The following is a 71920-nucleotide window of genomic DNA, read 5'->3' on the forward strand; positions in this document are numbered from 1 at the left end:
ATGGTGGGCCCAGGTGACAGGGATAGCAGCGGAGATGGTGACATGTGGCCGAGGTGGGTTGGCCCTTAAAGGTGGAGCTGATGCAGCTTGGGGATGATTGACTGTGGGTGGGAGGGAGGAAGGGAATGGAGGAGGGTTCCTCTGGGGCCTGAGTGACCATCTATGGGACAGTTACTGAGATGATGCTGTGAACTGAAAGTTGGTGTCCCCCCAAAATTCAAGTTGAAATCGAATCCCCACTGTGATGGGATTAAGAGGTAAGACCTTTAGGAAGTGATTAGATCATGAAGGTGGAGCCCTCATGAAGGGTATTAGTGCCTGCGATCGTTTGTAAGTTTGCCCCCTCTAAATCTCAAGTTGAAAGTTAATCCCAAGTGTGGCAGTGTTGGAGGTGGGGTCTCATTGGAGGTGTTTGGGTCATGGAGGCAGGTCGCTCATCAATAAATTAATGTCCTCCCTCAGAAGTGAGTGAGTTCTCAGTCTGTCAGTTTCCGCAGTGCTGGTTGTTAAAAACAGCCTGGCACCTCTCCTCTCTCTCTCTCTCTCGCTTCTGCCCTCACCACCTGATCTCTGCATGCACCAGCTCCCCTTCATCTTCCCCCATGAGTGGAAGCGACCTGAGGCTGTCACCAGATGCAGATGCCCAGTCTTGAACTTTGCAGCCACCCAGAATAGTGAGCCACATAAAGATTTTTTTTTCTTAATAGAGACAAGGTCTTGCCCTATTACCCAGGTTGGAGTGCAGTGGCTCAGTCATAACTCACTGCAGCCTTGAACTCCTCCCACCTCAGCCTCCCAAGTGGATGGGACTACAAGCACATTTCACAACACACAGCTAATTTTTTTAAATTTTAGTAGAGATGGGGGTCTTACTATCTTGCCTAGGCTGGTCTTGAACTCCTGGCCTCAAGCAATCCTGCTGTTTTGGCCTCCAAAAGGATTAGGGTTACAGGATAAGCCTCATGCCTGGCCAGTTTTTAAAATAAAATAAATTACTCAACCTCAGATGTTCCTTTTAGCAACACAAAACGGACTAAGATAGTGCCCTTATACTGGAAAAAAAAAAAAAAAAAAAGCCCAGGGAGCTCCTCGTCCTCTCCTTCCACCATGTAAGGTGGCAGCAATAAGGCACTGTCTATAAACTGGAAAGCAGGCCCTCATCAGACACTGAATCTGCCAGAAACTTGATCTTGGATTTCCAGCCTCTAGAACTGTGAGAAGTAAACTTTTCTTGTTCAAAAGCCACCCAGTTATGGTGTGTTGTTATAGCAGCCTGAGCTATGAGGAAGACAGATGAGGAAAGCACAGGGTAGGGGATAATTGTGAAAACCCAGTTGCACAGATTATCTCTTTGCAACCAGGGAGAGTCTCAGTATGAATAATCCTATTTTACTCTAAATGGAGAGGAGGGAGGAGTTCACTTACATGTCTCAGCTTCATCTGTTCTTTCACTGTGCTCTTTCCCACAGGAGATAGAAAAGTGGTTAACGGTGGCTCACGTCTGTAATCCCAGCACTTCGGGAGGCTGAGGTGGGCAGATCACTTGCAGTTCAAGACCAGCCTGGCCAATATGGTGAAACCTCGTCTCTACTAAAAATACAAAATTAGCTGGGCATGGCAGTGTGTGTCTGTAATCCCAGCTACCTGGGGTTGAGGCACAAGAATTGCTTGAACCTGGGAGGCGGAGGCTGCAGTAAGCCAGTGAGCGGAGATCAAGCCACTGCCCTCCAGCCTGGGTGACAGAGCCAGACCCTGTCTCAAAAAAAAAAAAGAGAAATTTCTCTGCCTGTCAGGAGGAGGTGGAGGAAACCATAGCCTCCTTTCTTTCCAGGTGGTCACAAGTATGAATTCATTCACATACACACACTGCTGCTGCCTGAGAACCTCAGCATCACATCCATTCAGCTACTTTTGACTCCTTTCGACTCAGTGAGGTAGGCAGAATCCCAAAATAAACGCCCCGTGACCCACACTCCTGCAGAATCCCCTTCCCTGGAGTGCAGGCAGAACCTGGTTGCAATTTCACTCCTTTCACTAAGTTATGTTATACGGTAAACATGAAGGGACTTTGCAGATGTAATTAAGGTCTCTAATCAGTTGACTTTAAGCTCACTTGGGCCTGGCCTAATCAGCTAAGCCTTTACAAAAGGGTCTAAAGGTCACTTAAAAAAAACGTATGCTAATCGTGCTCTCCTGTTGGCCTTAAAGACTTAAATGGCCATGTTGTAGAGAAACCTGTGCCAGAGAAAAGGCTTCCAGAAACTGAAGACTGTAGGCTTTAGTCCTCCAACTGCAAAGAGCTGAATTCTGCCAACAACCAGTGAGCTGGGAAGAGAATCCTGAGCTTCAGCTGAGATCACAGCTTTGGTTGCCGTCTGATTACAGCCTGGTGAGACCTCTGACCCAGAAAAACTGTCAGATTTATATTGTTTTGAGGCCCTACATTTGCAAGAATGTGCTATGCAGGAATTGAAAACTAGTATGATAAAATAATAATGATGGCTTTTACTGAGCACTTATATTGTGCTAAATATTTTCAATTGCTTTACCTCATTATTCCTCACAACAATCCCTTGAGTTTGGCACTATTATTATCCCAATGTAACACATGCAAAAGTGAGGCTTAGGGAGAAGTCACAGAACTGAGGGTGGGATACAGCAGGAACTCTGAAGACAGGGAATTTGAGCGTTACACAATGCTGCCTTCAATTAGAGGAGGGGTCCCGCATCAGAAGCTGTGCACCTGAGACTCCTCTTCATAATTACGAAGGCTGCTCTCCCCTCCCCTTAATGCCTTAGACATGCACTCTGGCCCCAGGCCCCACCCAGTAGTGCCTCTGACGGGCCATTGCATCATTTCCTCTCCCCACCCTCTGGAATCCCCACGGTCAGCTTGGACAGCATGACCTCGGGAAGCTAAGATGTCCCCAGGATCCACTGGGCCTATTATAACCTAGCTCACACGTGGGGCGTCTGATTTACCTTAGTTTTCCCAGGATCATCCCAGTTGTAAAACCGAAAGCCCAAAGAGAGTTCGGTGAATGGGTACAAATACACAGTTCGATAGGAGTAAGTTCCAATGTCTGACAGCAGGGTTGGGTGACTATAGCTAACAACAATGGACTGTCTATTTCAAACTAGCTGGAACTGAGAACTTGAAATGTTCCCAACACACAGAAATGATAATCAAGGTGATGAAAACCCTAAACACTCTGACTTCATCGTTACACAATCCACACATGCAACAAAATATCACATGCACCTGACAAATACCTACAAATATGTGTATCAATAAAAATAATTTTTAAAAAACCGAAAGGCCCACTTCCCAGGAAACTCCTCAATGCCAGGCAAATCGGGATTATTGATCACCTGACCACCCTCCAAAGCAAGTCCAGGCATGAGGAAGCCTGGGGGCCACTTCCATCCTGCAACGTGCCATGCCTTCCCTATCACCAAGAAGAAAAGAAAAGCCCAGCTTGGATGGCAGAGCACTACTTCTAGAGAGAGCTCAGAGAAGAAGCAACTATCCTGAAGCAGTCAATGCCAAGGAGCTCCTGCTGGGTGAGGTTTGGCAGTGCAAGCCACGAGGGGCTTCAGCCTGGACCATCGGACAGGCCTGGAAAGCAAGGCTCATTCAGCCCTCCCCCTTGAATTGAGAGATCCTCTTGCCTGAGCATCACACATGAGGCACATGGATTCAGGCCTCAGACCACGCCAGACTCCATGTTCCACCTCTCTGTTGCCCAACCAGGCAACCTGGGGAGAGCTGAGGGAGGCTTCCCATCCTTCCTAGGACTGTGACCATCATGATACTCACCGGGGGAATAACGGAGACCCACCTATTACTGTCCACCTCGACTGAGAGTTCAATCCTGATGAATGGCTCCCCTATAAGAGCCGGCTTCTCTGTTGGGGGTCTTGGAATCTTGACTACACCCTGCCATCTTCCAAGTTGTGCTATTTCTGCCAAGTGGTACCTGGCACGACAGCAGCTGGATCACTGTCACTGTGAACTGAGTGACCAGTGGGACATTCACTGAGATGGTGCTATGGTCTGAGTGTTTGCACTCTCCCAAAATTCACATGTTGAAATCGAAAACCCAGTGTGATGGCACTAGGTGGTAGGGCCTTTGGGAAGAGGCCCATGTTGTGAGACAAATCTGTCCACACGGTGGGAAATGGCTCAACACACACACTTCATTAAATACAGCCAGCCAGCGATTCATAAACTCATTCATTCATTTATTCATTGGCTTGCCAATATTTGAGGGCACTTATGATGGGCCTGGCACTATCTTAGGTTCCCACAGGGAATTACAGAACATTTTAAACTGTATAACATGGAAGTGCTGGGCACAATGCTAGCATATGAAGATACCAACCTAATTCACACGGCTGTGTGAAGAGGGATGGATGTCATAAAAGATCTTCAAGGAATTTTTCCAGAAGTCAGATGTGTATTTTTTTTAATTTGAGATGGAGTCTCACTCTGTTGCCCAAGCTGGAGTGCAGTGGTGTGATCTTGGCTCACTGCCACCTCTACCTCCTGGGTTCAAGCAATTCTCCTGCCTCAGCCTCCCAAGTAACTGGGATTACAGGCACCCACCACCATACCTGGCTAATTTTTGTATTTTTAATACAGACAGGGTTTCACCACATTGGCCATGCTGGTCTTGAATTCCTGACCTCAAGTGATCCACCCGCCTCGGCCTCCCAAAGTGCTGGGATTACAGGCATGAGCCACCGCGCCCGGCCAGGATGTGTATTTTTAATATTATCATTTAGTTTGAGGAAAACAAACTAGTTGTTTGTTGATATAGAGATACATCCCCCGAAAGCCATTAACAAAACCCCTCAACTATCAGCTTAAAACACGTCTCTGCATTTTATTTTAAGGAAAACAAAAACCTGGTCACAAAACATCTTCAGAGAACAGGATAAGTGAGGAAACAAATGAAATGCATGGGAGTAGCAAATCTGGGGCCATGGTCATTTTCAAGGGGCGGAGCTGACATGAAATCATTTTGTTCCCGGAAAAGCAAGGTTAACTCAAGCTGTGAAGCCCAGATGGCCAATAGATTTACAGCCATCTAAAGAGGAGCAGAATCCTTTCAAGAGTTGAATTATGATGACTTGTAGTATTGATTAGATGAGAACACCAACCCTGTATTCAGCAGAGAGTTAGGGAATGAGAAGCAGAGGGGAGATGGTGGTGGTGATCGTCTTTATGTAGTTTTCGAAGTCACTTCCGAAAAAGAAGATGAGGTAATAGTTGAATATGCCAGCGACGGACATGAGGAACAGGAAGAGTATGATGCGTTTCCCAAATATGTAGCCAGGGGTGCTGGAAGAGAAGGAAAAAGAAAACTGTAGATGCAGTGCAAATGACACCAATTTCACACACACAAAAATGTTACCCCTTTTAGATACATGGGGTTTAAATTATAGCTCCCTGGATTCAACAATGCTCCATTTTCCCATTTACTTCATACGAAGGATGGAAGTGTCTCAGCTATTACTAGCCATTGAACTTATTTCAAACCCAAGCGAAGAGAGCCTAGACCTCAAAACCCATTACCGCGAGGGCTGTCATGATTTCCTTAACTCCAGAGCTCCTTGATGGCCTGAAGTTGGCAGGTTCTGTTGATCACTGGGCATCCTCACTGCGCATTAGGACCATTCAGACCCTCTCTGTAGCTGCCCCTAAGAACAGACACATGTGTAATGCAGGACTGTGTTAGAAGTGAAGTTTAAATGAGCCGATAAAACTGGTGGAACCTGAAAGGTGCTTCGGCATCTGAGGGCTCATTTTATTCTCCTGAGGCTGCCTGGAGTAATTCACATTTACATTCATGAGAGCTGGGCACCCAGCAATGAGAGACAGGCCCTTGCATTTTTGAGTGGAGAGAGAGACTTGGTTTTTGTTGTTATTGCTGTTGTTTGTTTGTTTGTTTTTGAGATAGAGTCTCACTCTGTAGCCCAAGCTGGAGTGCAGTGGTGCAATCTCGGTTCACTGCAAGCTCCACCTTCTGGGCTTAAGTGATTCTCATGCCTCAGCCTCCCAAGTAGCTGTAACTACAGGCACGTGCCACCATGCCCAGCTAACTTTTTGTATTTTAGTAGAGATGGGGTTTCGTCATGTTGGCCAGGCTGGTCTTGAACTTCTGAGCTCAGGTGATCCACCCACCTCGGCCTCCCAAAGTGCGGGATTATAGGCGTGAGCCACCATGCCCAGCGGAGACATGTTTTAATACACTCTATCCTTCTCTCCAAGGCACTAAATCCTAAACTGCATCCACCAATGAGATGTGACCTCCTAATGGCACGCAGAGGCCACCCTGCGTCTGCCCTCCCTCTGCAGAGCCCTCCTCTGACTGCCGCCATGTCTGGCCCATTGAGTGGTGCTAACAGGTTGGGAAAGTCCAAATGACTCAAGAGGTTGTTAGTAAAGATCCCGGGAAGGCACCCTTAGGCAATCAGGACCGCACAACGAGATGAGCCAGCTCAGCCCAGCAGCCAACTTCATGCTGCCAAGTGCCGTTTCCTGCCATAATCAGAGAGAGCAGCATTTGGCATCCACAGGTTTAATATTAGAAATCTTATCAATTTGAAAGGCACCCCACATGCTCATAATGTAACTCATAATTTATTTTTATTTATTTATTTTTTTGAGACTGGGTCAAGCTCTATTGCCCAGGCTGGAGTGCAGTGGCACGATCTCAGCTTACTGCAACCTCTGCCTCCTGGGTTCAAGCGATTCTCCTGCCTCAGCCTCCTGAGTAGCTGGGATTACAGGTGCCTCCCACCATGCCCAGCCAATTTTTGTATTTTTGGTAGAGACAGGGTTTCACCATGTTGGCCAGGCTGATCTCGAACTCCTGACCTCAGGTGATCTGCCTACCTCGGCCTTCCAAAGTGCTGGGATTATAGGTGTGAGCGACCATGCCCAGCCAACTCATAATTTTTCTACAGCAGGAGTCTGAAACTCACTCAGCCATTACGTATCAAGCTGCTTGCTACTCAAAGTATGGTCCATGGACTAGCAGCATCAGCCCCCACTGGAAGCTTGTCAGAAATGGGAAATCTCAGGTCTCTCTGGAACCTAATGAATTAGCATGTGCATTTTAACAAGCTCCCTGTGGGACCCACTCACATGGGAAAAGCACTGCTAGCTGACACCAGCCCTGTTCCTTAGCCAGCTTCATTCTCTCGCTGTTTTCCTGTTCAGTTATGTTCATGAGATAAGACATCTTTACTAGCTCCTTACGGGGGAAAATAAACATCCCAAAAGAGGGTGCTGTGGGCTGAATTAGGTCCCTTCCAAAGTTCGTATGTTGAATCCTTACCCTCAGTTCCTCAAAATGGGACTGTATTTGGGGACAGGGTGTTTAAAGAGATGATTAAGGTAAAATGAACTCATATGGGTGGACCCTCCTCCAGTATGACTGGGGTCTTACAAGAGGAGATTTGGACACAGACATGCTCAGTGGGAAGACAGCGTGAAGACACAGGGAGAAGGTGGCCCTCTTCAAGCCAAGGAGAGAGGCCGCAGGAGAAACCCACCCTGCCCACACTTTGATCTTGGACTTCTAACCGCTAGGACTGTGAGAGTATAAATTCTGTGGCTTGAGCCCCCCGGGCTGCAGTACTTTGTTATGGCGGCCCCAGCAGATGAGTACAGAGCCCTCTGCTAGTGCTGCTAAGGGAAGTGAAAATAAAATAAAGAAGTCCAAGTAAGGGATATTTTTTAGCCAGAGAATAGAGGGTTCAGATAAATTAAATTGTGAAAAGTCAAATATCATGGTGGCTCAGATTTATCACACAAATGAGGCCACCATACGCTCATTACAGAAACAAGAAAAAGTGATTTGCGAAGCTGTTTTACGCTCAAGATAAAACCGAAGTGAAAAATGAAATGGCCGCGCCTCCTCAGGAAATAGTGGTGTTCTTCAATTCAGGTAGGATTTTTCCAAGGTCTCAGGGCATGTGGTTCCCGCAGCATTAGGACTAGGGTGCTTTAACTCTTCCCAGGCCGTGTACAGGGTGTGGAAGATAAAAGCTCAGCTTCCTGCTCCCTTGTCTGCAGGGCTCAGGGAATGTGACCCCAGGTCGGGCCGTCATTAGCTGTACCTTTAAGTATCTCAGGTTTGGCGATGGGGCCACAGCTGTGGCAAGCGAGCATGGTGGGCAGATGCCGAACCTGCCCCAGGCTCAGGCCAAGCTGCGGAGAATCTGAAATGCTGTGAGCAGGGAAGGAAGAGCTTGGGGGCCGAGACAGGGCACACCAGGGTCATTAGCCCTTGAACAAACAAGATATCTCTTTCATGTTTCTTTTTTTTTTTATACCAACCACAGAAGAATCACTAATCTTTCATTGTTTCTAAAAGTTGGTACATGATTCTAAATGAGTGAGGAAGGTCAGAATTAAATTATTAAGCATCTGTTGGGACTTCCTTCATTCTCACAGCCATCCTGTGGGGGCGTATCGTGAACCTATTTTCCATCTAGGCAAACAGAGCAGAGAGCTTGCACGATTTGCCTCAGGTCCCACAGCCAGCAAGAGGCAACGCAGGTGTTCAGACCTGCCTGTGTGAGACCAGAGTCCAGCGCTTTGCACTGCAGTGACTTCCTAAGGATGCCTTCAGACTTTGGAGACTAGGATTTGGCTATTAGTTTTGAAACAGCTGTGCCCTCCACAGGCAGCATAAACTTACATGAAAACACAAAAGCATCCTGCTAAACAATTCCCATCTCAAAGGTGCTAACCACTCCTAGGATGAGGTGCCGTAGTGTGGGAGATGAGGGCGCCCATGCACCCAGAGCCCTGAGTTCCACCCAGGCGTCGTAGGTGGCTCACGCCTATAATCCCAGCACTTTGGGAGGCCGAGGCTGGCAGATTGCTTGAGTTCAGGAGTTCGAGACCACCCCACCTCAGCTCTCTGTGGCCCCCCACCAGTCACCACCCTTCTCCCACTTCCCACCCCAGGTTCTTAATGTGCACAAAATACGAGGTAGGAGCAGAAAACATTACAGTCCCTTCTTGTTTTACAATTCTGTTCTTTTCAGAACTTATGGAAGTCTCACTGTAAGCCTGGTGACCTCTAAAGAAAATAAAAATTGTAAGCTCTGTGAGGACAAGATATTTCTCCTCTGCCCACCCACAAATATCCAATAAATCAGGACCTCTGCAAATATTTCTGAAGTGAATGAATCATTTCTCAGAAAAGAGAAGTGAACAGCCTTCAGCGATTCCCAAACTCCAGTGTGTATAAGAATCACCTAAAGAATGTGTTCTCTGAGAATGCAGACTCATCTGAGAATGCGAATGTTCAGGCTTCCTCTGGCAGAGATTCTGATTCGTAATTCTGGGATGGGGCCCAGGAATCTGTATCTTTCATAAGCACCACAGATGATTCTAATACTGTTGTTTGGCGGGTTTCGCTTTGAGAAACAGCAGCCTTGATATCCATCTATGCTCCCTGGCCTTCCAAAAGAAGAATGTTTGTCCTCAAACTCTGGTGAAGTATCACCATGCTCCACACTTGGAGAGGCCACAGACTCTAGAACACTGATGCTGAGGAGAAACGACAGCGAGGAATCAGTCTTCTTGCGTTTTGAGAACTAGGTCTATGTTTATTTTGGTGAGTTGAATATTTTTGGTCTTGCAATGTGCCCCTGGCTCTAGGAGACACCTTGGGTCTCCTTGGGGACAAAGGCTCTGTTATGTTCACTGTTATTCCTTCAGCAACTGACCTGGTACCTGGCACAAAGCAGGGAGCACATATCTACTGAATGAATGTTGAGTGAATGAGGAGTGAGTGAGCAACTAAGGAGAAGGAGGAGTAGGGTAACCTGAGTTCACTGGCCTCAAGCGTTGACAGTCATTGCCTACCCACCATTGAGCTGAGAACTTCAAATTGCCAAGAGGATCAGTGGGAGCCCCGACTGAGGACAGGACTCTGAGGGATAGGAAGAGGGAGCAACCTAGTGCCCGCTGGGGAAGGTAGGTGATAAAAGGCCAAGAGTCAGTTGCCAGTTGGTGCCAGGTGCCATTGAGTTTGGGCCCAGGTGATAGCTTAAATGAATGAGGAAGAAACCAAGATTCAGGCTGGGCATCATGGGTGGCTCATGGCTATAATCCCAACACTTTGGGAGGCCAAGGCTGGCAGATTGCTTGAGTTCAGCAGTTCAAGACCAGCCTGGCCAACATGGCGAAACCCTATCTCTACTAAAAATACAAAAAATTATCCGGGTGTGGTGGTGCACGCCTGTAGTCTCAGCTACTCAAGAGGTTGAGGTACAAGAATCACTTGAACCTGGGAAGAGGTGGAGGTTGCAGTGAGCCAAGATCAGGCCACTGCACTCCAGTTTGGGCGGCAGAGCAAGACTCTATGTAAGGTGAGGCGAGATGAGGTGAGGTGAGGTGAGGTGAGGTGAGGTGAAGTGAAGGGAGAGGGAGGAAGGGGAGGGAAGTGAGGGGAGTGAAGGGTGAGGTGAAGTGAAAAGAGAGGCAGGGGATGGAAGGGAAGGGGAAAAGAGAAGAGAAAAAAGAAAACAAAGAGAAGAAAAGAAACGAACTGGGTTCAGTTAACTGCTGGGTAGTAACTGCTACAGGTGAACTAAACAGGATAGAGGAAGGGGTCAGAGAGTAAGATGAAGGGCTGAAAATAAGAGCCAGAAACTTCTCGAGGGCATTAAAAAGGGAACTACAAAATCCTCGCAGGGCAGCCTGAAGCCTGAAGGAAGAAGCTCAGACTGGGGCATACATTGTGCAACGTCTTCCCTGCCCACTGGACCAAGGATGACGCTGAACTTCCGAAGTGGACAGGGCTGAAGCAACTTCTGGAAAGGGGCAAAGGACCATCTGGGGTCCAAGAGAGAAATTTCAGGGGAAGAATCTCATCAAGCAATTCCTCCTCGGTGGGTGAGGTCAAGAACTACAGCAGGTCCCAAGGGCATTAGGTGTCTGCAGATTCCAAGTGTGACATAACCCAGGAACAGAAGGGGGACCTGGGGAGGAGGCGGGCCTAACTGAAGAAGTTCTCAACAAGTAGCTTCTAGAAGGCAGGATTGAAAATCTCCTTGCATTTAACCATAGAGCCCCTCTGGCTTGCATCTATATCAGGCCATATTTTGGTCTAGATTAGGCTTAGACATTTCTTCTAGTATCGATTACTTCTACTGATGACAACTACTCAGCGTGGTTGTGTTAAGCAGTATCTGTGTTAAGAAGGACTCTGAGGCCAGTTTTGGTCTCTGCAAGAAAGAGCACCATGATTCATCAGTAAAGCCTACCACACCCACAGGGGAGGAGAAGGGGATCTTGAACCCATGCACACAGTGGGTTATGGAGCTGGCGGGATATTCTTATTATCTAAAGCAGGAGACCAGGGAGGGACATAAGAAGTCAGGCCATTTATATTTCAATGAGGTCTGAAGAAATCTACTATTTTAAAGATTTCTTATAAACCAATCTTCTATTGTTTATTTTTGTCACCTCTGTTCGTTCCCTAATAGGAATCAGTTACTAAAACCTTTAAAGTTAAAAGGACATGTGGGTAGGTGGACACATTTTGTCATGCTCTGCAGATTATCTCGGAATTAAAGCAGCTGTAGGATCTTAAGCAAGTGGTGACAGATGAAGAGAGGAGCAGTGACTGAGCCACATCCCTGGGACTTTGCGAGGGGTAAGATAGGGCTGCACAGGGAGCCAGGCAAAAGAGAAGACCCTCTTATTTCATTGCTAGACATTCCACCCCTACTCTTAATAAGGTAATCACATGGGAAAAGGCATGATAGAGCTTTTCCAGGGCAAAAGAGAATAAAGAATATCATTTAGGGCAGTGTTGATAAGAATAGGAGAGATAATGGAATTGTGGTTTTAGAGGATAAATAAGAATGCTACTAGCGAGGAATGAAGAAAGAGATGGCACAGGGAAGGATCTGCCGAAAGAACAGTCATTCTTTTTCCAGCTGCAGCCCGGCTCGTGGTCTAACCCTGTCAAGTCCTTGAGCTTCACAGGCTCTCAGGTTTTCCAGATATAGCGCTTTCACCCGCTAACCTCCCCAGGATGTCACTGCCTTTATCACTACTGAAGGATGCTATCTAATCATAGAGCCCATTAGCCACTAGAAAGGGGTGCTATTGTAAAAGACAGAGCGGCTGTGAACATAGAAAAGGAAGGAAAATGGTGTGGAAGGCTGGGGTCGGCACCTGGGGCAGCAGCCTTGCAGAACGCATTCCTGACACCTGGACCCCTACTAGTGCATTAGGAATTGCAATCTCTAAGGAACTGATGGCATACTCTAACTCCAATGTTTCTTCTGTAAGTATCAGCATTTATTTTACTAAAATCTAGATTTCCTAATCCAGGTGTCAGGAAGGTACTGTGCTGCTTTGGGGCTTTCTGTCTGGCAACATCTATAAACAATGCAATGGTGATGCTAGTCAGTTTCACAGTCTCATGTCTGCACCTTTTTTTTTTTTTTTTTTGATGGGGTTTTGCTTTTGTTGCTCAGGCTGGAGTGCAGTGGTGCAATCTTGGCTCACTGCAACCTCCGCCTCCTGGGTTCAAGCGATTCTCCTGCCTCAGTCTACCGAGTAGCTGAGATTACAGGCGCCCACCACTATGCCTGGCTAATTCTTTGTATATTTTTTAGTAGAGACGAGGTTTCACCATGTTGACCAGGCTGGTCTCGAACTCGCGGCCTCAGGTGATCCACCCACCTCAGCCTCCCAAAGTGCTGGGATTATAGGCGTGAGCCGTCGCACCCGGCCGTCATGTCTGCATCTTATTTTCCCAACATTCTTTCTGCTGGCCCCTGGAAGATCTGTTCCTCAGGACAACTTATCACAAGGTGCAAGCGTTCATTCTCATTTCTCTAGACAAACAGTCAAACGTTTCACTCCCAGGAGGCCTGGGAACCCAGACACAAAAAGTCATTCCAGCGCCAGACTCTGTAAGGCGGGAGTGCAGGGTGTGGGACTGCAAGGCATGTGCAGCGAACAGCACTGAAGCACCCTTTGAAAGTCAACACCATGCAGAGGAATTGCTTAATGAGAAAAATGGGCAAGTCCCCCCAGCTGTATTTTCAGTCTTCGAAGCTCAGAGAGAGAAGGATCAGAGGTCCTAGTCAGCCTTCCCCCTCCCACCCAAGGGGGTGCTACAGAGCCATGAATCTAGTAAAATATTGTTTTGAATTATCACTCTTCCTGCTCAAAAATCAGGAATCACTCCATAGTTCTTTAGTAGTCCCCGTTACCTACCTCTGCGTTCTCTCTCCTAGGTAACCGACAAAGTACTTTTGCCTCACAAACAAGTACATCAGTCCAGCAAAGGCAGCAGGAACTAAGTGGAGAAATGAAAACACCTGTGTCAGTTTCGTAGCCACCAAAACATGCCGTTAGCCTAGTTTGAGCACAATCATTAGGCAATCAACATTGGTCACAAAATCTAGCAGAGGACATGCGCACTTCAGAAAAAAAAGCCCAAGGGCTAGAGGAAACCCAAGAACCTTCCTAATACTGATAATAATGACCTTATGCTGGCATCATGGCATTGTTTACAACAAACTTGTCCAACCCACAGCCTGTGGGTCACACATGGCCCAGGATGGCTTTGAATACAGCCCAACACAAATTCATAAACTTCCTTAGAAACATTATGAGATTTTTTTTTTTTTTGCGATTTTTTTTCCTTTAGTTCATCAGCTATCAATAGGGTTAGTGTATTTTATGTGTGGCCCAAGACAACTCTTCTTCCAGTGTGGCTCAGAGAGCCCAAAAGATTGGACACCCCTGGTTTACAAGGTATTTGCATAGCCATCATCTAACGGGCGTCCTTTCAACATAACTAGTACCCACGTTTCTACTTCCAGCTGCGGAAACGTGGGTTCAGGTGGTCCATCAGGCTTGCATAAGGCTGTCAGCTGGTAAAAGGGGGCAGCGGGTAGGGCTTAAACCCTGAACCCAGCTCTGAAACTGGTTCTCTTAAAAGTACACCCTTCACCCCGAGCCTCCCAGCAGCACAATGTTTAACCTTTCCTGAACCAACAGTTACCGTTTAGAAAAGATCTCTAGGGAAGGAGATTCCCTTTGCATTCTAGCCTTTTGGGAAACTGCCTGGAGCAACACCCCCAATAACCCTATGAAGTCCTGAAGGCTTAGCGCTGGCAGTTAACTCAGCTGGAACTAATGTTATCTGGAGCCATAGCTATAAAAGCCGTCTAAAACCTGCTGCCACTGAGGGAATATGTTTCACCTGCCGCAGTGCTCCTGGCGTTTGAGGAACTTGAGTCTCCAATCCTCCGAGCTCGCTGGTAAGGAGTGTGTTACTGTCACCGTCTGACAGATGAGGAAATTGAGGCTCAGGCCACAAGAGGCATGAGGACATCTGTCTTTTTTCTAGATCATCCCTGAGCCTGGCATAGTGCCTGGCACATACGGGTTTTCAAAATAATATTTGTGAAATGAATGAAAACAAGGCCAGTGAAGGGGTGGAATTTGAAACCAGGTCTTTCTGATTACAAAACTTTATCACTGCCACCCGCATTATCAATAATAACATTTGTTGCGCTTCAGTTGTTAGGCGGAACCGTATGAAATGCTATTTTTGTAGGTCATAAATAGTCAGATATTGGCAGTTTTACATGGCTGAATCTGGTATATGCCAAGCACTGTGTCGGGAGTTTTATACATATTATTTCACTCACCATAGGAATGCTACTAGCTAGACCATGGGCCTGTTTTACAATAAGGAAACTGAGGCTTGGAAAAGCGGAGTAACAGCCTGGAGTCACACACTAGCAATGAGCGTCCTTGGATTTGCCTCCAATGAGCCACTCCCCAAAACCCATTTCTTTCCACAGTTCCTCCTGCCTTCCAAAATACTACTGTTATCTGGCAGATAAGAAAATCAAAGCAAAAGAGAAACTGTGAGTTTCGGCTTTCTTTCTTATTTATTTATTTATTTAGAGAGGGAGTTTCACTCGTGTTGCCCAGGCTAGAGTGCAATGGTGCTATCTTGGCTCACCGCAACCTCTGCCTCCCAGGTTTAAGTGATTCTCCTGCCTCAGCCTCCCGAGTAGCTGGGATTACAGGCATGCACCACCACGCCCAGCTTATTTTGTATTTTTAGTGGAGACAGGGTTTCTCCATGTTGGTCAGGCTGGTCTTGAATTCCTGACCTCAAGTGACCCACCTGCCTCGGCCTCCCAAAGTGCTGGGATTACAGGCGTGAGCCACTGTGCCCGGCCCATGCTATTCTCTAAAAATCGCAAAACTGTCACAATCACAATTTGCGTTGGGCAAAGTTTTTTCTATGTTGTACCATCTCAGTGATTCTGCTTCAACTTACTGGTCCATTTTTCTTTCAGTGGGAACCCAATTGAACATGAGCTAACAGATTATGGGTGGAAAATGACCACTCAAACCCCTGTGCGAGGAAGGTGGGTGCCTCCTGCAGGGAAGTGGGCTGCTGGCATCAGGAGGGTACAAATCCAGGCTCTAAAATTCTGATGTTCGTGCAAGCCATTTGTTCCTCTGGGACTTGAGCTTCTGCTCTATGAAGTGAGGGATTTGCACTAGAATTATCTTTGGGTTTCCTTTCTGCTCAAAAAATTTCCACAATCTGTTTATTCATAAGAAATCATGATTATCAACCAAGGTTTACTGATGATTTTGTCTGCTGGCAATGACAAAGCTTATTTTGACAGGAAATCCGTATTTCCAGGGCTCCGAAACACCTTCAAACTCCCACTGTATTTATCTGGTTACAGCAAGTCCGCATTCATCTAGATCAAACATCTAAGACATAAAAAGAACTGTAACTCCTAGTAAGAGCATAGTTTGACTTGATTTTTCGAGTAATGCGAGACATGTTGCCTATTTAACTCAGGATAGAAAATAGGAAACGGTGAGCTTACTGACAGCCTTCTCAGCACAGAAGGAGTGCCACGTGGTGCCCCTTAAGTGGTTTCTGCTGCAGCCTCACCTCTGCTCTCTGTCACTGAACTTAGTTCTTTTCCCGCCTGACGCTTCCCACCCCTGTCATTGTCTTCATTCACTGACTTCTGTGGTCCATCTTGCCAGCTGGCCTGTGCTTCGCCGCCACCTCTTTTATTTATCACTGTATATCTAGGCACAGGGCTTGGCACAGTAGCTCTTCAATATAGATTGATTACGTAAATGAATAAAGTAAGAGGATTTTTGTGAAAAATCCAGAATTTTAAGCCAAGAGACCCAGGCACTCATTCTGCCTGTGTCATTCACCAGCTGAGTAGCTGAAAGCAAGTTACTTCATCTCTCGGAATCAAAGTATCCTGAAAGGTAACAAAGGACATAAGATCTACTCTATCTACTTTATAGAGCGGGGAGACAAAAATAAGTCTTACATAGTTCATCATGGGACTCTGTGGCCTTTCTGCCTGTGCCCTCCAGGGCCACAGAAGCTGGCCAGTTCATGCCCATCGGCCACCAGGCACAGTGCCAGGCATGGCCCCGAAAGGGGACCAAAAGTATGACTGATTTCCACTCAATGTTAAATCAACTCTGGAAGTTGATCTGTATTTCCAACTTGCTCCAGTCAAGCCTGTGGGCTGCTGCTAACTGTGGGACGGCCAGGGATGTGGCATCCAGCCCGTGGCTCAGTGGAAACATGCCTGAAGGAGGGCCACCACACTGGAAGCTTATCAGCAGAAGAGCCCAGTCACAGTGGCCCCAGAATAGATCCCTCAGGCACTCTCATTAAAATGCCCTTGTATCTGAACTAACACTGCTTAAGGATTCTGAGTCACATTTAGCCTTAAACCACCCTTGTCAGCACAGCAGCTCTCAACCAGCCACCAGGGAGCAAGCATTAGCAATGCATTATCACACGCGCTCTGCACGGGCGCAGAGCATGCCTGAAACACAGCCTCCCGAGGGCTCTCACCTCTCCAGGGCTTCACAGATGGGAGCCAGGGGTCAGGCAAAGTCCTTTCAACAAAAAGCCTGCCCTTTGAACCTCCTTGAGATGCACTTTATAGAAGGAGAATGAACAAAGGGAAGTCTGAGTTACCTTGGCTGCAAAGTAGCCCCGCAGACCAGAGCACAGCGAGGAAAGTGGGGTACGCATCTACACAGTTCTGGCTGTAGAATAAATAAGGAGAAAAACAATCAGATACCAAGTTACTGCAATGTGGTCTGAAAATTAGCTGAAAGTTGAAGTTAATAATCATCATCATGTATGAAACATAAATCCCATTCATAATTCCACTTACATCTACCCAATAAGATGGGGCAGCCAGCTGCCACCTGGGAAACAAACAATGGTATAAAGCAAACACATGTTCATAATCCATTAACTCTGTTCCTACGGTGACGCGTAAGGGAGACTTGGTTTCCTGATGTTTTGCTTTGGCAGGGTTCCTGTTCCTGGCAGCGCACCTGTGCTTCTTGGAATCGAAGAGTGAGCAATGCAGACAGAGGATGTGGCCACACTGGCATAGGGGTGGTGGGGGAGGGAGAAGAGCCCAACTAAGGAAACTTTTCTATCAGATCCACAAATCAGCCCAGGTCAGCAAGTCAGGCTGAGCAAAGAAAGGTGATCTTCAAGCATTAAAGACACCAAGGTCAATTCAAAAAAGCTGGTGCTCAGAAAGTTAGCTTACTGAGCGGGTGATCACTGTGTGCTGGGCACAGTCCTCACTCCCTGGAGAGTTCTCACTCTACTATGGATGTTTCACACCCATCCTCTCTTAACTCACCATATTCCTGTGAGTTCACATGATGATTGTATGAGTTTCCTCTTGCTGCTGTAACAAGTGGCCACAAACTGAGTGGCTTAAAACAATATGCCTTATAATCCCAGCACTTTGGGAGGCCAAGGCAGGCAGATCACAAGGTCAGGAGTTCAAGACAAGCCTAGACAACATGGCGAAACCCTGTCTCTACTAAAAATACAAAAATTAGCCAGGCATGGGGGCGTGTGCCTGTAATCCCAGCTACTCAGGAGGGTGAAGCAGGAGAATCACTTGAACATGGGAGGCTGAGGTTGCAGTGAGCCGAGATGGTGCCACTGCACTCCAGCCTGGGCAATGGAGTGTGATTCTGTCTTTCAAAAAAATTAATTAATTAGAATTAAAATATCCACGTGGACAGAGTCCAGGTCCAATTCCTTTTAGCTCTCAAACCCTGACTCAGTGCTGCCCTCATGGGAGATGGGTGAAGGCAAAGCCCATTAATTAAGGCCAAGTCTGAGCCGATCTGCCTGGGGTATCTGTTCAGCAGCTGCCCCAGAATCTTGAGCTATCTCTATCAGTCAGCAGTTGTGTTTTATGCTAAAAATACTTGCATCTGTCTTTTTAATCCACCAGTATCATTTGTCCTTCATGCTATTTTTCCTTGATAGCCATGGTCACTAAACATTTATGATCCCACACGCCATCGACCAAAAGTTTTGAGCATGCAACCTTATAACAAGTATATTTGCATATAAACTATATACACATACTACTGTCCGTGTATATGTTAAAAATGAGTAAAGCTTCATTTCTTCCTGCAGCCTCATGGGTCATCTTGTAACCCTTTTCAGTGTTCTTGGATGCCCCTGGGGAAGCTGCTCCTGGGACGACTTTCTCCTAGAATAACACACAACCCTATTCCCAGTGGTTTCCTGACACAGGCAAACAGACCAGCTGCCTCTGGCTTTTGCCAGCATGTAGCTGCCTGCTGCATTGATCTTTGGCCCTTTTTACAACCCAGACAGGCACACATATACATGAAGAGGGCTTCCTCCGTCTGCAAGCCCAGGGAGGAAGTGGTCTTTGTAACAGAACCTCAGAAGTATCTAGACAATTTTTATCTTACGGAAAACTCTCCACCCTGCCTGCTTAGTTCCTACCTTTCCATGGCTGGCTCTCCCCTCCCTCATCCTTCACCTTCCTTCTCATGGAGGCTGAGTGTACAGACCCGTGGGTTTTGAGGGCTGGGCTGAAGCACCCACACAGTGGGGATGCCTGAGCGGCAACAAGCACCTTCCACTCTCCTCTTACACTTTTCATCGCTGGAGCCCCACAACGACTGTGGAACTTCCAAACGACCTTCCCAAATGACACAGCACAACCACCAACCAAAGGGCACTTCTGCAATCTGGAGGCTGGCAACCAGTGAGGCCAGGTCTGAGTACCATGGCTTCTTAGAAACAGAGCTGTTCACTCCTGAGGGAACATGGCAGACACTACACAGCCTGGCCTGCTCCATTTCTTCTTCATTGCCAGCAAAATGGAAACCTAACTTCTAACCACATACATTGAAATCGCGCCATAACTTCTCCAAACTGGTTGAGCTGAGGAGTCCATAGGAACACAATGTGATCAGTGAGAATGCAGTCACCTGGCAGAAGTTTCTCTTTCCAAACTGATAGAGCATAGTAGGAATGCTGTCTTTGGATTTCGTCTGGGGAGAAGTTTTGACCTTGCCTCATCAGAGACACCTCCTTTGCACCTCTTGCATGTGGATGTGTCCGAGGTGGGACCCTAGTCTTTTTCTCTGCAGATGGTGCAAAGAGGCTGACAGCAGCCGACACAGTTTCTGTAGTCTCCTCCAAATGGTTTTCAAATGTCTTAAATCACACCTTTCGACATCTTAAGTTAGTTCTGAGAATTAATACATGGAAGGCCTAGATGTTAAAATAGAAACCTCTCTACAATCAGTTTAGCAAAGGATTTCCTTGAGCTTGGACTGCTGGAATAGCCCTGGACGGAAGTGCTTGGGAGAAGGGAGTGGAGCCCAGAGCATGTGGGAGCAGGCAGAAAGAGGGAGATCTGGGTGGCCCGCTGCAGCAGCACTGTGAGTGTTCAGGGACTGTCTGAAAGGAAAATGCCCAAAGAGGGCAAGGGCCAGGCAGTCAGACTGTGACTACCGTACTAATGTGTTCAAGAGCGGCCCAGCAATTTCAGAGCGGAGGGAGGGAGCTGAGGAGACGCTCCTTCCAATTCCCGCTTGCCTACACCTCACTGAAACAATTAAAAATACCTCGATGAGGAGGACTGAAGAGAAAGTGTATCGGTGAGTGTGATGTAGGCCTGTTCAGTCGAGATCCCTTGAAGCCATTTTAATTCACGGGAAACCAATGGTACCGCTGAAGGGGAGCCTCCCTCCCATGGTGCCAGCAGCGAGCCCAGGGACTCCAGCCCTGCGGTGTGAATCTTTGTCCTGCGTTTGCACCATTCTTGGCATTCTGAATGCATTTTTCTTGGGTGACCATGACTCCCCCTTTGGAAGGATCTCTGGGGACATCAACGTTGCTCGTGGGCTGGAACTGAAGGCCAGCTCCTTCCTTAGCTCCCTAGCATGAGGCCTTCCTCTGTGACCGGCCCCTAGTCCGTAGTCCATAGTACCCAACACACCTACCGCTGGCTGAGCCTTGAAATACACTCGCCATAAAGGAGAGAGGAGGATTTGAATAACATTCATTCGGATTTGCATCCTGAATAGATTGCACCCATCTTTAGGAGCTGCTCAGGTGCTTTCAAACAGCCTTTTTATTCAAAGAAAAGAATGAGAGGGGGGAAAGCACCTGTGTAATGTCCCCATTCTTTTTGTTCTTATTCTAGTTGCTCAAGAAGCCCCTGTGTTAGAAAAGGCACTGGTGTCACCTCCAGACTTCCACCTGCAGGAAAGTGAGGGACAGGTGAGTTGAAGGCTGTCACCAGCGTGTCCTGCCTGTGGCTTCTGAAGGCGACTGGTGAGTCATGGCTGGTGTTCACAGCAACAGCCCTGGTCTAACCCCACAGGAAATAGGTCAACTTCCCTAACCAAATGACTCCCTCTGATCTTTCTGAAGCTGCAGAGATCACACCTCACGCCGCCAATGCGCCCCATATCCCCACTCCCTTTCTTTTGACACTAGCACTCACTAAGATGATGAAGGGTGTCCACAAAGCCTCTCTGGTGAAATCCAACCTTCTTTAGCTCCCTGGCGCTCAGAAAGTTGGCTCAGACAGACATGTGGTATTAAGGGTGTCATCACTCTTAGAAGGAGATCCCCCTGCCCTTGCCGCCACCTGTTAGCAACATCAGGGTTTAGACTCACTTGGCAGTGTAGACTCGCTCAAAGGCAAATGTTCCCGTCCTCTGGAAGCTCCTCCCATTCTGGGTCCTGCTTTCGTGCTCCACCTTGTGGGCAAAGAATCCTGCCAACAAAAAAGTTTGCATTTGGTTCATTGTGGGCATGTTCTGGAGCCTGTTACTTCCTTGTTTTACTACAATGTTAAACGCCTCCTTGACTTGACCTCCAAACAGCCCTAAATGTCCTCCATCAACTGTCATTTAGCAGAAATGTACTCAGCAGCTGCTCTCTAATGAACGCTGTGTTTGGTGTTGGAAACGCAGTTGTGAGCAAGGCACGGCCCCCACTTTCCAGGATCTTACAGCCTAAAGGAATAGACAAACAAGGAAAGCAGGTGTTCCACACAGCAGAGCGAGTCATGCCAAGATAAGATTGAGTACACGGTGCTTTCAGGGTCAAAGGAGGCAACTTAATTCCATGTTGGGTCACAGAAGGATTCCTAGAGGGAATTACACCTAAGATAAAATCTGAAGAACAAGTAGAAATTAGCCAAGCAGAAGGAGGGAGAGGGGCCACTCTACATTAGGAGAACAGAATATGCAAAGGTCCAGGGGAAAGAACTGTTTTGGTTCAGAATGTCCAGCCAAGGAGGGGGAATGGAGGGTGCTGGGGAGAAAGTGGGATTTGGTAGAACGACAGACAAGGCCAAAGAGGGAGGTGATGAATTGTTCTTTCAATGACATGTATCTATGACCACTTGCCACGTGCCAGACATTTAGCTTGCACCCAAGAACAAAACAAAGAGCCTTGGTTTGAGAAACTGATGCTCTGGTGAGGACAGGAGAGGAGGAAACAGATCATCCACAGTAAGCAAAATACATAAATTGAAATGATACGGTGTGCTGAACTATGGGCCAAAGAAGGGCATGGTAAGGGGCCATTTGATGCATGCAAGAGGGTGGGGGCATGAGCCCCAATGACAAAGTAATAACTGAGCCTGGGCTTCAAGAAGATGACCATTGAGATTTGCACCTGGGCCTAGCAGGGTGACTGTGACCTTGCTGAGAGCTGTGTGAAGAAATTCAGAACTTAGTTCTGTCTGAGAACAACAAGGAATTACTGACAGGTTTAAGCAGAGGAATGTAGTCATCAGAAAGCCACCCTGTCTTTAGTGTGGTAGGCACTTAGCAGAATCAGATCCAGGAACGGGGGATAAGATAGGAGTCGACTGAGGTGGTGGCGGTGGGGTGTCAGAGACGCCAAGGAGACACAGTCTGGAGGGTTTGACTATAGATTGGATGATGGGGGGTGAAGGTCTCTCTCCCCTCTCCTCTTCTATTTTATTCCTTTACTCCTTTTTCAAGAGTGAAAAAGGGGATATATATGATTGTCAGGGATCCAACCACAGGGTTCTTTTTCATCAATTTCATATTATCCTCCTCAAAAAGACATTAAAAGGGTGCTTTATTATGTATAGGAATAAAAGCCTTTCATGTTTTTCTTTTTGATACAAATAACACTCCTTCTGTAGGAATGTGCCCACTTTAAGTGTATCTGTAGGGTCTCTTGCATAAAGGAAGGGCCCACCTCATCCCAGGCAATGTGATGGGCACTTGCCATGTATTCTGTCACTGAGTTTTGCACCCACTCTTTGCAGTGGGTAGTACTGTTCCCACTCTGTAGGTAAGAACCCTGTGACCTTCCAGAGTCACCCTGCCACTGGGGAGCAGTGCAGCCGGGACTTCAAACTCTGTGGGTCACATCGTGATGTCTTTCTCCTCTTGCTGTCACCGTGAAGCTCCCCGCAGGATTTCATCAGTTCCACAGGGTTGTTTTTTTTAAAGAGACAGAGTCTCACTCTGTCGCCCAGGCTGGAGTGCAGTGGCGTGATCTCGGCTCACTGCAACCTTCGCCTCCAGGGTTCAAGTGATTCTTCTGCCTCAGCCTCCCCAGTAGCTGGGACTACAGGCATGTGTCATTCACACCCAGCTAATTTTTCTAATTTTAGTAGAGACGGGGTTTCACCGTATTGGCCAGGCTGGTCTCAAACTCCTGACCTTGTGATCCACCCGCCTTGGCCTCCCAAAGTGCTGGGATTACAGGCGTGAGCCACCGGGCCCAGCCAGTTCCACAGGGTTTAATACACCTGTCCATTCCAGAGATCTGTTTTTGCCAGAGTATGACAGAAGATCCTAATTGTTTTCTTTCCAGAACCCAAGATGGTGTCCCCTGCCTCTGAACACATAAACAGGGCTAGTATAATCAGCCTTCTGTATCTGCAGGTTCTGCATTCCTGGAGTCAACCAACCACTGACCAAAAATATTAAAACAAAACAAAACAAAAAAAACATTTTGTCTGTACTGAAAATGTATAGATATTTTTCTTGTTACTATTTTTTAACAATACAGTATAACAACGGTTTACATAGCATTTACATTCTATCAGGTATTATAAGTAATCTAGGCCACACACAGTGGCTCATACCTGTATTCCCAGCACTTTGGGAGGCAGAGGCAGGTAGATCACCTGAGGTCAGTAGTTCGAGACCAGCCAGGCCAACATGGTGACACCCCGTCTCTACTAAAAATACAAAAATTAGCCAGTTGTTGGGGGAGTTGGGGGGGGCTGTAATCGCAGCTACTCGGGACACTGAGGCAGGAGAATCACTTGAACCCAGGATGCGGAGGTTGCAGTGAACTGAGATTGCACCACTGCACTCCAGCCTGCGTGACGAGAGTGAAACTCCATCTCAAAAAAAAAAAAGACAAAACAAGTAATCTAGAGATTATTTAAAGTATATGGAGGATGTGTGTAGGTTAAATGCTAATACTGTGCCATTTTATATCAGGGACTTGAGCATCCATGAATTTTGATATCTAAGGGAGGTCCTGAAGCCAGTGCTCCAGGGATACGGAGGGATGACTGTATTAAAAGTCAGACGGTATTTCTGCAACGAGCAGCACCACACGCTGTAGTTCTCTGCCTCTGCCTCTCTTCTTTCCCTCCTTGCTCAGAGAACCAAGCCCCTTCCTTTTCTTTAAGGCTGTGACCTCTACCTGCGATCTTGACCCTGTCCATGCCACTGACTTCAAGTCTCTATTTCATTGCTCCTTCTCCCACTTCCAGAATCTTTAATATCCTATTCTCTCCTTTTCTTTATCCTGGAAACACCCACAGATCTTCCCTACCCTTTAAACAAAACAAAAACAAACCTGCCTCAGTCCAACATTCCACTAGGGTTTACCTCTCCTTCCTTCTAAGCTAAACTTGGAAGAGTTGGCTGCCTTTGTCTATTCCTCACCGCCCCCTCACTCCCCATCCTCTTGTAATCCTGCAGTATGCTACAGAAACAATGCAGGCAAAGACCATAGACACACTTATCGCAGCTAGCTGCTAACAGTAAGCCAAAACCAGTGTGAGAGAGACAAAGACACAGATAGAGAGATAGCTGCAAACCCTTGGGAGGCATCTGCTGTAGGTGGGCCTGGCTAGCTGCTTTACATCATCTTGTGCAAGACCTTCAGCAACCACATGTGGAGGTTATCAGTCACTCCACTGCTCAGTGAAGGAAACTGAGGGCCAGAAAAGTTAAATAAGTTTCTCAACAAACATAAAGAGATCTTGAGATTTTAGTTAACCACAGAGTTAATATGAGTCAGCAATGACACATGGTTCTCGAAAAAGTAACTCATACGTAGATTATTCTAACAGAGTTGGAGTCCATATCTCAGGAACAGCTTCCCTGTACAGAAGACACCTATCTGCATAGTTATTCTTAGAAAGAACACAGGAAGAGGAGAGGTGACCCAATGGCAAGGGACTCCAGAAACGGTAGACTGAAGTGGTGGATGTGACAGCTGACACTGTAAACACAGAAAGAGCAGGCACAGTCTAAGTGATTTTAGGGAACAGCACCAGGACTGCTGGATAAAAGGCACAGGGCTGCAGATTTCAGCTCAACATAAGAAAGAACTTCTTGAACAGTGAGTGCTTGAATGAATGAATTGGAGGCAGTATGCATGGAGCAAGTGTCTACTCTCTAAAGTCAGATGATTAGGTTTTAATCCCAGCTTCACCACTCCTGACCTTGGGACTTTCAACCAACGGTCCAAATTCTCCATGATTCACTTTGCTTATCTGTAAAACAGGAATAAATCATGTAGTATGTATTTCTAGGCTGGACTCACGCCTGTAATCCCAGCACTTTGGGAGGCCGAGGCAGGAGGATCACTGGAGGTCAGGAGTTCGAGGCCAACCAGGCCAACATGGCGAAACCCTGTCTCTACTAAAAATACAAAAATTAGCCGGGCATGGTGGCGCATGCCTGTAGTCCCAGCTACTCAGGAGGCTGAGACATGAGAATCACTTGAGCCTGGGAGGCGGAGGTTGCAGTCAGCTGAGATTGCACTACCGCACTCCAGCCTGGGCGACAGAGTGAAACTCAATAATAATAATAATAATAATGATTCTTTATTCACTTGCATACACTTATAAAGACCTGTCTTTGTGCCAGGCAGTGTCCTGGGTGCAGGGGACTAAAGCAGGGAACAAAACAGGTACAGTGAAGGAAAGGTCAGCCTACAGCGACCCCTCCAGTCTCTGCAAAGGCAGTTGCGTGAGTGGGTGAGTGCGAGGATTAAATGGTGCAAAGATTACATGAGATAATCGTAAGCACCGCACGAAGCACCATTCTTCACACAAGGCAAGCTTTCAATCCATGCAACAATTGGAAAGGCAAGCTTGGAAGGTGGTGAGTTTTCTGAACACTGCAGTGTTGAGGAAGAAGCAGCTGTGGGGGTTACTCTAAGGAAGATTCCTGCTTTGGGGGAACTTCATGAGTCTATGATTCTGTTTCTAGAGCCTATCAAACCCCAGGTTGGATGGAAAAGTCTTCCAATATGGTGCTTGTGAGGTTTCTTGTGAGTGTGTGTATGTGTTGGGGTAGAAATAGTAACAGCAGCTCCCTTTCCCTCCTTAGCAGTAGATTCACAAATCCTTATGACTGCAGGGCCATAATGTCGCCAAAACTTAGAGGAGGCTGCCTCTCTTGGGGGAAAGAAGACACTGCTAACGTCTGCCAGCTCCCCCTCAACCAGAGCAGATGCGGAACAGCCTCCTGTAGGAGGGCATTCTTCCTCTGCCATCACTAAGTGTAGCTCGGGGGCACTGAGCCCATCCCCTCCGTTCACATTTCTTCCTAATCACTTTCTCCAAATCCAGTATGTGCTTCCCAGGTTTGCATCACGTCCAAGCTGCTGGTACCTTGGCTGAAGAAGTTGGAGGCTCTCTGCCTGCTACTCATAAGAAATGCATCTATGTAATTAAAACTTGCCCTAAGCCCCAAATTGGGGAGACAGATTTGAGCCCAACTCCTGTCTCCTTGCTGGCCAGCCCTGCAATGAAGCCTTTCTTTTCTCAAAAGCCAGTGCCATAGTATTGGCCAATGAGCCCATTTGCTGCATTCTCTGGGAAACCAAGTTTCGATAGTTCTGGTCCAGGTTTCTTAGAACAATGTATTTTAAACTCGTTCTGTTTTTCCAAATCTGCATTCTGCTGGATCAAGCTGGAGAGGGTTACAAGTTGGAAGATCTTGATGACTAAACAATGTTTGAAAGGCAGAGGAGGACATTGCACTAGGTGGGCTGGCTCTGCCCAATCACAGAAAATCAGGCTCTCGAAGTACAGAGAGAGTGCAGGGCCCAGGGCACTCACGGGCGCATGTGGGACTGTGCCTCACTGTCTTAGGACACAGACTGGGTGCGGTGCCTGGTAACACCATGGAAATCTTTCTTTAACTAACAGGAAGTGTTCACAATGGCGTTTTAGGGTATGAGGAAGAAGAAAGGCAGGGTTTTTGCATATTTTTTTTGAATTCTGTAAGGTAGGTCTATGGTTGCAACATTGAGGTGAATTAGAATTGCAAAAAGAGGCTTGGACATATATCTGGATCTTCGGGATTACCTAAAAACTCACAGTTAAAAACAAATAGTTGTGTTACCTCCCAAGTTATTGAATGTTTTGCCACCTCCATTGAGAGGTATATGAGGGGTTTTTCTGTGATTTCATTGGGACCACAGAAATTCTCTTACTGAGCACAGGCAGGAGAACTGTGCAAAGTCACTCTGACCACACATTGCCTCAGCTGGCTCCCAAGGGGCAGCTGTGACAATGGAGGGACAGAGGCAGTGACCTGCAGGCCATCACACTCCAGCCCAAAAAATTAGCTCCCTGCTGGTCCGTGCTGTTATCTCCTCAACCAGAAAGCCCCCAGCACACTCACCACTTCCAGGAACTCTGTTAGTGAGGCCACTGTGCCCTGTGGTCTCTAAAAAGTCTAGATCTCCAGACTGTGGCTGTCAGGACTCAGACATTTGGCCATCTTTAATCTTACCTCCACCTCCCACTTGTCCCACAGAAGAAGACTTAATCCTATCTGTCAAAAAGAATTGAAAATCTCACACCCACCTCAATCTGAACAGGGTTTGCTAAACCATGATGGCAAAGCCCAGGATAAAGCCCTGGGCAGAGCAGGGCCAGTTCCCTAGTGCACTTCCATTAGGAGAGGTGAGGAGAACCTGTCCTTGAAATGGAGAGCTCTGAAGCTTCCCCCAGCTCAGCTCTGAATCGAGAGGGAGCCGGACAGAGTGAACTGAAACTTCGTAGCAGAGTTCAGCCCTAACTGCACAGACAGGTGAGGGGGCACAAGGTCCCCTGTCCACCGATGCCCCTCAGTTTTATTGACGGGTGTCAGGGGAGAGGCCAGAGGGGAGATCTCACTAGAGCTGAATAAGTGCTGGCCACCTGCCCACCCATACAGCTACCTTTGCAGAGACTGCAGGCATGGCTGCAGGCTGACCTGTCCGTCACTGTAGCTGTTTTGTTCCCTGCTCTATCCCCCTGTACCCAGAATACTATCTGGCCCAGAGCAGGGTCACTAACAGAGTTCCTGGAAGTGATGAGTGTGCTGGGGGCTTTCTGGTTGAGGAGATACCAGCAAGGTACATGTATGCAGGTTGAATAAAGGGATCCTTGCCACTTTACAGGGCCAAGGGAGCCCCGTGTGAAACCATAACGGCTCAAGGAAATGGTGGTCTAAATAAGCCATTTGTTCCCTCTCTGAGCCACAACTTCATTGTATGTAATTTAGTATAAAAAATGTTTGGGTCAGAGAACCACAAAGTATAGTTCTTATAGAAAACATACTTGGAGTGTACGAAGCTGGGCCTTTCTGGCGTGGAGGCTGAGGGGGAGGCTTGCTCTGTGTCCAGGAGGCTACATCACCATCATCTGTCCACACTCAAGATGGGGGAAAATAGAATATCCCAAAGTGATTAAATACTCAAAGTTCCAAAACGTGACAGCGTGTCAATGTTCAGTAATCACCACGAAGCTACAGCAGCTGCCCTTAGTAATTACTCTTTTTTTCTCTATCTTAATAAATATAAAACACAAAGGCACTGGAGATACTTACGAAAGTGGTCTGAGGCAGTCCTAACTCAGAACTTTAGGGAGACAGCTCTACACAGTCCTCCCTTTTCCAGATCTAGGTATCCTGCTTGTTTTTTTTTTTTTTTTTTTAAACTAACAGCGGAATAATGGAAATGCAAATGCTGAGCAGGACAATTTCCTCTCTCTCTCTCTCTTTCTTTCCGAAGTATACAATGCATACGAAAAATGCTTCTAAAATTATACATGCTAGAGAAGAAAAAGATACCACAAAAAAAACACACCATGTTTCTTCAGAAGAACAAAAGAAAAAAGTAATATAGAGGAAAAATAATAAGATGATGTTTCCTACACACCTACCAAAATCACTCTTTTTCGACTGCAGATGACTGGGAACTTCAATTGCACTGCAGAAGTTAGAAAAGCCCCGTGTCTACGTAAATGTGTGTATCATGTTCCCTTTCTAGTCTTCTTACCTTCCACCTCTTGCCTGGCTACATTAATCAGTAGCTAAAATGCTGATCATAGACACTTCAGTAAGGGTTTTAGCAAAAGCCTTCAAGTTGCAGCCCTGGCTCTAAAAATGGGACCAGTCATCACCATGAAAATGAAAGACTAAGAGAAGGAAAACGCCAAATTTGCACAGAAATACACACAACCCTATACAGTCAAATAAAAAGGAGCAAATAAAGATAAGACACGATAGTTTAAGCCTGACTTCCAAACACCCAGCAAAGAAAATCTCCCCTTCTGTCCTTCCCTGAATAAAAGGTTTTCCTTACCGTTCTGGACCACGCTGATGAGGGTGACAATGGCCAACAGGACAACATTGCCTACAGCTTCTTGATCCATGCTTGCTTCAGGCTCTCTGGAGAGGACTGCTCTGGCTCCGGCCCCACAACCTGCCCTGTACAGGAAGGGGAAGTGAGAGCTTGCACTCTTTCATCATTAGAATTTCTGAAGATCCCCAGCACAATTACACAGTGCCTCCTTCTTCCTTTTTTTTTTTTTTTTTTTTAAACTAGCCACCAAAATGCCCTGACTGTGGTTCAGTGTGACCTACCAGGAGAAGCAGGGCTTAGCAGAGGAGCAGACAAAGCCAGCACACTCTCCTACACTTCTTGTCATGGGAAACTTCCCTGGGAGTCTCCAGAATGAATCCTGGATCCAAGACTATGACCAGCATGAGCCCAGCACAGGCACCAGAGAATCTGGAAGCTGCCATCATCTCTGACTTCAGCAAAGAGAAAGAAGGGAAAGAAAACCCAAAACGTTCAGGTCAGACAGTGGTATCAGCCTATAACCCCAGCACTTTGGGTGGCTGAGGTGGGAAGATCGCTTGAGCCCAGGACTTGGAGGTTTCTGTGAGCCAATGACTATGCCACTGCACTCCAGCCTGGGCAACAGAGAAAGATTCTGTCTCACACACACACACACACACACACACACACACACACAAATGTAAAATGAAACTTGAAAAAAATGTATAGAACACCAAAAGATCTGTGCCCCAAGTACTGTCCTTCTTTTTTTGAATTCCAAGAAAAAAAGTGAACACTTAACACACAGTAGGGCCCTCAGTAGCAGCCACATAAGGTTTGAATGAAGGAAGGAATCAATGGCAGTGGGGAGGGACAGCTGATATCTCCATTTCTTCAGAGAAAAGTAATAAAAGGAATGAATGAATTAAACCAAAGAATTAAAACCAAACCAAATAATTGGCAAAAGGCAGAAATGGAGTTACAGATGATCCCTAAGGGAAGTTTCCAAAGGATTGTTAAACACTGCAACTGGCTTTTCTGAGGCAATTGCAGAAACACCTTCCTGGAAATTCTTTTCAACTTAGTAAGAGTAGAGTGACTGTGCTTTCTGAGAAAGTGTAAGAGTGGACCTGCCGGGTGGGTGAGGTGGCTGTCTGGTATTCTGCAGCTCAGCTCAGCGTGAATGGCAATCCCTCCGAGGTTACATGGCAAATGCAAAATATCTGCAATCTTTGTACCAGACTCAGCTATTTGGCATTGGTTAAGAGGTGCTTTTACCAAAACTTCACTTTGAAAGGGAACATGGACCACTGTAACTGGTGGCAGCAGGGAGGGCTACATCTCGGCTTGGAAGAGGTCAGTGTAGGGGAAGATATTGCTCCCTCACACATACAGTGCCAGAGGCCAGCTTGAGTGCCCTTGGTTCAGCTACGAGAGAAAGGCTGGTGGAGGCGGTGTGCAGAGTTGCATGCAGGGAAGCCAGCAGCCAGGGCAGTCGGGCTGGTCATGACACATTTGGGTACTTCCTGAGTACCTAGGGCACTTTGTAGAGTGTAGACTTTATATTAGCCAAGGCTCTCCAGAGAAACCGAACCAATAAATGAATAAATCTCCATATACACATACACACACACATATCTCCATATGTGTATATATATATATATGGAGACAATGAGGTACAGTTCCACATGCACCTGTGACTGGGTTGGGCTCTGCACTCTCTCTATACTTTGAGAGCCTGATTTTCTGTGATTGGGCAGAGCTGACCCACTTGGTGATCCACCCTCCTCTGCCTTTCAAACATTGTTTAGTCAATATATATATTTATATATATGGCAGCTTTATAATAGAAATTGGTTCACATGCTCATGGAGACCATGAAGTTTCATGGTTTGCCATCGGCAAGCAGGAGACTCGGAATAGCTGCTGGTGAAGATGAGTCTGCATTCAAAGGCCTGATCATCAGGGAGGGCAATGGTGCAAGACCCAGTCTGAATCCAAACGCTGGAGAACCAGGGGTTCCAGTGTCCAAGCGCAGGAGAAGGTGGATGGCCCAGCTCAAGAAGAAGAGGGAATTTGCCCCTTTGCCCACTTTTTGTTCTATTCAGGCCCTCAGTGGATTGATGACACCCACCACGTTGCTGAGGGTGGGAATTCTTGACTCAGTCCACTGATTCCAGTGCTGATCTCTTTCAGACACACCCTCACCAACACACCCGGAAAAAACATTTTACCAGCGACCTGGGCATTTTTTAGCTCAATCAATTTGACATAAAATTAACTACCACAGAGTTATTACAAGATTGGTTAGGGCTCAGCACTTGCAAGATTTGTATATTCACCTTAGTGAGATCCAGTTCATACCTGCAGTTTGGTAAGTTTCAGGGGATGTTTGGGTTTTGGTAGCCAAGGAGTTTGAACCCCATAAAGAGTTAGCCCTTCTAACATTTACCACATCTTAGTGACAATGCATCAGAAGTGAAGGCCAGTCCTCTTATAAAGTATTCCAGTTGCAAGCAGTAGAAACTTAGCTCAAGTTTAGGCAAAAAGAATTTATTCACTCAAAGAGTCTAAAAATCTGACAACCGAAGTTGAAAAGAGTAGAGATGTGATTAGGCCTCGGAGTTAGAGAGCTCTCTCTCTCTCTCTTAAGTGTAGCACTCTTAAATGGGATTCTCTTTCTCTCCCGCCCTTCCCCTCTTTTTACTATCTCTTCTGTCCCTTTCTCTCTCTCTCTTCCCCTTCTCTCTACCTTTGTCTCTTTCTTCCAATCTCTCCTCTCATTCTCTTTCAGCTTCTCTTAGCATGTGAAACGTATTTTCTCTGGAGGCCTGTTTCCTGGAGACAGCACCATCTCTGGAGTTGTACATTTTACAGCTTCCATCGCCTGTCAAAGACTGACTTCTCTCATCTGATCTCTTAGGACAGCCTCATTGGCTCAGGCTGCCTAGGTGTCCGTTCTTGGAGAGGTCAACCAGATGGCAGGAGAACGAAGACCCTGGTAGTTCTCACAGTTATCATATGGCAGAGGGGGACTAACCCTGCAAAGAAAAATTGGGAGGAGGGAATGAGACGTGTATTTACTGTTGCACTTGATGGTCCAATACTTATAATCCCCAGATGAAAATTTCCAGTTTTTAAAGAAGTTTCTCTATCCTACACGCTTCTGTCTTTAAAACTCATCCCGATCTGCCGGCACACGAAAACAGCACCTACGGGGACCAACATGGTCAGCCCCCACCACCACTGGAAACCTTCAGGGCTCCGTGGAACGCAGGGACCCGTACCTTCTGGGGCCCCATACATGGGAGAAAAGTCCAGCCATTCACGCTTTAGAAGGCCCAAAGGCACCTGGAGAGGTGCTGGGCGCCCCTGCTCTGAGCTCCTTGGAGTCACCCGCAGCCGGCGCGCAGAGCACCTGCAGAGGCCTGGGGATGGAGGGAGTCCACTTCACGTGGGAAGAGCGTGTTAATAGCTGAGACGGCCATTAAATTACAGAGCACACATTAAGATTCTGGCTGCGGCTGCAGAGGAGCACTTATCAGAGGTGAAGCTCTGGAAATGCCGTTCATCTCAATAGAGAGCTGCTGAGACAGAACAAAAAGACAAGGGACGCTGGGAGAGCCAGGGAGGGGAGCGCAGCCTGCTCTGCCTGCCCAGATTCCCGCCTAAGACCGCCTGGCCGCAGCCCAGAGCAGCCCAGAATTTGGAGGCACTGAGCGGCTGTGTCGTGGGGACCTAGTCTGTGCTGGGCATTGTACCCAGAGCCTCACGTTTGCTCCTCAGTGCAACCCTCTGAGGGACAAATTACCCCCCTCCCATTGCCCAGAAAGTGAAACAGGTTCAAAGGGGTTCAAAATGTGGTCAAGGGCCTGGCACGGTGGCTCACGCCTGTAGTCCCAGCACTTTGGAAAGCCAAGGCTAGAGGATGGCTTGAGTCCAGGAGTTGGAGACCAGCCTGGGCAACATAGCAAGACCCCCATCTCTACAAAAAATAAATTAGCTGGACGTGGTGGCAGACCTGTAGTCGCAGCTACTCGGGGCTGAGGCAAGAGGATCGCTTGAGGCTGTGGAAATGGAGGCTTCAGGGAGCTGTGATCTCAGCACTGCACTCCAGCCTGGGCAACAGAGGGAAATCCTGTCTTTAAAAAAATATATATATATGGTCAAGGCAAAGACCCACATAGCAAGGAGCAGAACAAGGGTTCAAGCCCAGGCCGGTCTGGTTTTAAAATCTGGGGTTTTAATCACCCTACGTGGTGCTACTGGAGTCGTCTTCAGAACCTGGGGCTCCCTGGTCCTTCTACATTTATTCCTGGCAATCCCCTCACAGGCTGAAGCACTGAGCACTGGCCCCTCAGCCCTGAAGAGAGATGTTTTAGAAAGGGAAGAAAGGAAGACATATGTACTTCACGGGAAATAACATATCCCCACGACATCTGACCGTTAGCAAAGGTAATTTTACAAGAAATATCCCACAGCGACAGCCCACCCCTCTCCCGCCCATCCGCTGCTCCCAGCGCCCTCCGTAATTATGCATATGCTGCACTGATCTGTGTGTGACAGGTTAGTTAGACAAATGTGCTGGGAGTAGGCAAGAATAATTAGCACATTCATTAATTAGAGTACTGTTAGTAGTTTGACTGTGAAGGACAACCATTTGTCAACAGAGATCAGGACAGCTGGGGCCAAGGAGTGACTCAGGGGGGCAACAATTCAGGGACGCCGAGGCTCTGCCCAGCTGCTGTTAAAAATCCTAGGAGCTGTGCAGACACTTTGCATCAACATGCCTCCATCACCATGGCAACGGGGCCACTATGCCCGGCTGTCAGCCTACAACATTCACGTAGCCTTCGTCCTCACTTCAGGGTACACGTTGCCATCTCATGACATCTCTTCCTTCCACTCCCCATTCAGGGTTGCCCTCTCTGTTCATTAGGACGAGGATTGACTGGTGGTGAGGGAGGGGGGCAGGAGGTGGGATCAGTGCCAGGAAGGGCATAGAAATACAGCCCAGGTCTACAGGCTGGAATTATGGATGGTTACACAACAGTTCCTTTTCATTTCAGTTAGTCTCAAGAATATTCAGACCAATATTGATCTGAATGATAAGTGATATAAACAGAGAGACCAGGCATGGTCTGTTCCAGATGTCACATGCCAGTGGTGTCTGTGAGAACCAAATCAACCTGGTTAAAGTGTCGTTTCTCCTTCCCCGGCCACAATCAGGTGGGCTTTCCTTCCATGAATGGCTAGCTCATGGTTCTGAACAGAATTGAACTAAATTGAGATGAATCCTTATGCCATCCTATAGCTGAAGAAACAAAGATAGTGAATTTGCTGTAACTCATATGCTATTGATTAAACTCCACACATGCTCAGAGTGCTTTACAGATATGACCTTCTTTCTCTAGAATCTTAAGTTGTAAGCTGATCATATCAGTGCAAAGTGAACAAATAGAAGTCAAAGTCCATAGCCATTCACACAGATAGCAGGAAGCCAATGTAGTATCTGCAAAACCCCTTCCTTTTCCCATTACAAACTCACACCACACAGTGTATTGCTTATGCGTTTGTAGGAAAATGAAGCAAATGACACATGCATATGGAAAACATCACATAGTGTGTGGTGTAAGAAAACAAAGGTGAAGGCCGGGTGCCATGGCTCACGCCTATAACCCCAAAACGGTGGGAGGCCGAGGAGGGCAGATCACCTGAGGTTAGGAGTTCAAGACCAACCTGGCCAAAATGGTGAAACCCTGTCTCTACTAAAAATACAAAAATTAGATGGGCGTAGTGGTGCACACCTGCAATTCCAGCTCCGTGGGAGGCTGAGGCAGGAGAATCGCTTGAACCTGGGAGGCAGAGATTGCAGTGAGCCAGGATCACGCCACTGCCCTCCAGCCTAGGTGACAGAGGGAGACTCCATCTCAAGAAAAACAACAACAACAACAACAGGTTAGACATGGATTTCTTTGCTCCAGACTTAGCTTTATCTGTTTTGTAGGCTCTCCAAGGAAAGGAGGTCAGTCATGGGCATGGCCTGCCTTGGGAACATTCAGTTCGGATAGGAGTAAAATTCGTGATGCCCATATATGCTCAGTTGACTTTTGACGAAGTAATTCAATGGGGAAAGGAAAGTCTTTTTAACAAGGGTGTTATAACAACTGTATATTCTTATGGGAAAGAAACTGAACCTTGACCCTTCCAAAAAATCACACAAATTATAACTAGAAGTGGGTCTTAAACATAAAAACTAAAAATATAAAGCTTCCAAAAGAAAACATAGGAGAAAGTCTTTGTGACCATGAAGAAGGCAAATATTTTTTAGATAACACAAAAAGCATGAGCCATCCAAGTAAAAAATAAATAAATAAATAAATTAGACTTCATCTAATTTATTTATTTGAATTTAGATGAATAAATTCATCTAAATTCCCATCTAAAATTCCCACTCTTCAAATAACAACAGATATTTTGCTAAAGAAGATATACATGTAGCCAACAGGTACATGAAAAGATGTTAAACATCATTAGTCACTAGGGAAACACAAATTAAAACTACAATGAGATAACACGATACATCTATTGGAATGGTTAGCAAGGGTATGGAGCAACTGGAACTATCAATCATTGCTGGTAAGAATGTAAAATGGTAAATGTAAAAACGGCAACATGTTGGGAAGAGTTTGACGGTTTCCTTTTTGTTTGTTTGTTGTTTGTTTTTTAGAGACCAACTTTCTCACTCTGTCACCCAGGCTAGAGTGCAGTGGTATGATCATAGCTCACTATAACTTGAAAGATCTGGGCTCAGGCGAATCTCCCACCTCAGCCTCCTGAGTAGCTGGGACTACAGACACACTTCACCACACCCTGCTAATATTTTTTATTTCGTAGAGACAGGGTATCACTATGTTGCCCAGACTGTTTGAACTCCTAGCCTCAAGCAATTCCCCCACGTTGACAGTTTCTTAAAAAGCTAAACATACACTTACCATATGTCCTAGAAATTTCACTCAGGTATTTCATCATTAGAAATGGAAATACATATTCTGTATCAGTCAGGGATTGACCAGAGATGCAGAACCACTAGACAATATTTTATATTTTTAAATATATATACACACACATTTTTAAGGGATTCATTATAGGGATTAGACCGTATGCAATTAAGGAGGCTGATTAAACAGTCTGAGTGTGGTTTTGTTTTCTGGAGTTGCTGTAACAAAGTAGCACAAACTGAGTGGCTTAAAAAAACAGAAATGTATTGTTTTACAGTTTTAGGGAATAGAAGTCTAAAAATCAAGGTGTCGGCAGGGCCATGCTCCGTCTAAAATCACTAAGGGAGGATTCCTTCTTGTCTCTTCCTGGCTTCTGGTTATAATCCTTGGCTGGCAGCTGCCGCCATCTCCATCAGCACATGGTGTTCTCCCCTGGCGTCTCTGTCTTCCTGTGGCCATCGTGTAAGGACATTGGTTGTATTGAATTAGGAGCCCATCCTGAGCCAGTATGCCCTCATCTTATTTAATTAGATTTGCAATGATGCTGTTCTCAAATAAGGTTACATTCTGAAGTCCTGGCAGGTAGGGCCTCAACCTACCTTTTGGGGAGACACAATTCAACCTTTAACAGTGAGGTTGCTGTTTCTGTGACTGGGGCTGAATCCTAAACTCTAAAGGGGAGACTCTAAGGAAGGGAAGAAAGGCATGAAGTGTGAGAAGCAAGGACAACCCAAAACCCGCAAGCCTAAGTTGACACTGAAATTTGCAAGAAACCACAGGATGGGCTGGAACCCGTATCTATCACTCACCAACATGAAGCCCCAACTTCAGCGTTGGGGTTTTCTGCAGGAGAATCTGATGCCTTCATCACAGAGCAGTCAGAGAAACTGAAGGAGTTTCCAGCAGAAGCTGGAACAGCTGTGAGCTCAGCCACCGACCTAAGCCAACCAGATGATGGGCAGATTCCCAACAACGTGAGACAGAGCCACATGCCCTCCCTGACCTGCTTAGTGTAAAAAGATACGGCTCCTTCACTCCCACCTTCCTCATCTCGTGTGAAATGTCTCCAGTGGCCCACACTAATCCAGAGGTACGTAGGAAAAGTGAATTTGGGGAAACATGGCTCTAGTGTAGGCACATTGACACAATACAAATCTACCAGGGCTTACCTGGTGTTAGCTTAGCATCCATTCGCACCTCTTAACCATGCTCAAGTTGCCTTCCAAAAAGACCATGCTGACTGGGCACAGTGGCTCACACCTGTAATCCCAGCACTTTGGGAGGTCAAAGCAGGTGGATCACTTGAGGCCAGGAGTTCAACACCAGCCTGGCCAACATGAAGAAACACCTTCTCTACTAAAAATACAAAAAGTAGCCTGGTGCGCCTGTAATCCCAGCTACTCTAGAGGCTGAGGCTGGAGAATCACTTGAACCCAGGAGGCAGAGGTTGCAGTGAGCCAAGATTGCACCACTGCACTGCAGCCTGGGCCACAGAGTGAGACTTTGGGGGAGAAAAAAAAGGCAAAATCATGCTTCCGCCTAACAATGAAACTTTCTTTTTTTTTTTTTTTAATATATTTAACATATTTATTTTTAGAATCATCCTTTACAATTCTAACTGGATCTTTTATAACTTGACTGTAAAATTGTATTTAAATTTAGTCATTCAAAACTTAAAAACGATACCTTATTCGTTTCTTTTTTTTTTTATTATTATACTTTAAGTTCTAGGGTACATGTGCATAACGTTTATATCATGTATAACTCCCCAATGCAATCCCTCCCTCCTCCCCCCTCCCCATGATAGGCCCCAGTGTGTGATGTTTCCCTTCCCGAGTCCAGGTGATCTCATTGTTCAGTTCCCACCTATGAGTGAGAACATGCGGTGTTTGGTTTTCTCTTCTTGTGATAGTTTGCTAAGAATGATGGTTTCCAGCTGCATCCATGTCCCTACAAAGGACGCAAGCTCATCCTTTTTTATGGCTGCATAGTATTCCATGGTGTATATGTGCCACATTTTCTTAATCCAGTCTGTCACAGATGGACATTTGGGTTGATTCCAAGTCTTTGCTATTGTGAATAGTGCCGCAATAAACATACGTGTGCATGTGTCTTTGTAGTAGAATAATTTATAATCCTTTGGGTATATACCCAGTAGTGGGATGGCTGGGTCACATGGTACCTCTAGTTCTAGATCCTTGAGGAATCGCCATACTGTTTTCCATAATGGTTGAACTAGCTTACAATCCCACCAACAGTGTAAAAATGTTCCTATTTCTCCACATCCTCTCCAACACCTGTTGTTTCCTGACTTCTTAATGATTGCCATTCTAACTGGTGTGAGATGGTATCTCATTGTGGTTTTGATTTGCATTTCTCTGATGGCGAGTGATGATGAGCATTTTTTCATGTGTCTGTTGGCTGTATGGATGTCTTCTTTTGAGAAATGTCTGTTCATATCCTTTGCCCACTTTTTGATGGGGTTGTTTGTTTTTTTCTTGTATATTTGTTTGAGTTCTTTGTAGATTCTGGATATTAGCCCTTTGTCAGATGAGTAGATTGCAAAAATTTTCTCCCATTCTGTAGGTTGCCTGTTCACTCTGATGGTAGTTTCTTTTGCTGTGCAAAAGCTCTTTAGTTTAATTAGATCCCATTTGTCAATTTTGGCTTTTGCTGCCGTTGCTTTTGGTGTCTTAGACATGAAGTCCTTGCCCGTGCCTATGTCCTGAATGGTACTACCTAGATTTTCTTCTAGGGTTTTTATGGTATTAGGTCTAACATTTAAGTCTCTAATCCATCTTGAATTAATCTTCGTATAAGGGGTAAGGAAAGGATCCAGTTTCAGCTTTCTACTTATGGCTAGCCAATTTTCCCAGCACCATTTATTAAAAAGGGAATCCTTTCCCCATTTCTTGTTTCTCTCAGGTTTGTCAAAGATCAGATGGCTGTAGATGTGTGGTATTATTTCTGAGGACTCTGTTCTGTTCCATTGGTCTATATCTCTGTTTTGGTACCAGTACCAGTACAATGAAACTTTCTTTCATCCAGTAGAAAATGCACTAACCCTCTTCTCTTTATTCATCTTTGAGTGATATTCATTCTGCTTGTAACTAAGTCACATTCCTTTTTTGATATCTTGTAACTTAATACTGAGATATAAAGTTAACTACCATTAACACATATTATGTTTTATAGTAGAGAAATTGAATAGAGGAATAGGAAAAAGCTGGTTAGCTGGGTGTGGTGGTGCATGCCTGTAGTCCCAGCTACTCGGAGGACTAAGCAGTAGGATCAGTTGAGCCCAGGAGTTCAAGACCAGCCTGGGCAATATAGCAAGAGCTCATCTCAAAAAATAATAATAAATGAATAAACTGGTTAATATATGCACAAATACATTTATATCAAGATAAACAAGAAATATTCAACACTATCACCTTCCTCATTTATCAAACTGGTTGTGTGGTTTTTGACTGACATTTATAACTACCTTCCACTACTCATTCTATCTTCCCCTTGGAATTCCCCATGTTCATAAATAGGAATTCCAAGGGAAACATAGATGGAATATAGATGGACATAGATAGATATAAATAAAATATTCTCCTTGGAATATGCCTACCTCGGTGAGTCCAAGTTCCTTGCCTGGTGGCTCAAATCTTCATTCCTGAAGGGCCTGGACCACAATCAGTCCTCTGTGTACTAGGTTGGTGTCACTTTCTATTGACATTAATCACAGACACGTAGAGTACATACTCCTCACCCTCATTGTGAAGTGACAGTCCAATTTCTCCTTGGTAATTAGGATCAGTCACCCCAGGTGGGAAAGGAACCCCCTTCCTTGCTTGTGTATTCACTGGCATGAGAAGACGGCGAGCTGTCAGTTTAGTGGAACCACCATTGTACTCCCTGATAGAAGCATTCCCCCCATAGGAACTAAGATTTCTGCAACAGCAGAGTCCAAAGTTACAGGAATGGGAAGGAAAAATTACTACTCAAACACCAGGGTGATAGTGAGAAAAGCCACTCCAGTTTTGACCCCATGATTCTTGGACCCATGAATCTTGACAGTGGGAGAAATAGCATCATGTATTGGCCACTGACTTGAAGCATCCTGGAGGACATAACCCCAGGCCAGCAAGGTGTTGCTGCCCAGCTGGTGCTGTCACTGAGCCTTTAAAATCCATTCCACTGTTCTAATCTGGCCACCTGCTTCACTGTGAGGCCAGTGAAGCCCGTGATCAGAAGCTCATATCTGTACTTCCTTTGCTGTAAGATTACTTCCTTGGTCAGAAGCAGTGGTGGCTGAAATTTTATAACAAATAAAATTAAGCCCATGGATGGTGGGTTTGGCAGAGCATTGTAGTCAGGGAAGGCACATCCATGTCTAGAGTAAATGTCTATTCCAAGGAAGACAAAGCACTGCCCCTTCCATGATGGAAATGGTCCAATGTAATCAACCTTCCACCAGTTGGTTTTCTAGCCCAGGGAATAGTGCCATATTGGCGTACATTTCTATCTTGGCAGGATGAGCACTCAGCAATGGCTGGAGCCAAATTGGCCTTGATGAGTGGAAATCCATGTTGCTGTGTCCATACATAGCCCTGCCCGCCTGGTCATGATATATGTAAGCCCGTTGGGCAACAGTGGCTGGGGAAATAGACTGGCTAATGCTGTCAGAATGAATCATCTTACTCAGCTGATTTTAAAATCCTCTTCTGGGCCGGGCGCAGTGGCTCAAGCCTGTAATCCCAGCACTTTGGGAGGCCGAGACGGGCGGATCACGAGGTCAGGAGATCGAAACCATCCTGGCTAACACAGTGAAACCCCGTCGCTACTAAAAAATACAAAAAACTAGCCAGACGAGGTGGCAGGCGCCTGTAGTCCCAGCTACTTGGGAGGCTAAGGCAGGAGAATGGCGTGAACCCGGGAGGCGGAGTTTGCAGTGAGCCGAGATCCGGCCACTGCACTCTAGCCTGGGCAACAGAGCGAGACTCCACCTCAAAAAAAAAAAATCAAATAAAAAAATAAAATCCTCTTCTGCTATGGCTGCTCTTTGGTTAACATTCATATGGGATACATATTCTCATTTTTTGTGTGTATTCAGAGAATTCTATCCATACACCTCTTCCCCAGGACTCCTTGTCAGCAGTATTCTAATCAAGTCTCTTGGAAGTTCCTGATCATCAGACTAAACCATTAACCACTCTCTGTGATTTTGTGTAAATCTGTAACTTATGGCCATCTTCTCTTCTAGGCAAAATGAACACCCACTTGTATTGCTCCAAGTTCTGCCCACTGAGGGGGTTTTCCTTTGGCACTGTCCTTCAGGGGTACCCCAGAGTGGAGCTGGAGTGCCTCAGCTAGCCACTTCGGGTAGTACCAGCACTATAAACTGTGCTCCAATTTGTTTTTTCGTCCATCGAGTAGGCATAGGAAACTCCCCGTGAAGCCACAGAGGCAGACTGGGAGGGAGCAGTCAACCTGACAACAGTACTGGCTGGGCCAAGGGCCTGCGCTACTTGCTCTTGCAGCTTATTTGTGCCTGTAGGACCTACTTGGGCCCAATCTCATATTCCGTTTGATGATGGAACACTGCTGTGTGCACCCAACTTTCTGCCTTGGGTCAGATGACTCGTTCACAATGAACAACTCAGGTCAAAAGACAACATGGTGGCCCATGGTGATGCATTTTGTGTTTATTATTCATAGTAGCTAGAAGATGTTTCTCAAAAGGAGAATAGTTATCTTCAGGGAATGACAGCTTTGCTCCAAATCATTAGGTGCTATGCTGGGTTCACCTGTAAAGGCCTGCCAAAGGCTCCAAACAGCCTCCCTTTCCACTGCAGCTACTTTAAGCACCATCATGTCGGTTGGGTCTTAAGGCCTAAGTGGCAGAGCAGCTTGCCCAGCAGCCTGAGCTTGTATACACAGCCTACCTTCATTGTTCTGGGGTCTCATTCAAAACTGGCAGGCTTTAGGTTTCAAAATGGTGCAAAGCTGGAAACAACCAAATGTCCATCAGGCAGTAAATGGATAAACAAATTGTGGTATATTCTTATAATGGAATTATCCAGTAATAGAAAGAACAAACTATTGAGGCACACAACATGGATGAATCTCAAAAACATTATGCTGAGCAAAAGAAGACAGACACAAAAGAGTGAATGCTGTATGGTTCCATTTGCATGAAACACTAGAAAAGATAAGTACAATTTATAGCGATAGAAAGCAGATCAGTGGTTGCCTGGAGCTGGGGCTAGGGCTGGATATTGACTGGAGAGGGACACTAGAATAAAAACTTACTCATTACTGTGAGAACGGCAACAGGCCGTGCATCACCATGACACAAAACACCTCCCACTACGCCCTGCCTCCAATATTAGGGATCAAATTTCAACATGAGATTTGTAGGGAACAAATATTCAAACTATATCAGATACAGTTTTACAGGCCCAGATCCTAAAGAGGATCAGATGACATCTGGGCAGGAGGACTGGATGTTATATATCCTCTATGTTCTTTCATTTATTCACTCATTCAACAAATACTTACTGACACATATACCATGTGTCATGCACTGGCTTGGTACCAAGCAATAGAACCAGTTAGTGTTAATATTGGTTAGGATTAAGTTCATTTGCGTATAAGCAAAAAATAAAAAATAATAATAATAAGCAATGGCTTAAACACGTAAGCTTTCATTTGCCTCTCATTAAAGGAATTCCAGGGGTAGGCAAGCCAGGGCTGGTGTGGTCCAAGCTGAACAAGAACGTAGGTGCCTTCTTTCTTCCTGTTCTACCCATCATAAAGCGGGCTTCTGCCTTAACATCACCTGATTGCCTGAGACAGCTTTGAGGTGTCTGCCATCTGCACTGCATTTTAGGAAGCGGGAAAGAGTAAGCAGTGAAATGAGGAATTACCTCTTCAATGAGCTTTCCTGGAAATCCCACCCTTCAACTTCCACTTCTATCTTATTGGCCAGAATGCTGTTGCATGGCCATTGCTAGCTTCAGAAAAGACGAGGAATGTAATCTGTCTGCTGGGCACTTTACTGCCTTGAATAGAGCTTGGAATGAATGGGAAACATTTTGGGTAGTCAACTTCCTCAATCTTTTTTTTATAGAGGATGTCAGGAAAATCTTACCAGAGGAAGTGGTGTTTTGGCAAATACAGGAGGAAAGAAAACATATTCAAAGATCCTGAGCAAGAGAAAGTCACCATCAAGCTGAGGACTTGAAAAAATTTCCACTGAGTGGGAAATCTGATTGAAAAGATGATGTGGGAGGGGTTGGGGAATCCCATCACAAAGAGCCGCGCCGGTTACATTAAGGAGTTTCAAAATGATCCTGGGGGCAAAGAGAAGCCATTTGAGGATTTTTTGTTTTTTGTTTTTTGAGACGGAGTCTCGCTCTGTCGCCCAGGCTGGAGCGGAGTGGCCGGATCTCAGCTCACTGCAAGCTCCGCCTCTCCAGCCTCAGCCTCCCGAGTAACTGGGTCTACAGGCGCCCGCCACCTCGCCCAGCTAGTTTTTTTGTATTTTTAGTAGAGACGGGGTTTCACCGTGTTAGCCAGGATGCTCTCGATCTCCTGACCTCGTGATCCACCGGTCTCGGCCTCCCATAGTGCTGGGATTACAGGCTTGAGCCACCGCGCAGGGCCCATTTGAGGATTTTAAGAGGAGGAGTCTCACAAATGGATTTGCATTGTAGAGTAGAGCACTCTGGCTGCAGTGTGGAACGCAGACTGGAGAGACCAGCACGGACAGGGAGAGCAGCTGGGGTCTGTTCCAGAGAAGAGATGGTGGATTAGACTAGGATGGTGGCCATGGCCTTAGACAGAAATTTGTGTATTGAGGGTCTGTTTGCTAAATAGTAGCTACAAGGCTTAGTGAGGGATAGATGGTAAGGAAGAGGAGTTAATAATGGTGCTCAGATTTCTGACTTAAACAACCAGATGAATGTTGGTGCCACTGCCTGAGAAGTCCCTCTCAAGACCCTTTAGCTATCCTGACTTACAGTACTTAGTTGGGGCCATTTGGGAATGTTGCTGAAGTTCTCCTTGCTTGGCTGACTGTGGCTATTCTTGAGTAAATGTTTGATAAGCACCATAGCCCTCAAACAACCCATTTGACAGTGGATTGATTGAGACATGGCAAAATTAAACTTGATGCAGATGTATGTGTATTAAAAATGAATGCCCATCTCCTATGGCCTCCTGATAGAGAAGAGAGATGTGTGTTGGGCTAGCAGAGAGAAGGAGCGTCCGGTAGGATCAGTGAAGAGTCCATGAACCCTGTGCACTGTGAACTGGAGAACTGAATGACAAGCTTCATTTCCCTGGTGTGTGGCTATGGGGTCCCCAGATCTAGGTTAGCGATTCAGTATCCATACCTCATCTTGGGACTGAATTACAACCCTTTCAACCAAAGAGCATCTGCGCCCACAGAGAACTGGGAAGGAAAATTAGAAGAGTGGTTGTGCCCCCTAGAAAATGCTCTCAGAGTACAGGCAACCCATCCTCTTAGGGATGAGCAGGGAGAAGAGATTTCTTTTTCTGCCTTTTATTGACAGAAATTTTGCAACATACAAGGAAATAGGATATTCAGATTAAATGACTGGGCATTCAAATATTCAAAAGTTAAGTTCCTTCCCCCAGCAAAATTAGCCTGACCATATTAACAGAGTTATATACTGCATGAAAGTGGTTTAGTTCCTGTTTTCCTTTTGAATAAACTGGCTAAAAATATTATTGTTTGTGGTGTTAAATGGATTTCATAACTAACACAGGATGTGGCTAAATTCATAGTACTGTGATAATTTTAATTGAATTTTCAGACTCCTACATGTTTGTCAACTTTTAACACTATTAAACATAAGGTTCCAATGTTATTAATATGAAATGCTCACATTCCCTTATGACTGTGATTGTATTTTGTTATCATTCCTGAATGTTGTATTAAGTCTATTTAAAAGATATCACAAGAGACCCTTATATGTTTACTGCATTAGAAGAAAAACAGATGTTCTCACACATCCTGAGAGATAATACAATTTACATTGAAGCTTGTTGAGAACCACTTAAAGATCTTTCTAGGTGGCCAGAGGGTTTAAGTAATCCATAGCATCCGACAGTGTGTCATATTAGAAAATTAGAAAAAAATGCCAATCATATTTTCCAAAAGCAAAAGCACATTTAAAAATTATCCTCTGGAGGCCAGGCGCGGTGACTCACACCTATAATGCCAGCACTTTGGGGGGCCAACGTGGGCAGATCATGAGGTCAAGAGATCAAGACCACGCTGGCCAACATGGTGAAACACTGTCTCTACTAAAAATACAAAAATTAGCTGAGCATGGTGGTGTGCGCCTGTAGTCCCAGCTACTTGGGAGGTTGAGGCAGGAGAATCACTTGAACCCAGGAGGCAGAGGTTGCAGTGAGCCAAGATCAGGCCACTGCACTCCAGCCTAGTGACAGAGCAAGACTCCATCTCAAAACAAACAAACAAACAAAATTATCCTCTGAAAAAAAAAAAAAAGGGAACAGAACATTTGAACCACAGTCCTACTGTTCTCAGACTATGATTGAATTACAATCACAAATTAGAACTGACATGAGTTTTTCAGCAGAACATCCCAACTGGTTGCCTCACTCACTTGGAACTTGTACATAGTCTCACTTCTCTAGAAGAAGCCAACCACCTATGACATAGCAAAAGATGACCCTGGACAATCAAAATAGATTAAACAGAGAATAGTCACTAAGCAGTATTGACTTTTGGAAATGCCCTAACCAGCCTGGTTATTTTATGAAGGATTGTAACAAGCTTAGTTTTCTGAAATCTATACCTAGAGCAGATAATAAGCAAGAAAGTAAGGAGAAATGAGGAGAATGATATGGAAATATTTGTTGAATGTTGTTGAATGCAGCTAAATGCAAGCAGCCTTACACATATTATTTAATCTTTATGACATCCCTATGAAGAAGTATAATTATCCTGGTCCTCAGATGAGGATACTGAGACAGACAGAGGTCACGCCGTGTGCGTGCACCATATGCATGCAGTGAAGCTGAAATCCTAGCCTAGAGAGTCATTACATGAACAACAATTACTAACTTCTATGGAATGTTTTCTAGGTATACCAGATACAGCACTTTATATCTATTATAACCCTTAATTCTTACAAAGGACTTTAAATCAACCTCCATTATTGTCACCATGCCATAGATGAGTGAATTGAGGCTTGGAAAGTGTAGGTCCCTTTTCCACCATTGCACAACTAGCTGACAACTAAGACAGGACTCAGACCTGGTCAGTGTGATGCCTGAGCTCATGAGATTTCACCACAGCCTGCACTGCGCTGACAGGCATGATGGCAACAGAAGTGGCGACTTGACGGCAGAACAAAAAAATAAAGCTAGGCAGGCCAAGACATCCGAAAGATGCTGCTGTCACTCAAGATGAAGGCAGCAGTTTGGATCAAGGGAAGACTGTGAGACATGTGCCCACATTCTCTGTGAACTTGGGGGAGGGAGAGTGTCCAGGTGGTCAGTGGTCAGCTATGAGCATAGCGGGAGAGGGCTGTCATGACCTCAAAGATCAACGTTTTACAGGAGGTCTGGGAGCTGCATTGGGCAGCTAGGTCTACCGCGATCCCAGTTCCTGATGTGACCTCAGCTTCCAGTGTAAACCCCATGTGTTGACCCTGAGCTTTGTGGAATGGAGATAATAAAAGGCCTTTTTTGAGAAGGTGGCAGAGATGGCAGATTCCAGAGAAAGCAATAGGTGAGAGGAACTTTCAGAGAAGAGGCTGAAGCCACACGAGCGTTTGCAGTTCATGGTGTGAGCTTTCCAAAGGGCACAGTGGATGGGTTTGCAATGGAGAAAAGAATGGAGGAAGGGGCAAGGGTGGGTCGGAGACATGGGGAGAACTGAGCAATAAGGCAGTGTGTAGTTGTGGAGTTGTTACAGATACGCATATCTGTAATAGGTTTTCATCCACAGTTCCTGGCTCGTAACTCCCATAGCCCTTACTACAGTCCTTTGTTACAATGTTGAGTGTGTTAGACCTCAGGGGCAGTCCTCAAAAACAGAATCTTTCGGTCGGGCACGGTGGCTCACGCCTGTAATCCCAGCACTTTGGGAGGCCGAGGCGAGCAGATAACCTGAGGTTGGGAACTTGAGACCAGCCTGACCAACATGGAGAAACCCCATCTCTATTAAAAACACAAAATTAGCCGGGCGTGGTGGCGCATGCCTGTAATCCCAGCTACTCTAGAGGCTGAGGCAGGAGAATCGCTTGAACCCAGAAGATGGAGGTTGCCGTGAGCTGAGATCGCGCCATTCCACTCCAGCCTAGGCAACAAGAGTGAAATTCCGTCTCAAAAAAAAAAAAAAAACAGAATCTTTCTGACCTATTCCCCCACCCCTTTCACCTGCCCCCCAAGGCAGGACTCTAATCTTGCCCCCACCCCACCTTTCTGATTGTGGGTTTTAGGACCCTCCCCAGGGAAGCTCTTGTCCTATACCCTGGGGAAAGAATGTGGGTGTCTTGAAGCTTCCATAGAAACCCAAGAGGACTAGGTTGGGGAGCCAACCATGTGGAGGCTGACAGGCAGGTGAAGGAGAACTCGTTCATGTACTGAGAGGGTGGCACACCCCAGCTCCACAGGGTCAGAAGCTCCTGCACTAGGGACCTTTCCACACCTCGCCCTATGCATCTCTTTGTCTGCCTATTTTTATCCTTTAAAGTGTCCTTTGCAATAAACTGGTAGCTGTGTTTCCCTGAGTTATGTGAGCCACTCTAGCGAATCAATCAAACCCAAAGAGCAGGGTGGTGGGATTCTCAACCTAAAGTGGGGTGGTCAGAAGTTCCAGAGGCCAGCCCTCCGCCTGGGAGAAGAAGGGTTCCGTCTTGAGGATCTGACACTATCTCCCAGTAGACGGCGTCAGAATCGAGTTGGAGGACTCCAGCTAGTGTCCGCTGCCTGGGGTTTCCCCCACGCCTTTGCTCACAGGAGCCTCCTGCATTGATGATTGTTGCTATGTTGCTGTAAGTGAAGAGGAAAAACTCAATTTGGGAGTTTTTTCAAAAACAGTAATAAAGAATTTAACACTGCCCAAAAAGAGGTCTGGCTTCTGCCCTCGGCTTCTGAGAGGTGATCTCTAAGGCTCTGGAACGTCCTGCCTGCTAGAGGTATTTTCATTTGCCTGGGGACATTGGGTCACAGTGTGTGATTTAGAGCAGGGACTGTGAGTGATGTGTAGCGGTGGAGGGTCTGGGAACAGATCGGCCGCATGGGCAGTCAGCTGTGATCATGTGACAGAATCACGGTAAAGACCCTGGACACCAAGGCTTCCCTGGTGGGGAACACTCCCTGCGTGTTGTCACGCATCAATGCCGGGAGGTGGCGCTGTCCGTGACTTCACGGGAGAGGACCGTGGGGGCTCCGTGTCGGGCGCTGTCCTGGACTCTGTGCTCTGCGTTTCTTCCTTTGGCTGATTTTAATCTGTATTCCCTCCCTATAAAAGATCATAACCACGAGTATAACAACTTTCAGTGAGTTCTGTGAGATCTCCTAGCAAATTATCACAACTCAAGGTGGTTTGGGGAACCCCTTGAACTTGTAGTTGGTGTCAGAAGGCAGGATAGTGTTTTGTGGACTGTGTCCCCTCCCACTTCCAGTTGGCTAAAGGTTCACAGGCCATCACTGACTGTACGAGGGAGAATGGCTCTTTGCAGGGAGCGCTGATATTTTAGACAATAACTAAGGAACACAGAGCTGCAAAGTGAGGTAGACTGACCCCCTTAGTCTCTTAAAGCAACACTTCTCAAATGCTAATGTTCATACAAACAACATCGGGATCTGATAAAATGCAGATTCTGATTCTACAGGTCCAAGTGCGGCCTGATCTGCATTTCTGATAAGATGATGCTACCGCTCCTTGGAGCACACGTTGAGTGAGAAGGTCTTACATCAACGGTTTCCAGACTGTGTTACATATTGAAATCCCATAGGGAGTTTTTAATTATCCTCATGTCCAGGCTACACACCATCTAGTGGTATTAGGCCGGTGTCCCTTTCTCGTTGCTGCGGTGTTGGCAGGTATAGTCAATCAAAGCATGGGGCCAGGTAAAGCTGTTCTCGTGATTGAAAAATACAAGCCAACAATAGAGGTTGAGAGGTTGTGCTTAAGAAGGTTGGGAAATACAGAAAAACAAGACTGACAAAGAAGCAAGTAGCTCGGCGTGGGAATCTCCTTGTCCTTGGGGATCTCTTCCTTAGCATGCGGTGGCTGTCATCGCCACTCTGACACAGTCCTAGCTACTCAGATCCCCTGCAGCAGCTCAGTTCTGGAGGGGAGCCCAGGTTCAATGGCAAGAGTAGGCAAATGTTGGCCCAAACTCAGCATTGCAGTGACATTCTTACCAGGCCATTAAGTGCTGATATTTTACTATGACTGTTTTTTTTTTTTTTTATCACTTTGAATGCTGGATTCGGTAGCTAGGAAAGGACAACCTTAGAGGTCAAAGGGCCACTTGCCTAAACATAAGGTCTGAAAAAAAAAAATTACAGAAGCCCAAGGAGGTGCTCGTGTGTTATGAAAGGAAACTCCATGGAGGGCTTTTCAAAATGCCTCGGTATCTGAGCACATCCTCCTGGGAAACACGTCCCCAACACGAATGTGGCCTCCACAGGGTTTCAAGAGGAGCTATGGAAAAGGCAGCTGGGGACATTTCCTGGGGAATGGGCCACTTCTCGCCCCATAAGTGATGTCCCTGCCTTCCTATCCCACTGTGGGCCTCAGAGGTTCAAACTACCTGTTGCGTCTGCGTGGTGTGGACATAGAGGCAGCCAGGGTGAGGAGCAAGCAAGAATGGGCATGTGGATAACGACTCCCAGGGCCCCAGAAGGCACTCACCACCTTCACTCAGGCCACTGCAATGTGGCAGAACTATACTCCCAAAACCACACTGTTTGTTAGAATAATAAGGAAACTATCATACATTAAGTGCAGTAAATGTGTCAGGCATGGGACCAAGGGTTTTACACCCAATGTCTCATCTAACATGGACAAAACCCAGTAAGACAGGTATTATATTACTGCCCTTTTTACAGACGAGGTGAAGCTTAGAGAGCCCCAGGAACTTGACTATAGTCACGTGGCAAGTTAAAGCCCGGTTCTCAAAGCCAGGCTGCCAGGCTCCAAAGCCCGGGAAACCCAATTGTTTCTGAATGCCCCGAGGACTCACGCAACCCATCCAAGGTCACATATTAACCTAGAGAAGGAGCAAGGCAGTGAACCCCAGAGAGAGGACAAGCCTCCTCTGTGTTGTGGTGCCCCAGGACCCATCAGGAAGTGATCTGGCCACAGAGGTGACCCCTCCCAAGCCAAGGGATAGATTCTCAGATCCTTGCCACAGCTCGAAGTGGGCAGTACAGTGCGTAATAGGATAAACGCCAGGAATGGAGTTGCCTGCAAAGGAAAATGAACACTGTGGCAAGCCCTGAGTTTCCTAACAGGAACCAGAGGCTGTAAGCTAAGTAAAGACATTCAACAAGTGCCCAGGGTGTGACGGTGCAAGCTTAGGAGAGACTGGGAGGCTTCTCAGAGGCTACAGATGCCCCAGCAGAACGCCCACCAATGTTTCCCATGTCTAGGCTCTTCTCTCCTTTGAAGCATCCAAGACAGCCATCAGCAGGCTGGAGACTATACGCTAGGTCCTGGTTCATGAACCCCCCCACCCCTCATCCCCCACCCCCCCCACCTCCCCAAGCTCTCTTGCCAGCGGCCACCTCTCCTGAGCAGGAGCCAGAGGAATGCAGGGAGAACAGGAAAGAATGAATGATGCCCACAAAAATGGAGCGTCTGCCCTGGGCAATGATGGGATCCCTCTGGTTCTCAGTCAAGTGGATGAACCCCACATTGACCTGTCATGTCTCCCCTCTCCTGGTCCTTCACCCTTGGACTTAGAAATCCTCTCAGTGAGGACAGAGATACAGCTTTTTCCTGCCCAAGTGCCTTTCTTAGGAAAGAGTAGAAAGGATCACCCAGATTCCAATGGAACAGAGAGATGCTGTCAGCTTTTTGTGAATCTCTGAGAGCTCAGCTCAAGCCTTCTTTTTTTTTTTTTTTTTTGAAGGCTAGCACATCCATCACATCCCCTAATGCCTATTCAACATCTGTTCTCTAAAGAGTCAGGGAGTTACCTCCAGGGGGACTCTTTCAGGGAGACCACAGTTATTTAATGCAAGGCAGAGAGTTCCTTTAGTGTTCGCTAGGAGTCTGACACCATAATTCAGATTTATGGAATAAAATTCTAGAAGAAATTTGGTTGAGAAACAGGTAGAGTTTGATGTAGATTCTGGGGCTACTGTAGCTGCCCAGTACTGCTTCTGGGAGCCTCGGTTCTTAAAAACCACTGAACATGGCCCTGGGCCCAGGTCAAATTTGTAGGAGGCATGGTAAAAGATGCACACACACACACACACACACACACACACACACACACCAGCACTGATGGCTTATGTTCCCAATGTGCCCCAAGATGCCAAAGGATTTCCCAAATTCAGAAATTTTCAGAGTCCTCTGTGTATGCCAGGGAGCATTGCGATTAAACGTGAGCATTTTTGTTTCTGTTGACTTCTGAAGATGTACAATGCCTGGTTCACAGTGAAGTCAGTTCTACAGAGTTCTTGCAGAATTGTCCAGATGTGGCAGGGTCCTCCTCTTCAGAAACGGGAGATGAGAGGAGGTGCTAGGGGGCAAAGGTAGGATGCAGGAATTGGCCATACAGAGCTGTCCCTCGCTGGAGCCCAAGCCCTTTCAACCCCATCTTCCCCAGAGCTTTGACCCCTTCACCTCCAAATGCCCAGATAATAGGAAGCATTCTCTGTTCCTTTTCTGAGTACCTCTTTCTTCACCAGCCCTCCCCAGACCAAACACACCCCAGACAAGGATGGGGGCAGGTACAGTTTCCAACTGTGACATCGGAGCAGTGCAATGTCAGAGGGCCAGAAGTTACATTATCTCACTTACTCATTTCCTTGTACTATGCAGGGAGGAAGTCCCATAGACTCAAGTCTGTCGAAGGTCAGTGTGGACACTTCCTCTTTCCTGACCTTTGTGTCACTCCACTTGATCTACCTCCTACCCACGACCCCCTCTTCCAAGTCCCCAGGGCCTGATGTCCTGACCCCTTCCCCTCCTTGGGAAATTGATCCTTCCCTCCTCCACCACCAGTTCACCCAGCCCCTTCTTGTATCTTAGAAAATTCAGCATCTCAGGCTTTGTTTCAACTCACACAGAGCCTCTTTGCCCAGCCTTTGCTAAGTCAGGATTGGAGAAAATGGAAGGCAAAAAGGAAGATTAGTGAGCTCATGCACGCCAGCATGGCTAGAGAGAAGTTGGCCTTAGGTACATCAGAGTCAGGACCCAAATACCCCCGGACGCTCCCTGCCTACAGTCCTGTGTCTGTGCGGGTTAGCTTCTTTCTCTCCAGCTCGAGCTAGGCTCTAGTGCAAGCCTGATGGCGATAGTGGGTGTTTTATTCCAGTTCAGACTCCCCAGCAATGAGAACTGCAACAGACATCCTCTGCTGTTATCTAGGGAACCAGCCAATCAAGTGAGACTTGAAGGAAACATATTCCTTCTGGCTGGGTGTGGTGGTTTATGTCTGTAGTCCCAGCACTGAGGGAAGCTGAGACAGGTGGATCACTTGAGGGCAGGAGTTCGAGACCAGCCTGGGCAACATGGTGAAACCCAGTCTCTACTAAAAGAAAAGAAAAGAAAAAAAATGTGTATGTATATATATATATATACACACACACACACACACACACACACAAAATTAGCCAGGCATGTGGCACATGCCTGTAATCCCATCTACTTAAGAGGCTGAGGCAGGAGAATCCCTTGAACCTGGGAGGTGGCGGTGGCAGTGACCCGAGACTGTACCACTACATTCCAGCCTGGGTGATGGAGTGAGACTGTTTCAAAAACAAACAACAACAACAAAAACATGTTCTTTCTTTTAACATCACTTTGTTCCTGGACCTTACAAAATGACAATCCTGGCACCTTGGTCCTGGCTTACCTTGCAAACTCCAGGACTAGTCTGTCTTCGAAACTGTTATCACTTGAATTTTGTTCCCAAAAGATATGTCTATGTTCGAACTCCTGGAACCTCAGAATGCAACCTTATTTGCAAACAGGGTCACTGCAGATGTAATTGGTTAAGTTAAGATGCAGTTATAATGGAGTAGCATGGGGCTGTAATCCAATATGACTGATGTTCTTTTGAGAAGAAACACAGAGTCAGACACACTGGGAAAACGTCGTGTGACAACGGAGGCAGAGATGGGAGTGATCCGCCTGCAGGCCAAGGAACGCCAGATATTGCTGGCAACACCGGAAGCTAAGAGAAAACCATGGAGGAGCTTCTCCCCTGGAGACTTCGGCAGGAGCACAGCCCTGCTGACACCCTGATTCCAGATTTCCAGCATCCAGAACTATGAAACAATACGTGTCTGTTGTGTAAAGCCTCCCAGCTTGTGAGACTAGTTACGGCAACTCTAGAAAACTAATGCAGCAGCCAATATGGTGGTACCAGCCCAGACTGATTCTTTATGATCCCCAAATCTCTCCTGGATAGAAGATGCTTGTGTTTCACTTCGTCCCACCAAAATGGAAAACCGTTTTGGTTGAGGCTGCTCTGCTGTTGCTTGGCTACTGTCACTAAACTCACTTTCTTCTTGGAACCAGAATGACATGCTCCTCATGACGAAACAAATGATTCAACAGCAGGCAGTGTAAATGGATTTACAAGTATGGCAGGCAAGAAATGATACGATAGCCTTACTGGAAACTTGAGCAAAGGCCTGCTGTGAGACATGGTAAGACTTTTATATCAGTCAACCTGCTGCAGTCCTTTGCTCTGTCATGAAGCAAATAACACAGAAGGCTCTGAGCTCTATGCTGTGCTCACAGACAGCTCTGGGGTCAAGACATTGATTAATTTAAGGTATCAAGGACTTAGGTACCGTTCAGAGATTCAAATTTTGCACATTTAATCAGTGGTCTGAATAAGAAATTGTTGCTGACATTGCAAATGGGTTGCCCAGTAAAATACAGGGCCCCCAATTTAAATTTTAATTTCAGACAAACAATGAATGATTTGTTAGTATCAGCATGCCCCAAATATGGTGGTGTTTTTTAGACAGAATCTTGCTCTGCCACCCAGGCTGGAGTGCAATGGTGCAATCTCGGCTCACTGCGACCTCCCCATCCAGGGCTCAAGCGATTCTCCTGCCTCAGTCTCTCAAGTAACTGGGATTACAGGCACTTGCCACCATGCCTGGCTAATTTTTGTGTTTTTAGTAGAGACGGGGTTTCACCATGTTGGCCAGGCTGGTTTCGAACTCCTGACCTCAAATGATCCACCTGCCTCAGCCTTCCAAAGTGCTGGGATTACAGGCATAAGCCACCCCACCTGGCCAGCATGTAATTTTTATTTGTTAAACCTGGCAACCCTACCTGCAGGGCTGCACTTAGGCCCTAATGCTGCACATTTAGAGACGTCACGGGATGTGACGGCCATAATGAAATCCTTAATGGCACTATCTGATTGAAAGTAATGTTACATTTGTAATGGCTCAAGAAAAGGCCTTCCACGGTGAGGCTGCATCACCACATGCCACATAATCATACAAAGACTAGAGCATTTTGATGTGCTAATGTGTGTTATAAGAGCAGAAGGAGGAGGACACACTCCCCAACTGCACACACACAAGAAATTTATAACTTTCGGAAATGGTAGAACTACAGAAAGTACATGAAATCAGTTACATAAACATTGACACCTCAGTCAGGGTTCTGTTCTCTTTGGCAGTAGCACAATACAGAAAAATCACAAGTTTTTCAAGACAGAAAGCAAATAATATATGGCCTCTCTTAAAATCGTATCAACTCCATCTATAATAGTGAGTCTCTCTTAAAGAAGGTCCACAGGAGTGGGGGTAGCATTGTGGATGGGGGGTTGTGTAGCTTTCCCCGATAAAACTCACATCCTCCTGCATGCCCCTTGCCAGATTGAGAAGCACTAATCTAAAGTGAGCTGAAGAAGTAAGAGACAATAAAAATATATTCTGGATGTTTCCTTCTGTCTTCCCTCTTCTATTTTAAGACTACATCTTGGAGAGAGGTTAGGGTATGGAATAGAATCAATTTACTTCTCTATCTTGTAGCATCCACACTGTTTAGGTGGGATTGGCTCACCTGCAGCCCCGAGAGTGGGTTCTAATTTGACCATGCTAATCGGTAAACCTCTCCTTGGCACATTAATGGGTTCATTAATGCAATCGGTGCACAGTGTTCTTCTGGAATGTGCCACCTTAAATATATTCATCTCCCCAGTGTCCATTACCACCACCAGTGACCATGTGGTCTGTTCTGGTCAATGAAAGATAAATGGAATTCTGGATGTTGCCTCTGCGAAAGGGTTTCATGGTTTTTGTTTCTTAAATTTTCTCCTGTTAAAAGGGGGTAGACTAATCAGGGCCATTAGCCTGTTCCTTTCTTTCTGCCAGGAGCTAAAATAGGATACCAAAGGTGGAGGCGCCATGTTGCCACCTGGAAAACAAAATCCATGAGCCAAAGGAGATGGAACAGAAGGATGAAAGGAGCCAGGGTCTTAATGACTCCCTTGAACACCTTCACCAGCCCTGGTCCATCTATCCCTGGAAAAAATAATTATTATTGTAACCCTATCTGAATCAAAAGAGAAGAAAATTGGCATAAAGGTAGATAAATAAAGCAACAGAACAAAATAGAGAGCCTTGAAATAGATCTCTACTGGCCATAAAATTAAAACTTGATCTACTAGGCTGGGTGTGGTGGCTCACGCCTGTAATCCCAGCACCTTGTAGGCTGAGGTGGGTGAATCAAGAGCTCCAGACCAGCCTGAGCAACATGGCGAAATCCCATGTCTACCAAAAATACAAAAAATTAGCCAAGCATAGTGGTGCCAGCTACTTGGGAGGCTGAGTCAGGAGGATCCCTTGAGCCCAGGAGGCACAGGTTGCAGTGACCCATGATGGCGCCACTACGCTCCAGCCTGGGCAACAAGTGAGACCCAGTGTCAAAAAAAAAAAAAAAGTTGATCTACTGAACTTAATTTGAAAGTTAAAGTTTCCACTCATCAAAAGATATTAAGAACATGAAAAGGCAAACCACAAACTAGGAGAAAATTATTCACAATACATTTATCTGACAAAAGGCTTGTATTCCGAAGACAAGCACTCCTATAAATGAAAAGCAGAAGACAAACAAAAAGACAAACAACCCAATGTTTTTGAAGAATGAGCAAAAAGAATTGAATGGCCATGTCACAGAGGACAGTATAGAAGTGGCTGATAAGCATTTGAAAAGGGGCTTGACATAATTAGTCTTCACAGAAATGCAATTATTACAACCAGAGAGATTTCACATCCACTGGAATGGATGAAATGTTTAAACTGGCAACAGGAAATGCCAGTGAGCATGTGGAGTAGCTGGAAAACACATACGTTGCCCTTGGGAGAGTGAAATAGTACAGCCACATTGAAAAACTGCTGAGCAGTTGCTTATAATATTAGATGAGTGTCTATTTATTACCCAACAATTCTACTTGTAGTTATTTATGCCAGAAAAAGAAAAACATATGAAATGAAAGACCTGTACAAGAATATCTTTTAGCAGCGTTACACATAATAGGCAAAAATTGCCAACAGTCCAAATGTTCATCAACAAATAAATGGATAAGCAAATTGTAGTACATTTATTCAATGGAACACTAGGAAATATAAAGGAAAACACTACTGATACATTCAATAACATGGATGAATCTCATAAACATTACATTGAGCCAAAGGAAGCTTCATACAAAAGATTGTGTTCTATATTACTCCATTTATATGATGTTCTATTATAGAAATAGGTAAAACTAAACTATGGTGAGAGAAATCAGAATGAAGGTTGCCTGGGGAGATGAGTTGGGATCGACAAGAAAGGGACAGGACATAATTTGCTACGGTGATAATTTTTTTTGATGGAATGGTTTTATATAGCTATACTATTCTACATTTGTCAAAACTCATTGAACTATGCACTTAAAATTTCTGCAATTTGCATGATGTAAACAATATCTCTTTAAAAACTACCCTATTTGGTTGAGCTTCTGCAGTGAGGTTTCTGTTAATGCAGACAAATGCAGTCCTTAAGTGATTCAGGAGGGAAGCACTAGAGTTAAAGGCAAAGATAATAAAGGTGAAAGGGACCAGGCGAGGTGGCTCACGTGTGTAATCCCAGCACCCAAAGTGCAGCACCCAGGCTATGGCGGGCAGCTCACTTGAGCTCAGAAGTTCAAGACCAGGCTGGGCAACATGGTGAAACCCCGTCTCTACCAAAAATACAAAAAATTAGCCAGGCTTGGTGATGTGCACCTATGATCCCAGCTACTTGGGAGGCTGAGCTGGGAGGATTGCTTGAGCACAGAAGGCAGAGGTTACAGTGAGCGATGATTGCCCCACTGTGCTCCAGCCTGGGTGACAGAGTGAGACCCTGTCTCAAAAAAAAAAAAAAAAACGATAAAGGTGAAATGAAGCATCGTCAGAAGGTCGGTAGTGTGAAATACAATGCGACCCCTCATGGTAAAATGAATTGTACTAATCACATGATTTTATTAGATTTTCTGGTTCAAGTGTGTAGAAAAACTACAGAAAAAACTGAGCTTTAGGACACACCCTGTGGGTAGTGATGGAATTGCATGTGCCTATTCCAAGAGCTCCTCAAGGGCCGGGGGAGGTAAGCTATCAGGCATTTTCAGTCAGCACGGGAAGGGGATCCCTATCCCTGCCCTATTTTCTAGTAGTGACGTCCTGCAGTGATTTTGAGTGGATTTAGCTCAGAGCAGTTTTTGCAGCCACAAAGGACCCTCTGGTGAAAGATCTTTTCTCTTGACCGTAGGATCTGAGATACCGAAATAGATAGATGCCCCATATCAACTAAGACTGACCCTAAGGTTAAGGAAATAAAGTTACCTATGGGTCAAAGGTTCAGGGCCTGGCAGGCATGGCAGATGTCTAAATTCCTACAGCTGAACTCTCTAACAAAAGGAGCTATAAACTTTGATTTACAACCTAGACCACTCCAACTCTGATTGGACAGAGACCAGGCCTTACAAACATTCTTTTTGGATAAGCAGTTGCAGACTTTCAGCCGGTTCCAGCCAGTTTACAGAGGGTGTGCACGGACCATCTTTGTGCCCTGTGTTTCAGCTTTTCACATAAAGAGCCAAATTTCACCAATGTTAGTGCTGAAACCCAGCCCCAAAACAAATATGAAAAGTATGTTACATATACGTTTATCTGTTATGCAGGCATCAGCTCACCTCATAAATATGTATAGATTTTCCCCAAAACCTGATGAATATGTATGGTACCAGCCCTGTGAGGCATAAAACCTAACCTGCCCTTCCCCTGCTCAAAGACAGAGCACTTTCGGTCCACATTGGAGACTCCCTTCTCTGTTTGCAAACTGGTGTTACCAGTAAATTCCTCCTTTGTACTCTTTAATAACCATCCTGGTGATCTGTTGGATGAACCCATTATTCTACCCATCAAATACTCTCGTCATCTGACTCCCAAATTTTTACACCCCAAGCCCAGCCAGAACTGAGGCTCCAAGAACAAAATCCTGCAGTCGTCCGCCTGAACTGCACCAGCTAACAGAGACTCTCATGGGGCCATCACATTATCAGCAATGCAACCTAGTTTGTTGCTACCAAAACATTCTCCAGCTTTTCTTCACATCCCAAGGGGGAAAGGAAACATACATTCTGCTACAAATATCTACTGCAGTTTACAGTTAGTAAGGCAGACACTCGGTGAATGTTTTTGATAATGGTGGTGGAGGTCGGTGGTGCTGATGGTGCTAATGGTAATGATTGTACTCCACAAAATAGTGCTGCTTCTTTTTAACTCCTTTTTGGTGGAGCGATCTCCTACAAAGGCATGGGTTTAGAAAGTGAGAGAAATTGTGCTCATGATCCTCCAGCTTAGTAGCGACAGTGGCTATGCTATTTTTGGGAGGAAAATACATGATGAAGGGTAATTTCTATCCTAGGCTCTCAGGGTCTCCTACAATAGAGAAAGTTCCATTCTCCGACAGAAATGTACTGAGAAATGTAACAGGGACTCTGCTCTCTCTCACACTCTATCCCGTTGGAAGAAGACTTGACCCACTGGGTCGATAAGCCTGGGAGAAGAACTGAGTGTGTGCAGCTCAGCCCTTTCCCAGCCCTCTCCTCCAGCTGACTCATCCCAGGATATGCATTTCACCTGCCTTTTCCGCCAGGTCATAAACTGCAAATTAAATGCAAAGCTTCAAAACCCCAAAATTTCAGGTAACCACATTAGTTCAGAGTGTCGTCAGGTGCGTTTTTTTTTTTTTTTTTTTTTTTCTAAACCCTAATTCCCCTCAAACACAGCAAAGTGGCCTTGTTCGTCCTGGGCAGCTTCATCAGCATTCGTGCTTGAATTGCCGCAACACCTTCGCTCACACAGGATAAGATATCACTTGGCTTTCACTTGATACAAATGCTTTGTTATGTATAAATCCGTCTTGGCTTTTTTCTTGAGTCCAAAACCACTTTTTAAAAAATACCAGCTGGCATCAAAATAATTTATAAACACATTTATGGATAAGGTGGCAAGATAGTCCTCCTAGAGGAGGGGCTTATTGGGATAGCAGAGAATATGCTTATCTCAGTTTACATCATCATAAAAATGAAAACACACAACTTAAAAATTCTGGCAGCAAACTCTCATCACTCTGCAAGCACAGTCATGTCTCTTTCCCAGCCCCAGCTGTGGCCAGGGACTGCAGACTCCATTCGAGAAGCTGTCCCCCTTTCTCAAGGTTCCTCGCATACTCTTTTGTTTTGCCCCAAATCAGACTCTGTTTGGAGTGGATCTCGATCCCTCTGTCAGACTGCAACAACGTGTGTTATGAATCCCAGAGAGTTTTTGCTTAGGCCTCTCCTAGGATCTATAAAAGCGATGCCTATGTTCAGGTGCTTTTCTAACATTACCTGGCCAGATATTACCTTCAGGCTTTATGTTACTGTCATGTAAGGCAATTCCTTCCTTCCACTTGAGCTATATGAACTGGGTTTCCTTCCACTTGAGATATATGAACTGGGTGTTAGCTTCTGGTGTGCACTGATGTTGGTAGGTCTCCACAGCTGGATGCAAAGGAGGAAGTAGGCTTTCTATCAAACTCGGGTGTGACTTTCTATCAGACTCGGGTCTGACTTCATCTCCTCCAATGGATTGGCATTGGAACAGACTCTCGCCCATCAGGCTCCCTGAAGCTCCCTCCTCCACGGGTCACCAGCTGTCAGCTGGGGAAGGAGTTTCAGGAGATGGATGCCGCTCTTTAGTCTCTGAAAGGCCACATGCTAAAAATATTGATAGCAGAGACTGTCATTCGAGGAACACTTGGCAGTGAGGGAGATGGGCTGTGAAACGGAGCAGCCCTGCCCTCCAGGGAAAGGTTTCTCAACCAGCCCAGTCTGTGAATGAGCCGAGTGCCCTGCCATCCACTGGGATCTGGAAGCAGGGGGCTCTCTCCCTGGGGAGACAGACGTCTCCACTCTTTTCCTCCTTCCCAGCCCTGCCCCCAAGCAGGGGTTCACTTCTGTGTTTCCTCTTTGGATAAATAAGATCTTAGTTCTCTCACGTTCCTAAGCTCAAAACCAAAGAAATACCCTTCACAGCTCCTTCACATTCGCTGCCCGTATTGACTGCCTCATTGATCTCACCCATTCCCACCAAGTTCAATTCCCTCATTACCTCTTGCCACACTACTGCAGTGGCCTCTTAAATGATCCCCACCTCAGTCACTCCTCTTGACAACCCGTATTATGCCCATCACCAGTATTACCATCTTTGTGTCTTTCTAAAAACACTGCCCCATTGCACATAAACAAAGTGCAACTCCCTGAAAATCAAGGCGTTTCCCACACTGTTCCACCAGCCTGCTTTTCTGTATCAGTTATCCATTTCTGCAAAACAAATGACCCCAGAAGTTAGTGTCTTAAAGCAACAACAAAACATTTCTTTTTTCAGCTTCTGTGGGTGAGAAATGCAGGAAGGTCTTAGCTGGGTTTTTTTGGCCTAGGGTGTCTGATGGGTTTCAGTCCAGATGTTGGCTGCGGCTGCAGTCACATGAAGGATTGGCCTAGCCCCTAGAGCAGCTGATCCAAAGGACAGTAAGGGCCAGGCGCAGTTGGCGCATGCCTGTAATCCCAGCACTTTGGGAGGCCGAGGCGGGTGGATCACCTGAGGTCAGGAGTTCAAAACCAGACTGGCCAACATGGTGAAACCCCGTCTCTACTAAAAATACAAAATTAGCTGGGCATGGTGGTGCATGCCTGTAATCACAGCTACTTGGGAGGTTGAAGCAGGAGAATCACTAGAACCTGGGAGGCAGAGGTTACAGTGAGCAGAGATTGTGCCACTGCATTCCAGCCTGGGCAACAAGGGTAAAACTCGGCTCCCCCCAGCAAAAAAAAAAAAAAAAAAAGACAGTAAGGGAAGTGGCTGCATCTTCTACAAACTGGTCTTAGAAGTCACACACCATCATTCCCACCATATGCAACTGGTCACACAAGCCAACCCTGATACAATGTTGGGGGACACTATGTAATAATGTGAATACCAGGAGGCAAGGGTCGGTGGGCGCCAGTGTGGAGGATGGCTGCCACAATTTCCCATCTTGGCCCTCACCTTCTCATCCTGCACAGCCAGAGCTATAGCCGCTTAAAGTGATCCTCCTCCCAATTCCAGCAGCCAGCCGCTTAGCTGTCCCCCTGGAGTTTACTCTGCCGAAGGCCTCCTAGGCCTCATAAGCTTTAATGAGCTCCTCCTCTCCTGCCTCACTTAGAGCTTTTACTGCTATTATTGTACTTATCACACTCTGCCTAGGATAATAGTTGGGTGCAAACGTATCTGCCTCCAAAGATTGAAAATTTCTAAAGGACAGAATCCAAGACTTATTCATGTTTTTACCCCATCCTTGGCAAAGCACTTGAAGAAGGAGATGCTCTATAAGAGTTCATTAAATTGAGTTAAATGTGCCTTCCTTCTTGTCAGGGTCGCTGGTTGGACTGACACTTGAAAGAGAAGAGAATGTCTCATTTAGCATTCATACTAAGTGCCAGCTGTTGAGTATGAACATAGTCCTTGCTTTTATAGTGTTTTCAACCTGCTGAAACATTTATAAATTCTCACACATGGCTGGACAAATGACACTGCATTTAAAAATCTCTATTCTGTCAACTTCGTGTGTTAGAATATCCTGATAGGATTTTAAAAAATATTTTACCTATTTTGAAACGGAGCGTAAGAGGAAAAAAAAATTTACTTAGAAGATTTTATGATCCATCTTCCACTTTCTTTTTGGCTTTTTTGTGATGGTTCCCGTTTATTCATTCATACACTCAACATTGACTGGGCAATGTCATTGTGGGGACTCCAAGATAAACAAGATCAGGTTCCTTCCTTTAAGCCTCCACTAGGCTTCTTAGAGCCTAGTGGAGAAGACAAGCAGGTACACATGTCCCTGCAATGCAGCAGCTAGCACGAGGAAGAGGACTAGCATAACAACAACAGATTCCAACCACGACTCCCAGGATGCTCCTCTCAGTGCTGCAGGGCAGGGGAAAAGGGCCCTCCTACTGCTGCAGAAGCCCCTGAGAGCCATAAGCCATAAGCACTACCAACCGCATCAGAGAAGTAAAGCTGTGTCTTTTCTGTTCAGCAAGATCTGGGTACCACTGACTGATGCCCAGAACTAAACAAACATCCTTGCCAACACCTCCCTCTTTCTAGGCGGAGAGTTGAGAGCCAAGAAAGAAAGTGGTGCTTTGAAAGCTGTGCTTTGAAGTTTGCAAGGTGAGGGAGGGACTTTGGCAGTTTGAGCTCACTCAAATGTCAGTCAGTCCTCATCTGAGACTGCCTTAGTGCCCACCACCAGGTGGCCGCTCTGGAGAGGACTGGCGTATACTGGTGGCTCAATCCTAGTGACTCCATTGAATCTAGAACCTGCTGATCTTCCAAGAAGACATGAAAAAAAGAAACATGCTCAGATATTAATTCTTAGGGAATCAGTATTATTCCTATAATAATCATATTTTTTTAACCAAGAATCAGAACCTGTGGGCAGTTCCATTGTTTGGCACATGGGTCCAATAATGGACCCATGGGTGGAAAACATTCCAACCCATTATTGCTGGCTTGTAATCCTGGGACATGTGACTGCTCAACTAAATCTCATAAATGCTCATTTATTTTAATGCATGTATTTTCATGCATGTGCAATATATCATATGCATAAAAAAAATTTATATGATCTATGCAGACTTTAAAGCCTAATAAAAAGAACACCCATTTACCCACCACTCTGCTTAAGAAATATATGTCAGTTTATTATTAATAACACTTAATATTTTTGAGCATTTTTAATGTGCCAGGCACTGTTATAAGCACTCTACATCTATATTATCTGATCCATCTTCACAACAACCTTATGATGAGGTTATTGTGAAGGTTATTATTCTCATCATTGTACAAACAGAAGGACAAGGCCTCAATTGATTAAGGAGCTTTCTCGAGAACACAGATAATAAGTGAATGAGTTGGGATGGAAACCTAGACAACCTGACCCTAGAGACCCAACTTGCAATCACTACACCATGCAGAGGCCCTTCACTGCACAGATAGACACTGGGACAAGTTGATCTTACAATACAATTTTGTAATTTGAAACCAATTTCTCCGTGAACTCCTACTCTTCCACAGAGGATGAGTTTGTAACCGCCCGATGGGTTCCTCTTGCCTGCTGCCTAGACAGAACCGATTTATCAAGACAAGAGAATTGCAATGGAAAAGGAGTAATTCATGCAGAGCCGGCTGTGCAGAAGACCGGAGTTTTATTATTACTTAAATCAGTCTCCTGAGCACTCAGGGATTGGAGTTTTTAAAGATAAGTTGTTACCTGCCTCCAAAGGCAGATTTGGCAAGTAGGGGCCCGGGAAATAGGGAGTGCTGATTGGTCAGGTTGGAGATGGACTCATAGCAGGTTGAAGTGAGTTTTTCTTCTGTTCCTGGATGGGATGGCAGAACTGGTTGGGTCAAATTACTGGTCTGGATGATGTCAGCTGATCTATCCAGAGCAGGATCTACGAAATATCTCAAGCTCTGATCTTGGGTTTTGCAATAGTGCTGTTATCCCCAGGAGCAATTTGGGGAGGTTCAGACTCTTGCAGCCAGACGCTGCATGACCCCTAAACCTTAATTTCTAATCTTATAGTTAATTTGTTAGTCCTGCAAAGGCAAACTGGTCCCCAGGAAAGAAGGAGGTCTTTTCAGGAAAGGGCTATTAGCAGTTTTGTTTCAGATTTATACCATGAACTGAATTCCTTCCCAAAGTTAGTTCAGCCCAAAACGGAATAAGGACAGCTTAAAGGTTAGAAGCAAGATGGAGTCAGTTAGGTCTGATTTCTTTCACTGTCATAATTTCCACAGTTATAATTTTTGCAAAGCTGGTTTCAAGTTTGCAAGCAGAACCAGGAGAGAAGTGCTGGAGAGGAGTGAGTGAGAAACGTGGAGGGAGGAAGTTGCGGAGGCTGTGCACAGAGGAAACATTTATTTCAGGCTCTGTTTGCAGCTGATAGAGGTGAGAGATTTGGAGACGTGTGGACATATCAGTGACACATTCTTCCTTTCATTTCATGGTTGTTTCATTGTCATCCCATCCTGGACTTACTTCAAATCTGCAGCAATTGTTCAGTCACTATGTCCTGTCTCCTATGAAAAGGCAAGTGTAATAGTTTGAAAACCTATAAAAGTTATTCCAAAAAAGGGCCAGGCGTGGTGGCTCATGCCTATAATCCCAGCACTTTGGGAGGCCAAGGCGGGTGGATCACCCAAGGTCAGGAGTTCGAGACCAGCTGACCAACATGGAGAAATCCCATCTCTATTAAAAATACAAAATTAGCCAGGCATGGTGGCGCATGCCTGTAATCCCAGCTACTCAGGAGGCTGAGGCAGGAGAATCACTTGAACCTGGGAGGCAGAGGTTGTGGTGAGCCGAGATCACGCCATTGCATTCCAGCCTTGCATTCCAGCCTGGACAACAAGAGCAAAACTCCGTCTCAAAAAAAAAAAAAAAAAAAGTGCTCCAAAAGTTTTTGACTGCCTTGTCCTTCCATCTCCACAGCCACTATCCCTTGGCAAAGGATGGTCCTTGCTTTCCTTCACCATGACATGGGAACAAGAGGACTTCCATATTTACCCTGGTAAATGAAAATGACTGTTTGCCAGCGTGGCCCGTTTGCTTTTGTGTATTGATCATAGAAGAATGCACTGCAAAACAATAATACCTCCATGCCCACCGGAGTACACCAAGCTGGATTTAAACTATGTGTTCAAGCTGAAGTTTCTCCACATTTTTTCTTTGACATGCTCCCTTCAGTAATAGTTGATAAATATTTATCTCAGGGACTTGAGTCTCTCAATTCCTCTCCTAGCAGAAATCACTGCAAAGAGAAAAGTCAAACACTTCCTTTCCTGAAATAGCCAACAGCATCCTAGGAATAGTGGCAAAGCCGCTCTTCAGGGTGGCAATGGCTTGTGAGAACAGAGATTCTGCAACTCGGGGCCTCTTCCCTGCCCAGGGTCACTTGGGTGACCAGAGCAGGGAAAAGTGAAGAGAACTTGCCATCAAGCCCCCTGGAAAATCTGACCCCCTCGAGTCTTCACGCCAATGATGTGGAAGAACAATTGGAATGTCTTGAAAACTCATGGACAGGCAGGAAGCTGTTGCTCAGTGAAGTGATGTCCTAATTGTTACCAGGAGGTTGGAGCTGGACTGGGTCTCAGTAATGGCCTTCATCCTTCTGTGAGGAGGGGCTCCTTGGATGCACAGAAGCCCCTGACTGTCTGCAGAGTGAATGGAAAATGAATCTTGGGACCCCAAAATCACTAAGCTAAAGGGACAAGTTAAGCTGAGAACTGCCTTCCATTCCATTCAAAGCCACCCCTCTGCTCACTGAGATAAATGCATATCTGATTGCCTCCTTTGGAAAAGCTAATCAGAAACTCAAAAGAATGCAACCTTTTGTCTCTTATCTACCTGTGACCTGGGAGCCCCCTCTCCACTTGGGATTGTCCGGCCTTTTGGGACTGAACCAATGATTATCTTACATATATTGACTGATGTCTGTATAAATGTACAAAACCAAGCTGTGTACCAATCTCCTTGGGTACATGTCGTCAGGACCTCCTGAGGCTGTGTCATGGGCACATCCTCAACTTTGGCATAATGAAGTTCCTAAATTGATCTGCCTCAGTTACTTGGGGTTCACAGCAGGGAGGAGAAGCCCAGCAGAGGAGGGAACCTCTCGCCTGAGAGCGGGTGCTGGGAAACAAGAACTGCCAGACAGAACAGGCAGGGATTGTGCGGCTCCCATGGTACTGTCCAGAGGTCTGCAGAGAGCCGTGCTTGCATGGCATCCAGACACCTGGACAGGTGTAGCAGCACTCTCCGATGGGGAGGGGAGAGCTGCAGGCCAGGCTGCCGAGGTACCACATATTTTCTGTAGGTCCCTGAGAAGAAGAAGTTACAGCATTTTTTAACTTTTACACTTCCTTGGGATATGTTTTGCTAAATGAGGAGTCACTGACACTTTATGAAATGTCAAGGAAAATGTTTGTTCAGGTTTCTAGGTGGGGCTGAAGCCAAGGGAAGAGGAGAAGATGGCAGCTCGTATCACAGGCACCTCTGGTCAGGGGTTACAGCAACATTTTCCCAATAAGTTAGCCCAGGGCCCTATCACAGGGCCAAGAGCCAACTAGCGGTTTGATCCTACAAAAGAAACTCCTAGGAAACCAGACCCGTGCTGTGGTTGCCAACAGCCTGCAAATTAAAAGGACGGAAAGGGCAAAAGAAGATGTAATGATAAAAAATCTCCTTAGCACACACATACAGACACATATGCGTCACAGCTATTTTTGCACCAAATTGCAAATTTTATCTTGAAAGAGCCAAAAATGATGTTAGAGCCAGCTCCATCATGGGAATCTTTAACTTTACAAATAACGGTTATGGAAAAAAAATAACAGTTTCAATGGATAATGTTTATTTTAATCTTAGTAGGGCGGTATGCCGGGGTCTTGACTTCTTTTTGGCAAATGTCAGAAATCAGAGTATCGGTGGAAAGAAAGCAAAAGAACTTTTTAAATGACCTAGCTTTCGAATGATAGACAAAAGTCAAGGAAGGAGACATGTTTAAGGCTGAGCCTTGACGCGTCCACAGCAGCCGCCCTGCACACCCTGGCAGGGCTGAAAAGGGAGCATGCACTTTGGTTGATCCCTGACTCTTTTTCACTTTCTTTATGCTCCCTCTCACTCTCACTCTCTGCTCTTTCTCCCAGTTCCTCTCCTCCCACTCCTGGACATTCCACTCCCTGAGCTATAATTGTGTTTCCTGCCACACCCATCCTTAGAATAACCTTCCACTTCCAGCACCAACCCCTCATCTCTCTGCCTTTGGGAACTCTTAGAGTGTAACATTCCTACATTGACGACTGGTTCCACACTCCAAAGCACTGAGCAGGTTTGGGCATTGACAGGTTTGCAGGGTACAGATATGAATGAGACTGGTCCTCCTGGCCTCAGGCAACTCCTAGTCTAGGAGAAGGAAGCTGACTGGAATCCTGACAGAGTGGGCTAAGGCATATTAGAAAGATACAGAGTTAAAACTATGGGTGAGCAGGCATGGTGCGTGGCCGGTTTGCAGACAAGGAGGACTTCCTGGAGGAGGTAGTAACTGAGCTGAATCTATTAAGGCTCACATGAGAATGTTAGATGGAAAGTTTGGAGAACAGACTTCCATATCTTCAAAGAGGGCTATCTTCATGGTGCTGGGGGCAAAGAGGAAGGGTTGGTGGAGAATTTCAGCACCTTACCTGTACAGCTGCAGAAGCCCCCAGCTCTGCATGCAACTATGCTGTCACTCTGTCCCCAGCTCAGACAACCAGCGTTGCATTCTCCAGGGTATTTACCCAGAGATGTAACGGCTACCCCAGACACCGCAGCCACAGCTCTGAGGGGGATTACTAAGCTTAGAGCAGACAACTTAGAGACCTTCCTTTCCCTGACCTGGAATTTAAAAGCAAACCACACCCAGGGCCCCCAGGATGTTTGATGCTTGTCCCAGACCCATCTGTGTGGGACTTCAGGCAGCTTGTCCTTCAGGACTGACTCACGAGGAAAGAGGAGGTAAGAATGTATTAGGGGAGAGAGAGTGCAGATGATCCTTTCAAGAATCTGCCCCCTTGGGGAGGCCGCTTCCTCTCTGTGCCTCCGTTTCCTCATCTGTAGAAAGAGAAAGTGGACCCTGCCAGCAGAGATGGACTTGTTTTCTTTTTCCTTCCTGTTCTCCTTCAGGGTCTCCATCTTTTGCAACAAGACAGGGCTGTGTCCCGATTCCTGGAAGCTCCTTTCCACCAGCCGTCTTTTCTCCTCCTTGACACTGGCTCCTTCCCGTGCTTCCCCTCCTTGCCCGTCCCTGCCTCCTGCTCTTGCTCTTTTCATGTTCCCCTTTTTTTATTCTTTTTCAGCACTTCACCTTTCCCTCCTCTGCCTGGGCATTCTAGGGTGAAGCAGCCAGGCAGGGGCCGGTTTCTGAGGTTTCCCTCCTTCCTCTCAGTGGCTTCCAGTGGACACTCGCCCATGCAGAGACAGGAAGTGGGGCTTTCAAACTGCCTGCTCAGCACTGTGGGCATCTCCGCCACGGCAGGAAAGAGCCATTAACTCCAGCCTGACTTGCAAAAGGAGATTTAGAATCCCTGAAAGCCTGGCAGACTTGTGTTTATAGAACTGCCCTTTTTTCGGTCATGGTTTATCACCATGCTTGTCTCAAGAGAGAAGCAAGTGCCATACGAGGCAGGATGGAGATCAGGTCTGACACTTAGTACACAAACAGTGGTTGATGAATGAGAGAATGAATGATTCTGTTGCAAAGGATGTTTCCTCCTTTTAGAACCAGAGAAATGGGTTTTTTAAAGATATACTCCAAATGGAAAGAGAGTAAAACAATGCTATGCATGTAAAATACATTTCCCTTTGGATGTTGGTGCTGGAGGCATCCTCCTTGCCTTCATTCTCCTATAATACCTGCTAAAGAACCCTGACCAAAGACACTTATTGAAACCACTTGTAAAAGTGTAGACTCTACCTAGGCTAAGGTATGCATAGCTGGGCCAACCCTTTCCATTTTGACATTTTCTTCATTTGTTCTCTCTGCACCTCCTCTCCAAGATCTCTTCTTCAAGCTCCCGGAGAACAAACTGCCAATCAGAACTCCCCACCCCCCACACAAAAGACACATTCCCTTATGCAAAGGGTGAATTTTTAAATGAATGTGCTAAGTTGATCTATTCTTCTCCTCTGTGTTACTCTTGATCTCTTCCTGCATGAAACTCCCTCAGCACTTGGGTTCTGTAGCGCTCACTCAACGCTTAATAAATGCTGCCTTATATTACTTTAGTTCTTTGAATGTACCCATCCAATGCCCCCAATCACAGTGCAAGTTAATGTAAGAATGCAGGCCGTGTCTGCAACCCTGGTGCCTATCCACATGTCTAATTCATAGTCAGTGATTCCTTTTGAAATTGTTTTATTTTGGTTGATTACACAAGTAAAACATGCTTATGGTAGGATTACATGTTTATTGACAGAGTAAATCAACAGAGAGAAAAATGCACAACCTCCAAAGCAATTAAAGAAATGCAAATTTTTAAAAATAAAAGACACACTTTTACGTGTATTAAATGAAGAAAAATCAATAAAAATTATAAATTGCTGTGTAGGAATGATTATAGGAGAGCAGATGTGCTTACAGAGCAGAGGGTGGAGGGGTGCTGTCATCTGGTTTAGGATATTTGGAGCACCACCTGGAGACATATGACAGGAAGTTTAATGATTCTCACGGCGTTTAATCCTGATGCGATTGTTCACCCTGGCATCCGAGCATCCTGACCACTGCCCCTGACTGTCCCCACTAATGCTGTTCTAGCCCCTTTCCTTGCCTGTGCCCTTAATGTGGATTTCCTTCTGCTTGTGTCTAAGCTCAGCTGCATCGCCATTCCTTATTCTGCTCTAAAGTATATTTCTCCCTGAGCTAGACTTTGATCATCTGTTCTTGAAGTGTCCTCTTCAGTGTCAGATAAGTTCTGCTCTTGTGCAGGCCCATGTTCCTCTTATCAGGGACTTACAGCAAACCTTCCAGGCAGAACCAGTCATGAGACATCACCAATTATCAGTAACCCATGTCAAAGCCACGTTGGCCATCCTTTCCTTGCCAGGAGTGTGTAAAGCAAAACTCAACAGCAGAGGCTCAGACATTGCCCATGGAGAGTCTCATGGGCCAAATCAGCAGCGGGCATGTGGACTGTATCCCCTTATTCTGCAGAGCAGGCTTCAGGAGGGAAGCCCCAGATATCAGGAAGGGAATGGGCTTGGGAGGCAGGAAGACTTAGGCCCAAGTTTTTAAATTAAAAGTCACTTTTACATTAACTTTTCTGATACCAAAATTATATAAGTTTAATATAGTAAAATTAGAAAGTAGATGTAAGCAACAAATAAACATAAGTCAATAAATGTGATTCATGACATAAACAGAATTAAAAATGAAAAAACAATCATTTTAATAGATGCAGAAAAAGCATTCAATAAAATCCAGCATCCCTTTATGATAAAATCCTTCAACAAACTAGGCATCAAATGAACATATCTCAAAATAGTAAGAATCATCTATGTATGACAAACTCACAACCAACATCAAAATGAATGGAGAAAAGTTGAAAGCAATTCCTCCTAAGAGTTGGAACAAGACAAGGATGCCCACTTTTCATCATTTCTATTCAACATAGTACTGGAAGCCCTAGTGAGAGCAATCAGGCAAGAAAAAGAAATAAAGGGCATCCAAACTGGAAAAGAGAAAGTCAAACTACCTCTACCAATGACATGATCTTATACCTAGAAACTCCTAAGGAATCCTCAAAAATCTCCCAGATCTGATAGGTGAATTTAGTAATGTTAGGTTACAAAATCAATGTACAGAAATCACTAGCACTGCTATACACCAACGATGGCCAAGCTGAAAATCAAGTCAAGAACTCAATCCCATTTACAACAGCTGCAAAAAATAAAAATAAAATACGTAGGAATATACTTAACCAAGGAGGTGAAAGATCTCTACAAGGAGAATTATGAAACACTATTGAAAGAAATCATAGAGGACACAAGCAAATGGAGAAACATACCATGCTCATGGATTAGAAGAATCAATATTGTAAAAATGACTATACTACCCAAAGCAATTTACAGATTCAATGCAACTCTTATCAAAATAGCAATGTCATTTTTCACGGAATTAGAAAAACCAATCCGAAAATTTATATGAGACCAAAAAAGAGTCCAAATAGGTAAAGGAATCCTAAGCAAAAAAAAAAAAAGCAAATCTGGAGGCATCACATTACCCGACTTCAAAT

At 45.8% G+C, this 71920-nt stretch overlaps 1 protein-coding gene across 3 annotated transcripts; it reads right to left on the reverse strand.

Moving 5' to 3' along the window:
• Positions 1-4864: 4864 nt before the first annotated feature.
• ALOX5AP (arachidonate 5-lipoxygenase activating protein) lies at positions 4865-52147 on the reverse strand. 3 transcript variants are annotated; one of them, XM_033236037.1, is made up of 6 exons: positions 51775-52147; positions 29283-29407; positions 21078-21177; positions 17061-17131; positions 13271-13352; positions 4865-5347 (listed from the first exon to the last, which is right to left on the reverse strand). In XM_033236037.1, the coding sequence occupies exons 1-6, from the start codon at positions 51888-51890 to the stop codon at positions 5185-5187; spliced, it is 657 nt and encodes a 218-aa protein (XP_033091928.1). In that variant the 5' UTR covers positions 51891-52147; the 3' UTR covers positions 4865-5184. The 3 variants fall into 3 exon arrangements, with proteins under 3 accessions (XP_033091928.1, XP_033091937.1, XP_033091948.1); XM_033236046.1 differs by lacking the exon at positions 51775-52147 and adding an exon at positions 28258-28350 and having other exon boundaries at positions 29283-29429; XM_033236057.1 differs by lacking the exon at positions 51775-52147 and adding an exon at positions 28258-28341 and having other exon boundaries at positions 29283-29428.
• Positions 52148-71920: the final 19773 nt, after the last annotated feature.

This window comes from Trachypithecus francoisi, unplaced genomic scaffold, assembly GCF_009764315.1.
Source record: "Trachypithecus francoisi isolate TF-2019V2 unplaced genomic scaffold, Tfra_2.0 Contig01461, whole genome shotgun sequence".
In the NCBI taxonomy this organism is placed as follows: Eukaryota; Metazoa; Chordata; class Mammalia; order Primates; family Cercopithecidae; genus Trachypithecus; species Trachypithecus francoisi.

Coding starts and splice junctions, on each gene's coding strand:
- ALOX5AP (XM_033236037.1), bottom strand. CDS start 51,890: ATGCTCACGTTTAATCGCAATGCTCCCTGGCATACACAGAGGACTCTG. Junction 29,408..51,774: donor AACATAAGCCATCAGTGCTG/GTGTGTGTGTGT, acceptor CTTCCTGTACAG/GGCAGGTTGTGGGGCCGGAG. Junction 13,353..17,060: donor GGGGCTACTTTGCAGCCAAG/GTAACTCAGACT, acceptor TTCTCCACTTAG/TTCCTGCTGCCTTTGCTGGA.